This window comes from Bombina bombina, chromosome 4 (genome assembly GCF_027579735.1).
Source record: "Bombina bombina isolate aBomBom1 chromosome 4, aBomBom1.pri, whole genome shotgun sequence".
Lineage (NCBI taxonomy): Eukaryota > Metazoa > Chordata > Amphibia > Anura > Bombinatoridae > Bombina > Bombina bombina.
In genome coordinates this window covers 130,410,737-130,482,825 of record NC_069502.1, presented here as the reverse complement: position 1 = coordinate 130,482,825, position 72,089 = coordinate 130,410,737, and positions in this window count along the sequence as shown.

Sequence of the window (72,089 nt, the reverse complement as noted above, 5' to 3'; positions counted from 1 at the left end):
TCTCCCCCTCTCTCTCTCTATCTCCCTCCTCTCTTTCTCTCTACCCTCTCTCTATCTCCCCCCTCTCTCTCTCTATCTTCACCTTCCTCTCTCTCTCTCTCTCTCTCTCTCTCTCTCTCCCCCCCTCTCTCTCTCTCTATCTCCCCCTCTCTATGTCCCCCTCTCTCTCTATCTCCCCCCCCTCTCTCTCTCCCTCTCTCTCCCTATCTCCCCCCTCTCTTTCTCTATTCCCTCTCTCTATCTCCCCTCTCTCTATATATATCTCCCCCTCTCTGTCTCCCCCTCTATATATCTCCCCCTCTCTGTCTCCCCCTCTATATATCTCCCCCTCTCTGTCTCCCCCTCTCTCTATATCTCCCCCTCTCTATCTCCCCACCTCTCTATCTCCCCCCTCTATCTCTATCTCCCCATCTCTCTATCTCAACATCTCTCTATATATATCTCCCCCTCTCTATCTCCCCCCTCTCTCTCTATCTCCTCCCTCTCTTTCTCTCTACCCTCTGTCTATCTCCCCCCTCTCTCTCTATTTCCCCCCCTCTCTCTCTATATCCCCCCTCTCTCTCCCCATCTCCCCCCTCTCTTTCTCTCTCCCCTCTCTCTATCTCCCCCTCTCTCTCTTTCTCCCCTCTCTCTCTCTATCTCACCCTCTCTATCTCCCCCCTCTCTCTCTATCTCCCCCTCTCTTTCTCTCTACTCTCTCTCTATCTTCCACCCCTCTCTCTATCTCCCCCCTCTCTCTCTCTCTCTATCTCCCCCCTCTCTCTCCCCATTTCCCCCTCTTTTTATCTTTCCCTTCTCTCTTTCTATCTCCCCCTCTCTCTCTCCCCCCCTCTCTCTCCCCATTTCCCCCTCTTTTTATCTTTCCCTTCTCTCTTTCTATCTCCCCCTCTCTCTCTCCCCCCATCTCTCTCCCCCTCTCTTTCTCTATCTCCCCCTCTCTCTCCCCCTCTCTCTCTCTATCTCCCTCCTCTCTTTCTCTCTACCCTCTCTCTATCTCCCCCCTCTCTCTCTCTATCTTCACCTTCCTCTCTCTCTCTCTCTCTCTCTCTCTCTCTCTCTCCCCCCCTCTCTCTCTCTCTATCTCCCCCTCTCTATCTCCCCCTCTCTCTCTATCTCCCCCCCCTCTCTCTCTCCCTCTCTCTCCCTATCTCCCCCTCTCTTTCTCTATTCCCTCTCTCTATCTCCCCTCTCTCTATATATATCTCCCCCTCTCTGTCTCCCCCTCTATATATCTCCCCCTCTCTGTCTCCCCCTCTATATATCTCCCCCTCTCTGTCTCCCCCTCTCTCTATATCTCCCCCTCTCTATCTCCCCACCTCTCTATCTCCCCCCTCTATCTCTATCTCCCCATCTCTCTATCTCAACATCTCTCTATATATATCTCCCCCTCTCTATCTCCCCCCTCTCTCTCTATCTCCTCCCTCTCTTTCTCTCTACCCTCTGTCTATCTCCCCCCTCTCTCTCTATTTCCCCCCCTCTCTCTCTATATCCCCCCTCTCTCTCCCCATCTCCCCCCTCTCTTTCTCTCTCCCCTCTCTCTATCTCCCCCTCTCTCTCTTTCTCCCCTCTCTCTCTCTATCTCACCCTCTCTATCTCCCCCCTCTCTCTCTATCTCCCCCTCTCTTTCTCTCTACTCTCTCTCTATCTTCCACCCCTCTCTCTATCTCCCCCCTCTCTCTCTCTCTCTATCTCCCCCCTCTCTCTCCCCATTTCCCCCTCTTTTTATCTTTCCCTTCTCTCTTTCTATCTCCCCCTCTCTCTCTCCCCCCTCTCTCTCCCCCTCTCTTTCTCTATCTCCCCCTCTCTCTCTCCCCCCTCTCTCTCTATTTACCCCCTCTCTTTCTCTCTTTTCTCTCTCTATCTTCCACACCTCTCTCTATCTCCCCACTCTCTCTCTCTACTTCCCTCCTCTCTCTCTCTCTCTCTCTCTCTCTATCTCCCCCCTCTCTCTCCCCATTTCCTCCTCTTTTTATCTTTCCCTTCTCTCTTTCTATCTCCCCCTCTCTCTCTCCCCCCCTCTCTCTCCCCCTCTCTTTCTCTATCTCCCCCTCTCTCTCCCCCCCTCTCTCTCTCTATCTCCACCCTCTCTTTCTCTCTCCCCTCTCTCTATCTCCACCCTCTCTCTCTCTATCTTCACCTTCCTCTCTCTCTCTCTCTCTCTCTCCCCCCCCTCTCTCTCTCTATCTCCCCCTCTCTCTCTCTATCTCCCCCTCTCTATCTCCCCACCACTCTATCATTTTTTCTCCCCCTTCTCTCTATCTCTCCCCCTCTCTCTTTCTCCCCCCTCTCTCTCTATCTCACCCTCTCTATCTCCCCCCTCTCTTTCTCTCTACTCTCTCTCTATCTTCCACCCCTCTCTCTATCTCACCACTCTCTCTCTCTACTTCCCTCCTCTCTCTCTCTCTCTCTCTCTCTCTCTCTATCTCCCCCCTCTCTTTCTCTCTACTCTCTCTCTATCTTCCACCCCTCTCTCTATCTCCCCACTCTCTCTCTCTACTTCCCTCCTCTCTCTCTCTCTCTCTCTCTCTCTATCTCCCCCCTCTCTCTCCCCATTTCCCCCTTTTTTTTTATCTTTCCCTTCTCTCTTTCTATCTCCCCCTCTCTCTCTCCCCCCCTCTCTCTCCCCCTCTCTTTCTCTATCTCCCCCTCTCTCTCCCCCCCCTCTCTCTCTCTATCTCCACCCTCTCTTTCTCTCTCCCCTCTCTCTATCTCCACCCTCTCTCTCTCTATCTTCACCTTCCTCTCTCTCTCTCTCTCCCCCCCCCCTCTCTCTCTCTATCTCCCCCTCTCTCTCTCTATCTCCCCCTCTCTATCTCCCCACCACTCTATCATTTTTTCTCCCCCTTCTCTCTATCTCTCCCCCTCTCTCTTTCTCCCCCCTCTCTCTCTATCTCACCCTCTCTATCTCCCCCCTCTCTTTCTCTCTACTCTCTCTCTATCTTCCACCCCTCTCTCTATCTCACCACTCTCTCTCTCTACTTCCCTCCTCTCTCTCTCTCTCTCTCTCTCTCTCTCTCTCTCTCTATCTCCCCCCTCTCTTTCTCTCTACTCTCTCTCTATCTTCCACCCCTCTCTCTATCTCCCCACTCTCTCTCTCTACTTCCCTCCTCTCTCTCTCTCTCTCTCTCTATCTCCCCCCTCTCTCTCCCCATTTCCCCCTTTTTTTTTATCTTTCCCTTAGCTCTTTCTATCTCCCCCTCTCTCTCCCCCTCTCTTTCTCTATCTCCCCCTTTCTCTCTCCCCCCCCCTCTCTCTCTCTCTCTCTCTATCTATCTCCCCCTCTCTATCTCCCCACCTCTCTCTCTCTATCTCCCTCCTCTCTTTCTCTCTACCCTCTCTTTATCTCCCCCACACTCTCTCTCTCTCTATCTCCCCCTCTCTATCTCCCCTATCCCCCCTCTCTTTCTCTCTACCCTCTCTATCTCCCCCCCTCTCTCTCTTTTTATCTCTCTACCTCTATCTCCTCCCTCTCTCTATATACCTCCCCCCTCTCTCTCTATTTATCTCCCCCTCTCTCTCTCTCTCTCACCCCTCTCTCTCTATCTCCCCCCTCTCTCTATCTATCTCCCCTCTCTCTCCCCTCTCTTCCAGACAAATATAAGATATGGAAGCAAGTGTGTGTACATAAAAGTAAAAAAAAAATGACATATGATATTACCTGTAGATCAACCCATTGTAATAGGCTGAGGTTTCAAAGCACAAATCCAGCTACTTCTGATACACAAATAAAGCCTAAAATTAAATTACTCGAATTTTTTATAATCCACCAATGGTATAATCTGTTTTTTTAAATACTTTTATGTAATAAACAGTCAATAGTGTACCGTCCCTTTTATTAATATTTAATAAAGTTTCACTATAAATATTTTTTGTATTTCTTACTTAAAAAACATAATACCATAATTATCCTTTCTGAGGTTTTGCAGAACCAACAAACTTATATTTATATAAATGTAATGGGACATTCAACACCAGATTATTATTTTTTTTGAAGATAGTTAATATCTTTATTATAAATTACACTGTTTTTAAATAACAATCAATTTTTAATAATGTTATTTTTAATCTTGTTGATTATCCATTATCTAAGCCTCTTCCAACTGCACCTTTTATTTCATTTTTTTTTTTTTTTGGCATTTTAAACAATCAATGTCTGCCACATGATCATTCACGTGCATGAGCACAGTGTTATCGTTCTTAAAAACGTTAAGAAACATGCTCTACTTTGGAATATTTTTTTAAGAATCTATAATAAAAGAGTTGTAATTCAATGTCTAGGAAATTATCATATGAACCTCAAAGTTTTAATGGACAGTCGAGTCTAAAATTAATTTTTCAAATTCGTATAGGGCATGTAATCTTAATCTATTTTAAAAGTTATTGTTAGCACCAATCAGCCTTTGTTCTATTGATATTCTTATTTGAAAGTGTATTTTTCTTTATTAATCATTAAAAATTAAATCATCGAATTATTATTTTTTAATGTAATCAATTTTTTTTATTTTTTCAATGAAATCAATCAAGTAAGATGGATAGCCAGCAAACTAATCAACGCCGTACGTTATATGACTTAGATAGCCAAGAAGTAGAAAGGATGGTAATTATCAATTTTTGTATTTGTTACACACATATAATTTTGTTATGTATCTTTTTTTTTTTAAATTTTTTTTATTTAAAAGCGTCCTCAAAATATAATATATTGTCACTAACTAATAAAATCAAAATAAACATTCATGTTTTTTTTTTTTATGTCGTTTACACCTACCGTCTTTTTTTTTGTATAGAAATTTTATTTTTTTTATTATTTATAATATCTTAAACAATAAAATAATGCATATCATGTCCAGAATAAATAAATAAATCTTTTTCTACTAAATTAGCCATTTTCTTAAGTAATATTACATTTACTATTCACATTTTTTTTATAATCTAAAATTAATTGAGAGTGTACATGAAATTAAATGTTTTCATTGGTAATATTATTTCAGTCGTTTTAATAATATGTATCGGAAAATATAATTTTTTTTGGAAGAGAGAAGAGATGAATGAAAGGAGGCGAAACCGTCATGCTACTTATATGGCAAATATGTCACATAGTTGGGATCCAATTAGGTCATCAACTGAAGATAATTCGACTCAAAATACAGAGACATCATCTGAAATTGGCAGCCCTACCGAGAGTGAAAGAATTGGAAACACTCAATGGTGTACATGTGGACATTGCAAAATCATGCAAACACATATTGAAAGCATCTGTTGCCATGAGATAGCACAAGTAATGGATCAACTAGAAGATGAATCTGCTTGCATTGCCTATCAGCAATATGTTTTGGTAGATTTGGCAAACAGAGAGTTACTTGAGGAATTCTATGCTTTTGGTTTAAGATATTATTCTAATCCCCGTAGCAGACAGGGACAGATGAGAGAAAGGTTTGATCTAATTATTATTAATTATTTTTTCTTAATTCAATTGTACACTGACTCTATCTCTATCTCTCTTTCTCTCAATTTATATAGATATATTTATATCTCTCTCTCTTTCTCTCTCTCTCTCTCTCTCTCTATATATATATATATATATATATATATATATATCTATATATATATATATATATCTATATATATATATATATAGATAGATAGAGATATATATATATATATATATATATATATATATATATATATATATAGAGAGAGAGAGAGAGTATATTATATATATTTATATATATATACATATATATGTATGTTTAACTTTATTATTAGTTAAATATATTTATATATATATATATTTACATGTCTCTATATATTTATATCTATCTATCTATCAATAGATGTTTAGAGATTTTTATATATATTTATCGATATTTAGAGATATTGTGGAGGGGGGAAGATATAGAAAATAACAACCTCTATAATATTTTAAAACTTTATAAATGCATCAAGAAAATTTTTTTATATATATATATTGATGACGATTATGCTTTTACTATCTCTTTCTATATTAATATTTTTTTTTTTTAATTTATATTTAATATACAATTATAGTGATTATAGGAAAGTGGCTTACAGGAGGTTTGTAAACAAGATTCACGGATATCTTGGACCAAAAGTTAGAGTTCCGATACCGTCTTGTGTTGTGAATAAAATCCGAGAACATTTTCCAGCTCCGGACAATCTCTATTGTGGTTTCAGATATGCCGATGATGAAGGTCCAGCATCGGAGTTAATTTGGGATTAAATATTGAAAATAAGATTGTAGTTATATTATTTATCTTGTGTTTTCAAGTTAGACATTACAATATCGATTTTTGATTGATATATGTTAACTTTTCTTTTTTTAATATTTATTTTGTTATCGTTTAAGAGATAATTAGACTCACTTTTTTGTGTCATGTTGTACAAAATATCTATAATTAACAAAGTTTCTCAAAAAATATATATAAAATTTTTAGAAATAAAAAGAAAAAAATATCTTTTCAAATTTTTATTTAATTCTTAACATATTCTTATAAATAATCATCAAATATTGTTTAAAAAAGTACACTAACTATTATATTTTTATAAATTAATATAATTTACTAAATACAATAGATTGATGTGTGATTAGACGGTATCTTAGCTTCTTCTAACTGCCACCGTTTTTTTTTTTGGGTGTTCGGTTTTTAATTTTGATTTTTAAACAGAAATCGTTAATTTTTTTTATTTTTCATATTTCTTTCATTACTTGGATCATATATAATTTTATATTCAATCAAAGAGGTCTAAACAGAACTCCAGTTGCGTGTGCATAGTGTTATGTATGTGACACGCATGAAATAAAAAGCACAAATATTGTAAAAACAATTTCATTCAAATAGAGAATAGGCTGTATTTATGTAAATACCAATTGCCAATGTAATAAACATCATACTTTTCATTTTAAAATTAATAATCCAAAGACCAAAGGTAAATTAAATGAAAAAGCAAAAAAGAAATTTTAAAAAAAAAAAGCAAAATCACTATATTTGATTTTCAAATATATTTTTTATTTTTTATAAACCAAATGTTATGTATTTTTTTTTTTAAAATAATTGGTTCAAAAAATAAGAACAAATTATTTTTTTTTTAATTCAAAAGAATAACTGTTTGATATGACATTACATTAAGTAAATTAAATATATTTTTAAATTATAGTAGAATCATGAAAATTCAAAATTTAAATTATTCTTTATACTTAGAAAATAAAACTAAACATAAATTTTAAGTAACTGAATTTTAAATTTGACGCTTATTTAATTAGAAAACGTGATCTTTTTGTCTGCATTAGTATATCTTTTGAGGGCCGAGGAATCTTTGCAATGTTTTGCGGTAGGCTATCATTCTTTGATTCCCACGAGTGATCCAAAATTCCTGAATAAATTTTAAGTACATCAGTTATCATCGGATAAATGTGATCCATTTTCATGGATCCATATATTGGACGTAATTGCCATTCCTGTTTGGCCTTTGGATATACTGCCTTAAACTTAAGTTCACCAAAGAAACCACTTTTTGCAGTTTGTCTACGAATTCTTTCATGTATTCTTTTGGTGTTGTTGTTGTGGGCTAAGACAGCTAGTGTTGTGCGTGCATTCATTGCGTCCATTTGAAAATGGATCCGTTTAGGGCGATATTTTAAAACTAGACTGTGGAAAACTTCAATGGATCCTGTATGGCAAAATTGAGCAAGACATTCAAAGTCTTTGTCCATTCGAGGATCACAGATAATGTCTTGCAAAGCCATAAACGCATTGCTTTTCGGATCCATCCATGCTCTTTTGTGTTCTTGTTCTTCTGTGAATTCAGCATGTCCACATTCTGAGATAAATCGACCATTTGTCCACGAATGTATGTTGCAGATGTGGTTTAATAAGGATTGCCAAATTTCTTTCATCAGCTCACCATTACCATTAGACTTCAAACTAGCAGTCCAAAGGTGATTTATTATAGCTTGTATCCATGGAGAAATCGATCTACAGTTCTTTTTACGGCTTATGGAAAGTAATTTTTTTCTGATACTTTTTCCATAATGCCATATGTCGTACTGATGGACTATTAAGGGATATTCTTCTCTGATAATCTTCCTTATACTGACATGGCGATCAGTTGCGACTTGTAGTACAAATAGTGATTCTTTTTCAATATTATTCATTGTTCTCCTAAAGGCTTTTGACTCCATAGCAACTGAAGATGTTGTCTCATTCACCTGCACCACATTAAAATCAATAATCTTTTTGGTTTCATCTTCAATCATAGTGTAAGTGCAATATTTAGCACTGTAGCCAGGGCTATCACATTGTCCGTCACCGCACAATGTGATAGCACGATCTTTCATACTGTTTATATTACGTTCACGGTCTTGAATCCAGTGTTGATGTATAGTTGGAAAAAGAAATTTTCTCTGTATTTTGTAGTATGTCTGTTTACATACTGTTTGTAGACCCATAAATTGACCCATTTCATGAATTTTATCAAAATGATTGCCGCTGAAAAGAATAGATGCACAATAAATTAAATTGCCTATTGGCATTTGTCCAATGGTAGGTTGACTACGCCATAATATTTCTTCATGTCCTGACAAACATTCTCCAGAAATATTTAATAGAGTTCCCAATAACGATTTTTTTAGACTGATTATAGGTGATGTACATCCAAAGTATCTGCATTGTAATAACTTTAACAATTGATCCAAACAGCTTTCAAATACTATATATTTTTTTTCTATGACATAGTCATCTAAAGTGGGTTCAATTAGAATACTTGTGTCATTTAGTGTAATCATGGATTTATCCGGAGAGTAGTCAGGATCTTTCAATTTTGAATTCTCATTCAATCTGTTAATACTTTCATGTTCTGCTGTTGTGTCTAAATCTTCATTTACTTCCATGGGGACTTCATTGTCATAATGATAGTGTTCTGAACTTTGGTATATTGGTGATAAGTTTAAGCTCATATTATCTTCATTTTCAGATAATATAGTTGAACTATTTATGGAATCAAAATTTGTTGAAGTACCAACTGAATTAATGTGAACCATGCCACTAACATCACCAATAGTCCATGTATAAGCATCTTTGGTCACTATTAATCCGGCTGTGGATGTAAAATTATTCTTCGTACCATATATCTTGGTTTGTGTACCAACTGTAACAGTTCCATAAGATCTATCAAACTGAATTTGCTGATTTTTTTTAAAGATTTCTGTGTTGGTGGACACATCAGATGTGTTTTGATTTACTGTATGACCACAAGTTGGGCAATTAAATACATGTGAAACACCCACTGAACGTAAAGCATCAGTATGTAATACAGGATCGAGTACAGTTTCTGTAACATTTCCTTCTGTAATTGAAACAACAATGTTCCTTGTAGATGTACTACTATTTATTGTTGATGGCACTTTTTGAAGACCCAGAATTTTTCTTTTTAAATTTTGTCCAAATATAGTTGGTACAGCATGTTTATAAAGAAACAACTTAAGTCCGTTGGAATAGAAATCTTTGGGTGTGAAATGTAATGAACACATCCGATATCTGCCAGTTTTGTTAGTTTCTATTACTCTCTTAACCATTTCATCAATTCCATCGTTAAATTGTCCAGTTTGAAGCAACCATTCACGTACCAGTTCACCATGTGGTGGAAATTTATGTAGTGAATATGAAGTTATTAATTTTGTCTTCTTATTAGAATTAGGGCAATTTTTTACAATGCAAACTGCCATTATAAAACCTGTAAATCAAATAATAAATAAGTTAATTCGAGTACGGAATAACATTAGACAAATTTAAATCATATATAACAACATGGTGTTACTTCATGTATATAGGAAAAAAAAAAAATAACATCTTGACCATGAATTTATCGGTGATCAGGAACTGATTGCCTAACATACTAGTATCATAAAACTAATGAAATATAGTTGATTTTTTTAAGAGGCTTCGATACAAGATAATCACATTATTTTTAAAGTATATTTTCCACAATTATTTTGATTATGAAAAAATCTCAACGCTTAATACATTTTATATATATATATATATATTTATATAATAGAAAAATCTTTTGTAGACTTTACCTTAAATCAAATGAATGTCTTATTAAAATCACATGAATACAATAAAAAAATAAAAATTTTGTTTTTCATATATCTATAGTTCTGACTAATTTTCTTTTTTATATTATTTTAATTAAAATTATTTAAATATCATAATTAATAATAAGACGACATTGAAGGAAACTTAATCAATCATGGCATTTATTATTTTACAGATATACAATTATATGTCAATCTCTCTCTCTCTCTCTCTCTCTCTCTCTCTCTCTCTCTCTCCTCTCTCTCTCTCTCTCTATATATATATATATATATATATATATAATATATATATATTTTTTATTTTTTTTATATATATATATATATATCGATATATATATATATATATAGATATAGTAACAGAAATATATATAGATATAGATATACAGGGAGTGCAGAATTATTAGGCAAATGAGTATTTTGACAACATCATCCTCTTTATGCATGTGTCTTACTCCAAGCTGTATAGGCTCGAAAGCCTACTACCAATTAAGCATATTAGGTGGATGTGCATCTCTGTAATGAGAAGGGGTGTGTTCTAATGACATCAACACCCTATATCAGGTGTGCATAATTATTAGACAACTTCCTTTCCTTTGCAAAATGAGTCAAAAGAAGGACTTGACAGGCTCAGAAAATTAAAAAATAGTGAGATATCTTCCAGAGGGATGCAGCACTCTTAAAATTGCAAAGCTTCTGAAGCGTAATCATCGAACAATCAAGTGTTTCATTCTAAATAGTCAACAGGGTCGCAAGAAGCGTGTGGAATTCCACTTGCCACCAGTTTGGCCATATTTCAGAGCTGCAACATCACTGGAGTGCACAAAAGCACAAGGTGTGCAATACCCAGAGACATGGCCAAGGTAAGAAAGGCTGAAAGACGACCACCACTGAACAAGACACACAAGCTGAAACGTCAAGACTGGGCCAAGAAATATCTCAAGACTGATTTTTCTAAGGTTTTATGGACTGATGAAATGAGAGTGAGTCTTGATGGTCCAGATGGATGGGCCCGTGGCTGGATTGGTAAAGGGCAGAGAGCTCCAGTCCGACTCAGACGCCAGCAAGGTGGAGGTGGAGTACTGGTTTGGGCTGGTATCATCAAAGATGAGCTTGTGGGGCCTTCTCGGGTTGAGGATGGAGTCAAGCTCAACTCCCAGTCCTACTGCCAGTTTCTGGAAGACACCTTCTTCAAGCAGTGGTACAGGATGAAGTCTGCATCCTTCAAGAAAAACATGATTTTCATGCGGGACAATGCTCCATCACACGCTTCCAAGTACTCCACAGCGTGGCTGGCAAGAAAGGGTATAAAAGAAGAAAATCTAATGACATGGCCTCCTTGTTCACCTGATCTGAACCCCATTGAGAACCTGTGGTCCATCATCAAATGTGAGATTTACAAGGAGGGAAAACAGTACACCTCTCTGAACAGTGTCTGTGAGGCTGTGGTTGCTGCTGCACGCAATGTTGATGGTGAACAGATCAAAACACTGACAGAATACATGGATGGCAGGCTTTTGAGTGTCCTTGCAATGAAAGATGGCTATATTGGTCACTGATTTGTTTTTGTTTTGTTTTTGAATGTCAGAAATGTATATTTGTGAATGTTGAGATGTTATATTGGTTTCACTGGTAATAATAAATAATTGAAATGGGTATATATTTGTTTTTTGTTAAGTTGCCTAATAATTATGTACAGTAATAGTCACCTGCACACACAGATATCCCCCTAAAATAGCTAAAACTAAAAACAAACTAAAAACTACTTCCAAAACTATTCATCTTTGATATTACTGAGTTTTTTGGGTTCATTGAGAACATGGTTGTTGTTCAATAATAAAATTAATAGTCAAAAATACAACTTGCCTAATAATTATGCACTCCCTGTATATATATATCTATATCTCTATATATATATATATATATAGATATCAGTGACGTGCATTGAGGTCTGAGGCTGGTGAAGCACTAGATATGATATGCCGGAGAAACACATGTACAGAGGGCCGCAAATATCGCCATAAGGGGTGGTTTAAATGTTAGCAGAACCAGGGCAATGGTAAGATAATCCGGTGAATGGGAGAGAGAAGGTTATTAAACACAGAGTTAAAGATAAGCTTGTTAATTCACATGTGAAATAATTCTTCTATAATGAAAACCATGGCATGTTGGGTGTACTGGAGGACCATTGTTGACAAACAAAGGACTAAAGCACCAGCTCAGAGGAAATGTATTGATTACCTGGAGATTAAAGCAAACATACTCTGCTCAATGACACACAAACACATACTCGGCTCACATACACACTCCCACAATTCGTTTGAACACTGCCAGTTATTAAAGAAATAGAATGATACACAATATCTTATCTCTCTACTGTATTTATAAAAAAAAGAAAAAATTTACAATATAAGTTTTACATAAATGAAAAGTTATCAATAGTTCCAACACAGCTGTTGGGATATGGTGTTCCCAAAACGCATGTACACATCCCATTTATCTATGCTTTTCTAAAAAAGAACACCAAAGGATACCCAAATAATTGTTGACATAATAATAACAGTAAGATAAAAAATTAATTTTTTGTTGCAAGTTCTATATGAATGTTGGAATTAAAATTATGACTTTCATGTTCCTTTAAAAAAATTATTAGATTTGGTGACATGGGGCCAGTAACAGTTTATGTTAATTCTCAAAATATAGATAACTCGAAAAGTCGATTAAAATAGCATGCTATATCTAAATCATTATGTTTTAATTTTAAATGACTCATTTTGAAGATCTGTTTAACGATTTACTTTTCAGAGGCATAATTTCTATAACTTTTTAAATGAAATAATTACATATATTTTATAAACAAATCATTATCTACTTTTAGTAATATAAACTTGTATAAAAGCATCAGATATTAAAAACACAATGCAACAGCTTGAAATAAATTTTGTAATTAAAAGTCAAAAGCAGGAGATAGAGGGAGAGTGAGAGAGAGGAGAGAGAGATTGAGGGGGAAGAGAGAGATAGAGAGAAGAGAGAGACATGAAAAAGAGAGAGGGGAGAGAAAGAGTAAAGAGAGTAGAGGGATAAGAAGGGAAATTGAGAAAGATCAAGGGTAGAGAGAGAAAGAGGAGAGAGATAAAGGGGATAGAGAGGAGAGATAGATAGACAGGGAAGAGAGAGGGGAGAGAGAGAGAAGAGAGAGAGAGAGAGAGTAGAGAGAGAAAGAGGGGATAGAGGGATTGGAGACAGAGAGAAATATAGATGTTGAGAGATGGAAGAGAGAGAGAGGGGAGATAAAGAGAGAGGGGGGAGAGATAGTGGATAGAGAAATAGAGATGTGAAAGAGAGAGGTGAGCGAGGGGAGAAAGAGAGAGGGGCGATGGAGATAGAGGAGATAGAGAGGGGAGATATAGAGAGGACAAAGAGAGGAGGGGAATTTTAGAGAGAATGGGTGAGAGAGAGAGGTGGGGTAGAGAGATAGATATAGAGAGGGGAGATGATTAGAGAGAAAGAGAGAGAGGGGAGATGAAGAGAGAGAGAGGGATAGAGAAAGAGAGGTGAGATGTAGAGAGAGAGAGGGTAGAGAGAGAGAGAGACGGGAGATGGAGAGAGAGAGGGGGTAAATAGAAAGAGAGGTCAGATAGACAGTGATAGAGAGAGAGCACAGACGAGGGGGGGAAAGAGAGAGATTGGAAAAGAAAGGGGGGAAAGAGAGAGCGGAAAAGAGATTTTGTAGAGAGAGAGAGAGAGATTAAAAAAGAGGGGGAGATAGAGAAGAAAAGAGAGGGGGCATAGATATAAAGCTAAAGATAGTGGGAGGGACAGAACGCAAGTTGTTGAACCAATATATGTGCTATATGACTAATATTCATTTAAATTTATTAATTTAAATCTATAAATACATAAATACATATATATATATTTCTATTTACACATATATATTATAGATATATATATATATATATTTTTAAATATAGATACATATATATAGATAAATATATTTGAGTTTTAAATGAAATAAAAATATATATATAAATATATATATACACATATATATACATATATATATTTAAATATGTATACTTACCGATATCTATACACTTTACAAACTAAGTATATATATATATATATATATTTATATATATATATATATATATATATATATACTTTTACCTGTATATATATATATATACACATAGAAATATATATATCAACATATAATTTTTTTTTATATATATATATGTATATATATATAGATATATGTATATATATATATATATGTATATATATATATATATATATATATATATATATATATATATATATATATATATATATGTATATATATATATATATATATCTATATATATATGTGTATATATATATATATATATGTGTATATATATATATATATATATATATGTATATATATATATATATGGATATATATATATATATATATATATATATATATATATATATATGTATATATATATATATATATATATGTATATATATATATATATATATATATCTATATATATATATATATATATATATATATATATTTTGAGACATATATTACGGCACCCAGCAGAAACATGTCAGCTTGAGTGCACACTGCTCAATTTTTTCTTGCTGTATTGGACATAAAAGTATATATAATTATATATACATATATATATAGATATTTTAAATATATATATATATATGTATATATATATATAGATATATACATAGATATATATATGTATATTTATACATATATATATGTATATGTATCTATATATAGATGGGTATATATATATATATATATATATATATAGATAGAGAAATCGATTGTGAAAAGGTTAATTATAGTGTATAAATAAAGGGTTAAAAAAATTAGAACAGCAAGCATCAACGATATACACTTTGAAGATTGTTGGATTATAATACATACTCTTCAATTATAAAAGTCTTAGAAGTGAACAATCAAACTTTTTTGATACCTAAAAATAATCTAAATTGAGAATAGAAAAAATGTATTGATATGAAATAGAATTGATAGTCTATAGCAATTTATTGTATTGCATTAGAGTTGACAGTGGTTAAAGCATAAATAAAATCAAATACATAAAGTTTTTTATTTCATTATGGATCAAAATTTAACATACATTGGGTGCATTGTAAAGATAATAAAATAATTTGTAACATGCTGGATCAAAGCGGCAAATTATTTACTCTTACCGATTGATCTATCACAAGGACGCGTCTAGCGTCGGAACAAAAAAAAGTATAAGGGGAATAGAAAACGTGAAGCGCAGACGGACTTTTGCTTACACGTCACTTCTGGATATTCGGGCATGCGTATTCACACGCATCTGACGTATGTGACTGACCGTGCACGAGCACGGATCACATAGAGAAGCTCCAAAAAATTTAGAAGGAGAAGTGGATGGGCGGAGTTTGGCGGCCATTTATAACGGCTGTAAGGAAACTTTTAGTGTGAGCGATGTAGGTTGTACAATCAACAGATAACGATTAGAGCAGGTGAGTTAGCACTAACAAAGATAAATAAACATTATAAGCAACGCTTTATATGGGTGTAGACTGTCCCTTTAGGGCTCCATGTACTAAGCCGTCAATTCATCCGTCATTGTAGACGCGGATAAACTCGCCGTTACTCGCCGCGGGCGAAATGGTGTCCGCTGTCGCTATGTACTAATATTCCCCCAATAAATAGACAAGTCTAGCCCGCCGCGAGCAGTTGCGGATTGTTGATAAATTTGACGCCTCGCTCGCCGCGACTAAGCTGATGGTACTTAACTTTTAGTTGAATTGTCTGGCCAATTATTAACACGTGACATGCAAGGTGTCACGAACATCATAGTAGTCGCGGGAATAGAATTTTGCTCCTATAAAAGTTCAACTTATCTAAACAACTTTATTATTGTTCAAAATTTTTTGAAGAGTGATAACAGAGCGTTATTTTTGTAATATTTATTTACAATTTGGATATGGCTTCATCTGGATCTGATAATATATAAATATTAATATAAAAATAATTATAAAGATTGACAACTAACAATACAAATTTAAATAGATTACTCTTTAATTACAGTCGACAAATTGGGCGCAATTTATGTACATGGAAATGAGAGACAAATTAGACGCCAGTTATGCTGTAAGTACAATGCTGATATTACTGCCTTTTATATATGTCTAGACTGGCGTCTAGATTGACTTTCCTATTGTTTTGTACCTTGCCCGCCACCTAAAAGGTGGCGAGGCAAAAATAGCGAGGTGGGAGCGGAAATTGTAGCGAGCGGACAAATAGATTTTTTAGTACATTCGTTTTTTGGCGAGTTGGTGGTCAAATGTGTCTAATTACAGTGAAAAATGGAGCAGTAGCGAGGTTTGGCGGATAAGTACGCTCGCAATTTTAAAGATGCGAGTTTTAACACAATTGACGGCTTTGTACATATCAGTTTGCGAGTTTTGACGCGAGATTTGTTGCGGGTAGCTCGCTGACTGCTTAGTACATGGAGCCCTTAAACTACAAATTAAATTACCTATAGTATATATTTAAACACTTAACCCTACCCAAATAATTTAAATCTACAATAAAAAACTAACAACTAAGTTACAAAAAATAACTAACACTAAGTAACAAAAAAATAAACACTAAGTTACACAAAATAAAAAATAAATTATCAAAGATTTAAACTAATTACACCTAATCTAAGAGCCCTATGAAAATAAAAAAGCCCCCCCCCCAAAAAAAAGGGCCTTTTGCTGGGCATTGCCCCAAAGAAATCAGCTCTTTTACCTGTAAATAAAAAAATATGAATACCCCCCCCAACAGTAAAACCCCCCACCTGGCTCCATCTTCAAGACATCCGTCGCGGAGCATCCTCTTCTTACAACGTCCAAGATGGCGTACCTTAGATTCCGATTGGCTGAATGGATTGAGCTTGCATTCTATTGGCTATTCCAATCAGCCAATAGAATGCAAGCTCAATCCTATTGGCTGATTGGATCAGCCAATAGGATGAAAGCTCAATCCTATTGGCTGATTGCAACAGGCAATAGTATTTTTTCAACCTTAATCCCGATTGGCTGATAGAATTCTATCAGCCAATCGGAATCTAAGGGACGCCATCTTGGATGATGTCATTTAAAGGAACCTTCATTCCGAAGAAGACGTCGTAAGAAGAGGATGCTCCGCGTCGGATGTCTTGAAGATGGAGCCACTCCGCGCCAGATGGATGAAGATAGAAGATGCAGTCTTGGTGAAGACTTTTACAGGCTTGGATGAGGACTTCTGCCAGCTTCGTTGAGGATGGATGTCGGCACTTTAGAAACTGTAAGTGGATCTTTGGGGGTTAGTGTTAGGATTTTTTAAGGGTTTATTGGGTGGGTATTATTTTTAGGTTAGGGTTTGGGCAGCAATAGAGCTAAATGCCCTTTTATGGGCAATGCCCATACAAATGTCCTTTTCAGGGCAATGAGGAGCTTAGGTTTTTTTAGTTAGATTTTTATTTGGGGGAGTTGGTTGTGTGGGTGGTTGGTTTTACTGTTGGGGGGGTATTTGTATTTTTTATTTACAGGTAAAAGAGCTGATTTCTTTTAAGGACCATTGGTAGTATATTGTAGGTAAGGGGTTTTATTATTTGGGGGGGGGGGGGCTTTTTTATTTTCATAGTGCTCTTAGATTAGGTGTAATTAGTTTAAATATTTGATAATTTATGTTTTATTTTGTGTAATTTACGCCTAGATTTAGAGTTCTGCAGCCAAAGGGGTGCGTAGCTAATGCTGGCTTTTTTCTGGCCGCACCTTTTAAATACCGCTGGTATTGAGAGTTCACAGAATGGCTGCGTTAGGCTCCAAAAAGGAGCGTAGAGGGACGCCATCTTGGATGACGTCATTTAAAGGAACTGTCATTCGGCGAGTAGGCGTCGGTTGAAGAGGATGTTCCGCGTCGGCTTGGAAGAAGATGGCTATGCTCCGCTCCAGAAGAAAGAAGATTGAAGATGCAGCTTGATAGAAGATTTCCTCCCGATGATGGACTTCCGACTTCAGCCCAATGATGGATTTCTTCAGTCGCCGCTTGGATCCAGACTTCAGCCCGAGGATGGACGTCACTCTTCAGCCCCCCGCTTGGGCTTGGATCAACACTTCCGAGGACCGATCGGTGAACCTGGTATGGTGAAGATAAGGTAGGAAGATCTTCAGGGGCTTAGTGTTAGGTTTATTTAAGGGGGGTTTGGGTTAGATTAGGGGTATGTGGGTGGTGGGTTGTAATGTTGGGGGGGTATTGTATGTGTTTTTTTTACAGGCAAAAGAGCTGAATTCTTTGGGGCATGCCCCACAAAGGGCCCTGTTCAGGGCTGGTAAGGTAAAAGAGCTTTGAACTTTTTAAATTTAGAATAGGGTAGGGCATTTTTTTATTTTGGGGGGCTTTGTTATTTTATCAGGGGGCTTAGAGTAGGTGTAATTAGTTTAAAATTGTTGTAATATTTTTCTAATGTTTGTAAATATTTTTTTATTTTTTGTAACTTAGTTCTTTTTTATTTTTTGTACTTTAGTTAGTTTATTTCATTGTATTTATTTGTAGATATTGTATTTAATTAATTTATTGATAGTGTAGTGTTAGGTTTAATTGTAGATAATTGTAGGTATTTTATTTAATTAATTTATTGATAGTGTAGTGTTAGGTTTAATTGTAGATAATTGTAGGTAGTTTATTTAATTTATTTATTGATAGTGTAGTGTTAGGTTTAATTGTAACTTAGGTTAGGATTTATTTTACAGGTAATTTTGTAATTATTTTAACTATTTTAGCTATTAAATAGTTCTTAACTATTTAATAGCTATTGTACCTGGTTAAAATAAATACAAAGTTACCTGTAAAATAAATAATAATCCTAAAATAGCTATAATATAATTATAATTTATATTGTAGCTATATTAGGGTTTATTTTACAGGTAAGTATTTAGATTTAAATAGGAATAAGTTATTTAATAAGAGTTAATTTATTTTGTTAGAATAAAATTATATTTAATTTAGGGGGGTGTTAGGGTTAGGTTTAAAATTAGCTTTAGGGGTTAAAAAATGTATTAGAGTAGCGGTGAGCTCCGATCGGCAGATTAGGGGTCAATAATTGAAGTTAGGTGTCGGCGATGTTAGGGAGGGCAGATTAGGGGGTTAATACTATTTATTATAGGGTTATTGAGGTGGGAGTGAGGCGGATTAGGGGTTAATAACTTTATTATAATAGCGATGTGGTCCGCTCGGCAGATTAGGGGTTAATAAGTGTAGGCAGGTGGAGGCGACGTTGTGGGGGGCAGATTAGGGGTTAATAAATATAATATAGGGGTCGGCGGTGTTAGGGGCAGCAGATTAGGGGTACATAGCTATAATGTAGCTGGAGGCGGCGTGCGGACGGCAGATTAGGGGTTAATAAATGTAGGTAGCTGGCGGCGACGTTGTGGGGGGCAGATTAGGGGTTAATAAATATAATATAGGGGTCGGCGGTGTTAGGGGCAGCAGATTAGGGGTACATAAGGATAACGTAGGTGGCAGTCGGCAGATTAGGGGTTAAAAAATTTAATCGAGTGTCGGCGATGTGGGGGGACCTCGGTTTAGGGGTACATAGGTAGTTTATGGGTGTTAGTGTACTTTAGAGCACAGTAGTTAAGAGCTTTATGAACCGGCGTTAGCCCAGAAAGCTCTTAACTACTGACTTTTTTCTGCGGCTGGAGTTTTGTCGTTAGATTTCTAACGCTCACTTCAGACACGACTCTAAATACCGGAGTTAGAAAGATCCCATTGAAAAGATAGGATATGCAATTGACGTAAGGGGATCTGCGGTATGGAAAAGTCGCGGCTGGAAAGTGAGCGTTAGACCCTTTCCTGACTGACTCCAAATACCGGCGGTAGCCTAAAACCAGCGTTAGGAGCCTCTAACGCTGGTTTTGACGGCTACCGCCAAACTCTAAATCTAGGCCTGTGTGTTTATTTTTTTTTGTAACTTAGTGTTTGTTATTTTTTGTAACTTAGTAATTTTTTATTGTAGATTTCAATTATTTGAGTAGGGTTAGGTGTTTAAATATATAATATAGTTAATTTAATTTGTAGTTTAATGTAGTTTTAGTATAACAGTTAAGGTAGATTAATTATTAGTTTAATATAGTTTAATGTAATTTAGTATAATAGGGTATATTAATTAATAGTTTAATGTAGTTTAATATAATTTAGTATAATAGGATAGATTAATTAATAGTTTAATATAGTTTATTTTAATTCTAATGGTAAGATTTAATTTATTATAAGATAGGGATGAGTTAATATTTAATATAAAGTTAGCGGGTTGTTAGGTTTAGGGGTTAATAGGTTAATTTCATTTATGGCGATGTGGTGGGCTGGCGGTTTAGGGGTTAATAGGTTTAGTAAGTGCTAGTGATGTGAGAGGCCAGAGGTTTAGGGGTTAATACCTTTAGTTGGGTCCGGGAGCGGCGGGATTGGGGTTAATAACTTTATTAGAGTTGCGGTGGGGTCCGGGAGCGGCGGTTTAGGGGTTAATATATTTATTAGAGTTGCGGTGGGCTCCGGGAGTGGCGGTTTAGGGGTTAATAACTTTATTAGAGTTGCGGTGGGCTCCGGGAGCGGCGGCTTATTTAGTTGCGGCGGGGTCCGGGAGCGGCAGGATAGGGGTTAAACATTTTAGTATAGTGGTGGTGTTTAGTGACAGTATACAAATAAAGCTGTGAAAAAGCCGAATAGCAGCGAGATTGATGACTGTTAGTTAACAACAGTCCGCTGCTCATCGCCCCGTACTTGGTGCAAGGCTTTTTGACAGCTTTTTTGTTAAATATGGAGAACGTATTCAGGTCCGCAGCAGCGATGTTAGGCGATGTCAGGCGAGCGTATTGGTGCCGTCAAATGCAAGTAAGTTGACAGATTGATAAGTAGGCCTCTAGGGGTTAATCTACCCTTTATTGGGACTTTTTCCTCTTTGGGCTAATTTTGTTAAAACACATTTAGCTAGATTACGAGTTGTGTGTTATGAGTGAAAAAGCATCGTTATTGCTCTTTTTCACTACCGCTGGTATTACAGGTGTTGTAGGTATTGCTGTACCGCACACCTTTTTGGCCATCACGCAACGTAAGTACTGCACTTTTTTCAAAGTCCTTTTTCAATGGGACTTCCACAGCGCCGGTATTACGAGTTTTGCCTGGGAGGCCAAAAAGTGAGCGGTACACTCTATAACTACAAGATCTGTACTGCCATCTAAAGTCAGTAGTTATGAGTTTTACGTGACAAAGCTTTACCATAAAACTCATAACTAAAGTGTTACAAAGTACACTAACACCCATAAACGACCTATTAACCCCTCCCGCATCACAAACACTAAAATAAAATTATTAACCCCTAATCTGCCGCTCAGGACATTGCCGCCACTATAATAAACATGTTAACCCCTAAACCACCACACTCCCGCATCGCAAACACTAGTTAAATATTATTAACCCCTAATCTGCTGACCCCAAAATCGCTGCAACCTAACTACACTAATTAACCCCTAATCTGCTGTCCCTAACATCGACGCAACCTACATTACTGTTATTAACCCCTAATCTGCTGCCCCCAAAATCGCCACCACCTAACTACACTTATTAACCCCTAATCTGCTGCCACTAGGTAGATTAGTTATTAAATAGTTATTAACTATTTACTAACTACCTAGTTAAAATAAATACAAACTTACCTGTAAAATAAAACCTAATCTATCTTACAGTAAAACCTAACATTACACTTAAATTAAATAAATTACATTAATCAAATACAAAATTAAACACTGAATTACATAAAATAAAAAATAAATTATCAAATATTTAAGCTAATTACTCCTATTCTAATAGCCCTATCAAAATAAAAAAGCCCTCCAACATAATAAAACCCCTAGCCTAAACTAAACTGCCAATAGCCCTTAAAAGGGCTTTTTGCGGGGCATTGCCCCAAAGATATCAGCTCTTTTACCTGGCAAATAAAAATACAAACAACCCACCACCCACACAATCAACCCCCCCAAATAAAATTCTATCTAAAAAACCTAAGCTACCCATTGCCCTGAAAAGGGCATTTGGATAAGGACTTCGCCGGCAGGATGAGGATGGATGTCCGGTCTTCCAAAACTGTAAGTGGATCTTCGGGGGTTAGTGTTATGTTATATTAAGGGTTTATTGGGTGGGTTTTATTTTTAGCTTAGGGTTTGGGCATGTGAAAGAGATGAATGCCCTTTTAAGGGCAATGTCCATCCAAATGCCCTTTTAAGGGCAATGTCCATCCAAATGCCCTTTTCAGGGCAATGGGTAGCTTAGGTTTTTTAGATATAATTTTATTTGGGGGGTTGGTTGTGTGGGTGGTGGGCTTTACTGTTGTGGGGGTTGTTTGTATTTTAATTTGCCAGGTAAAAGAGCTGATATATTTGGGGCAATGCCCTGCAAAAGGCCCTTTTAAGGACTATTGGCAGTTTAGTTTAGGCTAGGGGTTTTATTATTTTGGGGGGGCTTTTTTTTATTTTGATAGGGCTATTAGATTAGGAGTAATTAGTTTAAATATTTGATCATTTCTTTTTTTATTTTGTGTAATTTAGTGTTTATTTTTTTTTGTAATTTAGTTAATTGTATTTGAATAATGTAATTTATTTAATTTTAGTGTAATGTTAGATTATACTGTAAGACAGGTTAGGTTTTATTTTACAGGTAAGTTTGTATTTATTTTAACAAGGTAGTTAGTAAATAGATAATAAACTATTTAATAACTAATCTACTTAGTTAAAATAAATACAAACTTACCTGTGAAATAAAAATAAAATCTAACATATTTTAATGGTAAGCAAGCTCAAAACATAGACGGCTAGATTACGAGTTTGGTGTTAGAAGCTGTGCGGTGCTAACAAGCAGTTTATGCTCACCGCACACTTACAGACAGCGCTAGTATTACGGGTTTTTCCAAACCCGGCGTTAACCACAAAAAAGTGATCGTAGAGCAAAATTTTGCTTTACATCTCATCTCAATACCAGTGCTGCTTATGTTAGCGGTGAGCTGGCTGAACGTGCTCGTGCACGATTTCCCCATAGGAATCAAACACCTGAAAAAAGCAGCGTTTAGCTCCTAACGCAGCCCCATTGATTCCTATGGGGAAAATACATTTATGTCTACACCTAACACCCTAACATGTACCCCGAGTCTAAACACCCCTAATCTTACACTTATTAACCCCTAATCTGCCACCCCGACATCGCCGACACCTACATTATATTATTAACCCCTAATCTGCCGCTCCGGACACCGCGGCCACCTATATTATACTTATGAACCCCTAATCTGCTGCCCCCAACATCGCCGACACCTACATTATATTTATTAACCCCTAATCTGCCACCCTAATGTTGCCGCAACCTACCTACACTTCTTAACCCCTAATCTGCCACCCCCAACGTCGCCACCACTATATTAATGTTATTAACCCCTAAACCTAAATCTAACCCTAACACCCCCTAACTTAAATATAATTTAACTAAATCTAAATAAAAATAACTATCATTAACTAAATTATTCCTATTTAAAACTAAATACTTACCTATAAAATAAACCCTAAGCTAGCTACAATATAACTTATAGTTACATTGTAGCTAGCTTAGGGTTTATTTTTATTTTACAGGCAAGTTTGTATTTATTTTAACTAGGTAGAATAGTTATTAAATAGTTATTAACTATTTAATAACTTCCTAGTAAAATAAATACATATATACCTGTAAAATAAATCCTAACCTAAGTTACAATTACACTTAACACTACACTATCATTAAATAAATTACCTAAATTAACTACAATTACACCTAACACTACCACTATAATTAAAATAATTCCCTCTATTAAATAAAATTATCTAAAGTACAAAAAACAAACAAACACTAAATTGTAGAAAATAATAAAAAAATTACAAGATTTTTAAACTAATTACACCTAATCTAATCCCCCTAACAAAATAAAAAAGCCCCCCCAAAATAAAAAAAGCCCTACCCTACACTAAATTACAAATAGCCCTTAAAAGGGCCTTTTGCGGGGCATTGCCCCAAAGTAATCAGCTCTTTTACCTGTAAAAAAAATTACAAATCCCCCCCAACATTAAAACCCACCACCCACACAATCCTCGAATCTAAAGAAATTATGTGTTAACAAAAATTTGACAACCCTAACAATATAATCCTGAAAACCAGTTGTATAATTGGTAGAGTTGTACAAAAAGAATTCAATTGCTTTGATACCCTCTGAGTGGGGAATGGAGGAATATAATGCAACAGCATCTATAGTACGCCATATTGACCCATTTTCCCATTTTACTAACCAAATTCAAAACATGTTTGATATCCTGAATAAAGGACGGTAACGAACAAACCATAGGCTGCAAAATTGAATCAAGCCATTGTGAAGAATGCTCAAGCAGGGAATCTATTCCGCTAACTATTGGTCTACCCTGAACGTTGGTAACAGATTTGTGGACCTTCAGAAGATGGTGGAACCTTGGTGTTTTTGGACATTTTACATCAAAATATTCGGCAGTTTTTTTATCCAGAAAACCATGTTCCACACCATCATCCAAAATGTCCACAAGCACTATTTTTGTATTTAGTAGAGGGATCCCTAAGCAAAACTTCCTAATCATGTGGATTACACATCTCAGGGCTTCAGAAACATAATCCCTTCTATCCATAACCATGACAGACCCACCTTTGTCAGCCTGGCGTATAACCAACTGAATTGAATATAATTCAGTGTCTATGGCCTCTAGGTATCAAGCCGTCAACCGCAAATACGCTGGAATTCCGCAGGGTATTTGTGGCAAGGCTGATTCGCTGTAGTTATCAAGCCCTACAGACCGGCAAAAGTAGAATCTAGTGACGTAAGCTACGATCCGCCGGTCTCAGTCCGACACAGATCGATCCTTATGTCACTCCACATGTGACGAACCCAAGTTCGGCACAATCTGATTACTTTTGCTAGTTATCAAAGAACTAGCAGGTACGCTCATCACTTTTCCGGCCCAGCGTACCTGGTTTTCAATCCGCCGCCCTGGAGGCAGCAGATCCCATAGGAATCAATGGGAGTCTGATAGCAGCGAGAGCTCATGTTCGCTGCTGCCCGATATCCCATTGATTCCTATGGGAACGTCTGCACCTAACACCCTAACATGTACCCCGAGTCTAAACACCCCTAATCTGTCCCCCCTACACCGCCGCCGCCTACATTATACTTATTAACCTCGAAACCGCCGCTCCCGGACCCCGCCGCAACTAAATAAACTTACTAACCCCTAAACCGCCGCTCCCGGGCCCCGCCGCAACTAAATAAACTTACTAACCCCTAAACCGCCGCTCCCGGGCCCCGCCGCAACTAAATAAACTTACTAACCCCTAAACCGCCGCTCCCGGGCCCCGCTGCAACTATAATAAATATATTAACCCCTAAACCACCGCTCCCGGACCCCGCCGCCACCTACATAATACCTATTAACCCCTAATCTGCCGCCCCCTATACTGCCACCTATATTAAATTTATTAACCCCACCCTGCCCACCATATACCGCCGCCACCTATCTTAAAGTTATTAACCCCTATGATGCCCCCCTATACCGCCACCACCTATCTTAAAGTTATTAACCCCTATCCTGCCCCCCCTATACTGCCGCCACCTATCTTAAACTTATTAACCCCTATCCTGCCCCCCCTATACCGCCGTCACCTATCTTAAACTTATTAACCCCTAATCTTCCCCCTATACTGCCGCCACCTATATTAAACTTATTAACCCCTATCCTGCCCCCCCTACACCGCCGCCACTATATTAAACTTATTAACCCCTAAACCTAAGTCTAACCCTAACCCCCCCCAACTTAAATATTATTTAAATAAATCTAAATAAAAATTACTATTATTAACTAAATTATTCCTATTTAAAAATAAATAGTTATCTTGTAGCTATTTTAGGATTTAATTTTATTTTACAGGCAACTTTGTATTTATTTTAACCAGGTACAATAGGTACTATTTAATAACTACCTAGCTAAAATACTTACACAATTACCTGTAAAATAAATCCTAACCTAAGTTACAATTAAACCTAACACTACACTATCATTATATTAATTTAATAAATTAACTACAATTACCTAAAATTAAATTCAATTAAATAAACTAAACTATAGTACAAAAACAAACAGACACTAAATTACAGAAAATAAAAAAAGAATTACAAGAAGTTTAAACTAATTACACCTAATCTAAGCCCCCTAATAAAATAATAAAGCCCCCCAAAATAAAAAAAATGCACTACCCTATTCTTCATCCAAGCGGGGCAAGAAGAGGTCCTCCATCCGGCCAAAGTCTTTATCCAACTTGGCAGAAGAGGTCCTCCATCCGGTAGAAGTCCATCCAAGCGGTGTCTTCTATCTTCATCCAACCGTGGCTCCATCTTGCAGACCTCCAACGTGGAACATCCTGCTGGCCTGACGACTACACGACGAATGAAGGTTCCTTTAAGGGACGTCATCCAAGATGGTGTCCCTCGAATTCCAATTGGCTGAAAGGATCAGCCAATCGGAATTAAGGTAGGAAAAATCTGATTAGCTGATTCAATCAACCAATCAGATTGAAGTTCAATCCGATTGGCTGATCCAATGAGCCAATCAGATTGACCTCGCATTCTATTGGCTGTTCCAATCAGCCAATAGAATGCGAGGTCAATACGATTGGCTGAATGGATGTTATGATAGGATTCTATAAGCCAATCGGAATTCAAGGATGACATCATTTAAAGGAACCTTCATTCTATGTTAGGACTTCATTTGAAGAGGATGCTCCGTGTCAGCTGGATTGAAGATGGACCCGCTCTGCTCCAGAAGGATGAAGATAGAAGATGCTACCTGGATGAAGATTTCTGCCGTCTGGAGGACCTCTTCTGCCCCGATCGGATGAAGACTTTGGACCCTCTGGAGGACCACTTGTGCCTGGCTGGGTGAAAACGGTTCAAGGTAGGGTGATCTTCAGGGAGTTAGTGTTAGGTTTTTTAAGGGGGGATTGGGTGGGTTTTAGAGTAGGGATGTGTGGGTGGTGGGTTGTAATGTTGGGGGGGTATTGTATTTTTTGTTTACAGGTAAAAGAGCTGATTACTTTGGGGCAATGCCCCGCAAAATGGGCCCTTTTAAGGGCTATTTGTAATTTAGTATAGGGTAGGGAAATTGTTTTATTTTGGGTTTTTTTTTTATTTTATTAGGGGGATTAGATATGGTGTAATTAGTTTAAAATTCTTGTAATTCTTTTTTTATTTTCTGTAATTTAGTGTGTTTTTTTTTCCATAATTTATTTTATTTTATTTAATTGTAATTAATTGTAGGTAGTTTAGGTCATTAGTTTAATGATAATGTAGTGTTAGGTGTAATTGTCACTTAGGTTAGGGATTATTTTAAAGGTAATTTTGTCTTTATTTTAGCTAGGTAGTTATTAAATAGTTAATAACTATTTAATTACTATTGTACCTAGTTAAAATAAATACAAATTTACCTGTAAAATAAATATAAACCCTAAGCTAGCTACAATCTAACTATTAGTTATATCGTAGCTATCTTAGGGCTTATTTTATCGGTAAGTATTTAGTTTTAAATAGGATTAATTTATTTAATGATGTTAAATTTATTTCATTTAATTTAAATTATATTTAAGTTGGGGGAGGTTAGACTTAAGGTTAGACTTAGGTTTAGGGGTTAGTAAATTTATTATAGTAGCGGCAACGTTGGGGTCGGAAGATTAGGGGTTAATAAATGTAGGTAGATGTCAGCAACGTTGGGGGGGGCAGATTAGGGGTTAATAAAATTTAACTAGTGTTTGCGAGGCGGGAGTGCAGCTGTTTAGGGGTTAATACATTTATTAAAGTGGCGGCGATGTCCAGTCGGCAGATTAGGGGTTAATAATTGTACGTAGGTGGCGGCGAAGTTGGGGGCAGCAGATTAGGGGTTAATAAATATAATGTAGGTGTCGGCGATGTTAGGGGCAGCAGATTAGGGGTTCATAGGTATAATGTAGGTGGCGGCGATGTCCGGTCAGCAGATTAGGGGTTAAAAAAATATATTTTAGTGTTTGCGATGTGGGGGGCCTCGGTTTAGGGGTTAATATGTAGTTTATGGGTGTTAGTGTACTTTTTAGCACTTTAGTTAAGAGCTTTATGTTCTGGTGTTAGCCCATAAAACTCTTAACTACTGACTTTTAAATGTGGTAGAAGTCTTGACAGGAGAGGGTGTACAGCTCACTCCTTCCAAGACTTGTAATACCGGTGTTAGGCAAATCCCATTAAAAAGATAGGATACGCAATTGACGTAAGGGGATTTGCGGTAGCCTCGAGTCGCGGAAGAAAAGTGAGCGGTACACCTGTACCTATCAGACTCTTAATACCAGCGGGCGTTAAAAAGCAGCGTTGGGACCTCTCAACGCTGCTTTTTAAGGCTAACGCAAGACTCGTGATCTAGCCGAAAATGTTTAGAATTGCTGCTATAGTAACAATATATGAAATAAGTGATACATTTTATATGTTAAACAGTTCTCAATCTAATGTATACAATATGAGTAAAAGATTGTGATACTCATTAAGAATATAGAGCAAAGGAACAATTACAGAACACTATAAAAAGAGCCATTTACATTCTCATTGATATTGCTTGATAAAGGCTGCGAGAGGCAGCTGAAACATGTTGCAAAAATCTTTGAGGAGGATCGGAATCTACCTTTTGACCCCTACAGGTACCCGTAGAGTCTAGGACATCACACAGAAGAAGTCCGTGGCCAGTTCTGTACTTGTTTTACAGCAGATAGATTCCAGAATCGGGACAGGGGAAAGTAAAGGTAACTTCCAGACTCTTTTTATCAGAACACTACAAAATAACTATGAAGGAAGAGGTAAAATTCTCTAACTTACGTTCTACCATACATGGGAAGGACCCACATTTGTGAAGGATCCACACTCGCTTTCACACAGACACAAGGGGATTACCCTTTTCTCGTGTCTGATATATTACTTCAAGTCTAATCAACAGAGACTAAGAGGATTTGTCTTAGCTTATTGCATCCATTGCCGTGGTTTAATTTTTAATCACAAAATATATGACTCTGAAAAGATTCCCGGCTAGATTACGAGTTTTGTCAGTAAGGCTGTGCGGTGCTAATGAGCAGTTTATGCTCACCGCTCACCTACAGACAACGCTGGTATTACGGGTTTTTACAAACCCGGCGTTAGCCGCAGAAAAATGAGCGGAGTGCAAAATTTTGCTCCACATCTCACCTTAATACCAGCGCTGCTTACGTTAGCGGTGAGCTGGCTAAACGTGCTCGTGCACGACTTCCCCATAGGAATCAATGGGGCAGAGCTGGCTGAAAAAACCTAACACCTGCAAAAAAGCAGCATTCAGCTCTTAACGCAGCCCCTTTGATTCCTATGGGGAAAACTTTTAATGTCTACACCTAACACCCTAACATGAACCCTGAGTCTAAACACCCCTAATCTTACACTTATTAACCCCTAATCTGCTGCCCCCGACATCGCCGACACCTGCATTATATTATTAACCCCTAATCTGCCACTCAGGACACTGCCGCCACCTACATTATACTTATGAACCCCTAATCTGCTGCCCCCAACATCGCTGACACCTACATTATATTTATTAACCCCTAATCTGCCACCCCCAATGTCGCTGCAACCTAACTACACTTATTAACCCCTAATCTGCCACCCGCAATGTCGCCGCCACTATATTAAAGTTATTAACCCCTAAATCTAAGTCTAACCCTAACCCTAACACTCCCCTAACTTAAATATAATTTAAATACATCTAAATAAAATAACTACAATTAACTAAATTATTCCCATTTAAAACTAAATACTTACCGAAAAAATAAACCCTAAGCTCGCTACAATATAACTAATAGTTACATTGTAGCTAACTTAAGAATTTATTTTACGGGCAACTTTGTATTTATTTTAACTAGGTACAATAGTTATTGAATAGTTATTAACTATTTAATAGCTACCTAGTTAAAATAAAGTCAAATTTACCTGTAAAATAAAACCTAACCTAAGTTACAATTACACCTAACACTACACTATAAATAAATTAATTCCCTAAACTAAATACAATTAAATACAATTATCTAAAGTACGAAAAAAACCCCACTAAATTACAGAAAATAATAAAATAATTACATGTTTTTTTTAAACTAATTACACCTACTCTAATCCCCCTAATAAAATAAAAAGCCCCAAAGTAATTAGCTCTTTTACCTGAAAAAAGTACAATACCCCCCAACATTAAAACCCACCAATGACACACCCAACCCTACTCTAAAGCCCACCCAATATCCCCTTAATAAAACCTAACACTAACCCCTTGAAGGTCACCCTACCTTGAGAAGTCTTCACCCAACCGGGCCGAAGTCCTCAACGAAGCCGGGCGAAGTGGTCATACTGGCTGATCCAATCAGCCAATAGGATTGAGCTGGCATTCTATTGGTTGATTGGATCAGCCAATAGAATGCAAGCTCAATCCTACTGGCTGATTGAATAAGCCAATAGGATTTTTTCTACCTTAATTCCGATTGGCTGATAGAATTCTATTGAATTCTATTGAAGGGACGCCATCTTGGATGACTTCATTTAAAGGAACCTTCATTCTTCAGTTGGACTTCGTTTGAAGAGGGATGCTCCACGTCGGATGTCTTGAAGATGGAGCCGCTCTGTGCCTGATGGATGAAGATAGAAGATGCCGCCTGGATGAAGACTTCTGCCCATCTGGAGGACCTCTTCTTCCCGGCTTGGATGAAGACTTCTGCCCGCCTAGAGGACCACTTCATCCGGCTTTGTTGAGGACTTCGGCCCAGTTGGTTGAAGACCTCTCAAGGTAGGGTGATCTTCAAGGGGTTAGTGTTAGGTTTTATTAAGGGGGTGGGTTTTAGAATAGGGTTGGGTGTGTGGGTGGTGGGTTGTAATGTTGGGGGGCTGATTACTTTGGGGAAATGCCCCACAAAAGGCCCTTTTAAGGGCTATTTGTAATTTAGTATAGGGTAGGACTTTTTATTATTTTGGGGGGATTTTTTATTTTATTAGGGGGATTAGAGTAGGTGTAATTAGTTTAAAAAATTGTAATTATTTTATTATTTTCTGTAATTTAGTGGTTTTTTTCGTACTTAAGATAATTGTATTTAATTGTATTTAATTGTATTTAGTTTAGGGAATTAATTTAATTATAGTGTAGTTTTAGGTGTAATTGTAACTTAGGTTAGGTTTTATTTTACAGGTACTTGTCTTTATTTTAACTAGGTAGTTATTAATTTGTTAATAACTATTTAATAACTATTTAATAACTATTGCACCTAGTTAAAATAAATACAAAGTTGCCTGTAAAATAAAAATAAACCCTAAGCTAGCTACAATGTAACTATTAGTTATATTGTAGCTATGGTAGGGTTTATTTTACAGGTAAGTATTTAGTTTTAAACAGGAATAATTTATTTAATTGTAGTTATTTTATTTAGATTTATTTAAATTATATTTCAGTTAGGGGGTGTTAGGTTTAGGGTTAGACTGAGGTTTAGTGGTTAATAACTTTATTATAGTTGCGGCAACGTTGGGGGCGGCAGATTAGGGGTTAATAAATGTAGGTAGGTGTCGGCGATGTTAGGGCAGGCAGATTAGGGGTTAATAATATTTAACTAGTGTTTGTGATGCGGGAGAGCGGCGGTTTAGGGGTTAATATATTTATTATAGTGGCGGTGATGTCCGGTTCGGCAGATTAGGGGTTAATTATTTTTTTGTGTTTGCGATGTGGGGGGGCCTCGGGTTAGGGGTTAATTGGTAGTTTATGGGTGTTAGTGTACTTTTAAGCACTTTAGTTAAGAGTTTTATGCTACAGAGTTAGCCCATAAAACTCTTAACTACTGACTTTTAAATGCCGTATCAGGCTTGACAGGAGAGGGTATACCGCTCACTTTTGGTTAGACTCGTAATACCGGCGTTATACAAGTCCCATTGAAAATATAGGATACGCAATTGACGTAAGTGGATTTGCGGTATTTCCGAGTCTGGCCAGAAAAGTGAGCGGTGAGCCTGTCATTTCAAGACTCGTAATACCAGCGGCCGTTAAAAAACAGCGTTGGGACCTCTCAACGCTGCTTTTTAAGGCTAATGCAAGACTCGCAATCTAGGTATCCATTTTTAAAAAAGGAGCAAACCCTTTTATTTTTAATCACACAATCGATATAATATTAATTTTTCTATATAATTTTGTCTTGTTCATAGGTTGGCCAACCTGAGTATAATTTTAATACATGCACTTTGTTTTTAATGTTGTTTATATAATTATATGTGTCTGAAATTCTTATCCTAATTTTTATTTATATAAAGAACTGTTATTTGATATACACTTCTTTGCACTCCTTTCCTTTTTTGTTTTCTCTTTGGGAATTTATTAATATCCACACATACTTAAATCAAGGTCCTATAGAGAGATATTAGCCTTAGGAGTACTCTCTTTAATATATATCCAATTTTGTTACATTACATTTTTTGTTTTGTGAGGGTGACAAATATTTTGTGTAAGTGGAGCTTATCTAATTACCGGCGCATAAGAACATCCCATCTGTTAAGATATTCAGTGGTACAAGTACAATTAGGGCATTAGGACAGTGGGCATGGTGATGGGTGGAAGAAGAGGTGAGAAGAGCCTGAGTCAGTTGGGTAAGGAAAGTGAATGGATTATAGTTGACGGGAGAGGCATATCCTTCCTAGGGCTTAAAGGGACACTAAACCCAATTTTTTATTTTGCTTCATTCTTTAGATATATTGTTGAAGAAATAGCAATGCATATGGGTGAGACAATAACATGAGACATCTATGTGCAGCCGCCAATCAGCAGCCACTGAGCCTATCTAGATATGCTTTTCAGCAAAGGATATATAGTGAATGTAGCTAATTAGATAATAGAAGTAAATTAGAAAGTTTTTTTTATTAAATTGCATGCTCTTTCTAAACCAGGAAAGAAAAAAACATGGGTTTCATGTCCCTTTAAAGTTCCTGTCAGATGGAAAGTGGGAGAGGGAGGGAGGAAGTGTAAATAAGTAGTTTGCCATTGCAAGCAGGCACATCTATAGAAGGCTGTAAACGTATTATGAATAGTCAAAGACTGCAGGGCCACAACAGTTGTAAATGGAATGCCCCAGATCACAAAAGGGAGAGCATTGTGCTACTGGCCCTTCTACTTTGAACACCTCTGCTAAATCTTGGAGAGGGCAAGCCAAATAGAGAACCCAAGCATCAGAATCTATGTCTGTAATTTCCTCTGGGGAGAAATGAGGAGCACTGTTTTTTCTTTAGTAAGAACATAGTTTATTGACAGCATTAAACCATTTTCATAGCTGCCATTATGTGGTTCAGTAAAAACCTGATAAACGAAGAGCAACAGGTCAAAGGACCATGTGGTGATCCATAAAAAGCAGTAACCTGCATATAATGTAATGATCTTTTTAGGGTTAGATGTAGAGCTTGTGTGCAGGGTCAAGGGGAACACTGAGACAAATAAGATTCACCTCTGATGCACAAATAATATAGGAGCCCCTGGGAGTTCGAAGTAACGGGAAGGGGCCTTGACCGTTGGAGGAATAGGCCTAGTGTGTTTGGATTGGTTAAGAAAGGGTAATGGGCGGGGTTAGCACGCGCTACTACGCACTTAAAGAAAAGAGCGGGAGTATCTGTCATCAGATTGTTAAGAAAATTTCTGTGGAAAGTGCTCGTCGTTGGAGGTATTCGCTATGGCGCAGTTTGATGCTCTTTTAGAGCAGCTTAAGGTGGAAGCCGCTAAAATGGGCCCTACCTGGCTCGAAGAAAAGTTACGTCCTCTGTTTGTTTTGGATATCAGTGTGAGGGCCGATAAAGAGGATGCTTCTACTAGACCGGTGAGGCATTCTAGGCCTCCGGTCCGTCTGGATCCGGATTTGGAAGGCAGTAACGGTGGCCGGAGGAGATCCAGCCCCAGTCCGGGGTTAAAGGCGACCATGAAGAAGAGAACAGGTTCCGGTTCTGGGAGTTGGCAGGTCGGAGCGGAGAACAGGGATCCTGCTATACCATCCAGCAGTAGTGCTTCTCTACCGGAGCAAGTGAAAGTATCTGAAAAGGAGTGTGATTCTTTGCCTAAGGGTAAGACGGCCAATTTAGGCCAGAAAGAGGCTGTTAAAGGAAAGAGGCAAGTTAGTAAGGGTGACGGCTCATTGAGGCCTAGCTTAGCGGGTGTTAGTAACAAGCAAGTGAGTAGTGTTAGGTCAGTAGGTGTTTTAGAAAGACAGAGGGGCTAGGATAATAGGGAGGCAGGGGTTTCAGGCTTGTCTGTTTTATCACAGGTGGTTGTGGCGCAGGTACATAATGTTCCAAAGATGGCCCAGGTTTTGAGGCCTAGTAGCAGTTTTGAGGAGCAGTCTTATCGAGTATTAGATGAGAGAGTTAAGGGGGTTGAAGTAAGTGAGAATCAGCATGATACGGAGGCTGGTACTGGCGATGAGGAATTAACCTTATATTTGGATTCTTCTGAGGAGGATTGGGTCACAGCCTGTGAATCCTCCGGGTTTCTTGGTGGTGGGAAATGACGGCCTGCGTGGGGAAGCTTATGGCCTTCAGGAATCCTGGACGGATAATATCAGGCTTGATATAGAGGACGGCGTTCCGATGGCGGGACGTCCTAATTCAAGGGGAGAAGAAGCAGGGGTGAGTACGGCCAACAATTTTAATTTTGGCCATCAGGGGATTTTGGGAAGGAGTCATAGCAATACATTTAATAGTTCGGTTAATTCTGTTCAACGTCCAAACAGGTCTGGGAAAGGTAGAGGTAGACAGCGCAAGAGGTATGGGGACTCAAGGGGGAATTGTCAGAAGTTACAGCTTCTAAGAGGGGTAGAGGGGTTTTAGTTAATAATAGGTTGGGTATGTCTACGGCTAGTAGGGGTATTGGTGTTTGGGCACCTTCGGGGGGTTTGTCACATGTTTCTGTTTTGCAGGCTGTAAGAAGTCAACAAGTGATGGCTAATACGGAACCTATGACTTCTGGGTTCCAGAGTAGGGAGTAGGTCACGGCTGCATCTCAAGTGGATCAGTCTGCTGCAGCTCAGGATCTTGGAACAGGTAATGGGGGATCTGGTGCCGTGGAAGTGAATGTTGGGGTTGAAAAAGTAGGGGTGAATGTTGATCCTTTATCAGTAACTGTTGTAGCGGGTTTAAGGGAGCTGTTAGCCAAGTTAGAAGGTGCTAACACTCCAGGAGGAGTCGCCAATTCGTGGGTTCCTCCTGGATCTGCATTGCAAAATGTGTCAGTAGTGAGTGCTGTTGAGGGAACTAAAGATGTAGGATCAGCAATTCAGGCTCAAGCAGTTGGATTGCCCCAGTCAAAAGTGGCTAATGTTGAGAATAAAGGGTTAGGGGGCCCTGAACTTAAAATTGCTGACACGGCTTTGGCTAGGTCTTGCTAGTATTCTATTGGGCCTTTAGGTATGCACTTGACGGTCGAGTTAAGGGAAAAAATATGGAAGAGGGAATTTATTGAGTTATTTTCTCTGCTTCCTCTTGACCAGTCTTTTGAGATATCTGAGGATTCAAAGAAAGATGCGTCAAAGAAGGAAGAAGAGGAGAGGAAAAAATGGTACAGAAAGTTACCTAAAACCTTTACTAATTGGTTCCAAGCTTTTGTTATTTATGCCAGTGTATTTGCTGGTAAGTTTCCTGATCAAGGTGTGGCCCTCTTTTGTTATTTAGATGAAGTAGCTGCTGCTCAGAGAACATATGGGGGTATGGCTTGGTGGGTTTATGATGAACAATTTAGACAACGTTTGTCGGTTAAGCCTGAGATGAAGTGGGATGATCGTGATATGGGCCTTTGGCTAAAGATAATGACCCCGTTAAGGTCTTCGCAGCCTTTTCGTGGGGGAGCCGGCAGGTCACTTCAGAGTGGGTCGTCGGCAACAGTTAAAAAAGGTTTCTGCTTCGCTTTTAATGAAAAGATTTGCAAATGGGTATCAGCTTGTAAATTCAGACATGAGTGTTCAGGGTGTGGGGGCACTCACTCTTTCTCCAAGTGTTTCAAAAAGAACAAATTGGGTGGAACCCAGGAGTTGTCTGAAAAAGGGAGTAACTCCGGTGATGTTAAGTGGGATGGAGCTGTGGCTCTTACTTTACGCTAAACAGAAGGGCTTTAGGGAAAAAGGTTTGTTATTTTTTCATGGTTGAGTATGGTTTTAAAATTCCATCTTCTGGGGGAGTTGCACATTACAGAGGTAATCTTAAGTCAGCTAGGGAATGGCCAGATGTTGTTAAGAGTAAACTTGAGAAGGAGGTTTTGTTGGGTCGAATGGCTGGGCCTTTTAAAGTTTCCCCAATCCCCCATTTGAGTATTTCACTCTTGGGTGCGGTCCCTAAGAAAGAACTGGGTAAATTTCATCTTATTCACCACTTGTCTTTTCCAAAGGGTGGGTCGGTGAATGATGGCATTCCGTAAGAATTATCGTCAGTGTCTTATACATCTTTTGACATGGCAGTTAAGTTGGTAAGGGAGGTGGGTCAGTTTGCTTTACTGGCTAAGGTTGATATTGAGGCAGCCTTTCGATTGCTTCTGGTTCATCCTTCTTCCCACTATCTCTTGGGTTGCTGTTTTGATGGATTTTTCTATGTTAACCTTCGCCTTCCGATGGGCTGTTCTATTTCCTGTTCATTGTTTGAGTGTTTTAGTTCTTTTTTGGAATGGGTAGTTAAGGTTAAGTCAGGATTTTCTTCTATTGTACATTATCTTGATGATTTTCTTTTTGTTGGTCCTCATGAATCGGATGTTTGTTTGAAGTTAAGGGATTGTTTTTATTTAATGGCATCTGAATTTGGGGTTCCCATTGCAATGGAAAAATCTGAGGGTCCAGTTACGGCCCTTAATTTTTTGGGTATTACAATTGATTCAGAGAAAATGGAATGTAGGTTGCCTTTGGAAAAGATTGTGGATTTGTCTGAAATGATTCAGCGCTTTCTTGGTGTTCGTAAGGTGACTTTGCGTGAAATGCAATCACTGTTGGGAAAATTGAATTTTGCTTGCAGAATCATTCCCATTGGGAGAGTTTTTTCTAGAAGAATGTCATTGGCTACATCTGGTGTTAGCAAGCCTCATCATTTTGTGAGGGTTAAAAAAGGACACAAAGACGATTTGAGGGTTTGGTTAGAGTTCCTTAAAAATTTTAATGGAGCTGCAATATTTATGGAAGCTCGGATCTCCAATGTTGATTTGGATTTGGTAACGGATGCAGCTGGTGGTGTTGGTTTTGGGGCTTATTTTCAGGGTCAATGGTGTGCGGATGTGTGGCCCCAGGATTGGGTGGGGCTTGGATTAACTCGAAATTTAGTATTTCTTGAACTATTTCCGATACTGGTAGCTTTGTTTGTGTGGGAGGATGATTTAGTTAATAAATCTATATTATTCCACACAGATAATATGGGTGTTGTTTCTGCTATCAATTCGTTATCTGCGTCCTCATTGCCAGTTTTGCGTTTATTGAGAGTACTGGTTTTGAAATGTTTGATCATGAATGTTTTTGTCAGGGCTAAACATATCCCTGGTAAGTTCAATTTGATAGCAGATGCTTTATCTTGTTCACAGTGGAGTCGTTTTCGGGAGCTGGCTCCTCAGGCAGATGTGGTTGGAGCGAAGTTCCCGGATCAATTATAGAAGCTTGGGGAGGAGGATTGGCTGAGTTAATTAATAATTCTTTGGCTCCAGGTACTTGGTCTTCTTATGTATCAGTCTGGAGAGAATGGGAAATGTGGTTAGGACAGGCTGAACTCAAGGAGGGGTCTGACGATGTCACAGGTTGCTTATTGGAATGGATGTGGCATTGGGGAACTTTGGGTTTGTCAGCATCTAATATGGATTAAAGATTGGCTGCCCTAGCTTTTAGATTCCGTTTATTAGGTTTGTATGACATTACAAAGGTTTTTTTGGGTACGTCAGATCCTTAAAGGTTTAAAGAAGAAGGCGAAGAGTATAGACAAGAGAAGGCCTATTACATTTACTTTGCTGGAAAAGATTTGGGTAGTACTGGCTGATATTTGTTCATCAGCATTTGAAATAACATTGTTTAGAGCGGCCTTTGTCTTGGCCTTTTTTGGGGCTTTCAGGCTATCTGAATTGGTTAGCCCTAGCAGGAGAGTTTCGGGGGGGTTACAAAAGGAAGATGTAATATGGGATGAGAGTAGGGTTGAAATTTTACTGAGGAGTAGTAAAACTGACATTTATAAAAAAAGGCAAGAATATAGTGCTTTTCCCTAGTGGGTCAGCGGTATGTCCTTGTCAGGTAATGATGCATTATGGGTCTATTTGGCCTTTGCAAGATGGCCCATTGTTGATTCACTCAGATGGTTCATTTTTGTCGCAGTATCAATTTAGAGCCATTTTGAAGGGATCAATTGGTTTATTGTGTTTTAATCCATTAGAGTTTGGGTCCCACTCATTCCGTATAGGAGCTGCTACTGAAGCTTCTATTCTAGGTCTAAAGGAAGATATAGTTAAAAAGATTGGTAGATGGGGTTCAAATTGTTATAAATCTTACGTTAGGCCTGATTTGAGAGTTTACATTTAAAAAAAATAAAAAATAATAATAATATAGAATTTGGAGAATGTTGTGGGAATGCCTGAGCAAATAGTAACCTGAATGTTTTTCTTTTATTTCTTGTATTTCAGGTGTGAGGATCGTATGGGTGATGAGGCATTCATTTATATATTGGGCCAATGCTGAGGCCAGTAAGAAAATGGGCAGCCTGCAGCTCGGGTGTCCAGTTGGTCAATGGGAAGTCAAATGGTTTGGGATTAGGGGCATGTGTTGGGAACTTTTGTTTCCAGTATTTGTTGATTACAGCAAGGTTTTCCATCACCCTGATGTTTTAGTGTTGCATTTGGGAGGGAATTACTTGGGTATTATTCCTCAGAAGGAATTAGTAAGAAGAATAAAAAGAGATTTGGGCAATATTAAAGATCTTTATCCTGAGATAAAAATAATTTGGTCTCAGATTACTCCTCGTCTAGTGTGGAGATCAGCATGGGATTATGATAAGCTTGAAAAGAGCCGTAAAAAAGTTAATAAAATAATTAGTTCTTTTGAAAGAAGGTGGGGAGGGTGTTGTTTTTCACCCAGATTTTGAAGTGGGAGGGGCTGAGGAATTTTATCTAAAGGATGGGGTTCATTTTAATCAATTTGGGCTGCAGCTATTCCTGTTTGACATAAAAGAAGCTTAGGGAAAAATTTTGGGTTTGGCGGGACTGGGCTGCGTGGGCAGACCAGTCGGTGGTGGGGGTGCTAGTTCCCAGACAAATATTTTAAGCAATATGGCCAAGTGATTTGGAGGATTTTAAGAAGTTGCCTCTCCATGGGGTGGGTGGGCAACTGGTTTTATAGGGACAAGGGGTTCCCTATTAAAGTGGAGGTGTGCTTGGTATGGACTCAACGTGGATATAGTTGAGTCCAGTTTTTGAATAACAGCCATCTTGTTTTTTGTGGGTTTGGGAACTAGCACCGCTGTGGGGAATTGACAATATGTTTTGATGTTGAATGCTATTTATGAACATCAGGTATGTTCTGTTTAAAATGTTTAAAGATGTTTTATTATATTTAATATTTAACTTATGTTATTAATAAAATAGCTGCGTCCAATTTTATACCAAAGTTGTTTGTAACTCTTATTTATATTAAGTAAGTTAATTTATAAATGTTATAAGGTTGGGCCGGGGATTGACGACTTTAAAGGTCAAGGAGCCCCTGGGAGTTCGAAGTAACGGGAAGGGGCCTTGACCGTTGGAGGAATAGGCCTAGTGTATTTGGATTGGTTAAGAAAGGGTAATGGGCGGGGTTAGCACGCGCTACTACGCACTTAAAGAAAAAAGCGGGAGTATCTGTCATCAGATTGTTAAGAAAATTTCTGTGGAAAGTGCTCCCTCCCTCCCTAAGTTTGTGGTGTTCCTTCTTTGTTTTGTGTTTGTCGTAGCAAGGCGGGGGTGCTAGTTCCCAGACAAATATTTTAAGCAATATGGCCAAGTGATTTGGAGGATTTTAAGAAGTTGCCTCTCCATGGGGTGAGCGGGCAACTGGTTTTATAGGGACAAGGGGTTCCCTATTAAAGTGGAGTTGTGCTTGGGACGGACTCAACGTGGATATAGTTGAATAACGGCCATCTTGTTTTTTGTGGATTTGGGAACTAGCACCGCTGTGGGGAATTGACAATATGTTTTGATGTTCAATGTTATTTATGAACATCAGGTATGTTCTGTTTAAAATGTTTAAAGATGTTTTATTATATTTAATATTTAACTTATGTTATTAATAAAATGGCTGCGGCCAATTTTATACCAAAGTTGTGTGTAACTCTTATTTATATTAAGTCAGTTAATTTATAAATGTTATAAGGTTGGGCCGGGGATTGACGACTTTAAAGGTCATGCAATTATATCTTTATTTGCTATTATGTGCTGTCTATCCAATGCAGTGTTGAACCATGTGTGAATGTCAAAACTTATAATTTTTGAATGCTAATGTTTAATATATAATTCCAGAATCAAATTACTAATCAATCTTGATGTCAAATTGATTGTAAAAGGATACATTGCATGCTTTTTCAATCTTATATACTGTCTGGTAAAAGAACAATCTCTATAAAAGTAAATAAAGATTGTCATTGCTAATTAATTCTACAAAGTAAGAATATCAAATGTCGATGTTTCCATTAAAATTAGGATTTAGGATTTGTCAAAAATTCCCCTTTAACTTCCCACCATTATTCAGGGTTCCCAGGGGCTTATCTGTTTATGTATAAGATAATATCACTGAGGAATATAGTGAAAACTTATTTTAAAATATAGATTTTGCAACCCCACTAAGTATTGCTTATTTCCCTTGAAAGTGTCCTGATGCCAAATATTATATGGAGCTCAGTATCGCAACAATTTTAGAAACATTTTTAGTTGTTTCAGATCATGGCTTTAAACTGTGTCATAGCAACTTATACACCAGTTCTGGAATTATATTTAAATACATTATGAGCTCTACATTACTTAGACCCCTACTCTATGGGCTCCATGTACTAAGCTATCAGCGAGGTATTTGTGAGCTTTTCCGTATAAATTTCTGCTTGCAGATAGAAGATCGAATGTACCAAGCCCTGAAATAAGTGAAAAAATTACATTTACAAGTATCGAGCGAACTTGTCCGCAACTCTTATATTCTAGCCTTTTTTGTAGCATAAAATTCCTTGCTCAACATAAATCTTGCAATAAACAATAATTACTAGACAATCTATTTCTCTGCCCGCTACTTTTTCCGAACCTATCTCGTGAATTATCCCTCGCCAGCATTTAGGTGGTGAGCACAATATTAAACAATAGGGTCTATAAGATACAGTATATGCTGTATTATGTTCTTACAATATGTTACCTATATTAAAATATTTAATAAATGTTACATTTATTTATTTTATCTTTTGGTCCAATTAAAAAAATAATTAAATTAAAATTTGGTTCTTTATTTTGTGCAATTTAGTAAACATCATAGTTAAGATTATTTACATTGATCACATACAACTACATACAACTAACTAACACATACAACTAAATGATGCAGACGTAAATTTTGTTACAATAAATAGTATACAATTTTTTTGAAGACAAAACTAATTACAACAATGTTTTTAAACTTTGGTTAACACTTAAAAAAAAACATACATACACATAGCGAAGATTTTAATCATAACAATTTGCATATGGTAACATTATTAAAACAAGTGCAATGTTGAAAATTATAGTTGACAATCACTCAGTTATAGAATCTTTACTCAATTCGTTATTTATTGACTCATGTTGTAGCACACTATGGGAATTCAATTAAAAAAATATTAACCAACATGAGCATTTTATCACAATATATTATGAAGGTTTCTTTAATTATTTACAAGAAATGAAAAATGTATTCTTTTATAACTTGATTAGTAGTGCTAGAAAAATTTGTTAGGTAAAAATTAAGAATAAATATTAGTATGTAAACAATAAAAGTAAGATATAATTATTGTTAGTATAAGTTAGCTGTAGTTTAGTGGAAGTGGAGATGAAGGTGTGCTAGGGAAGTGTAGACCTCTATCTAGGTGCCTCCTCTAACAGTTCCCAAAAAAAAAAATAGTTAAAAAGGTATAGAGGGCGGAAAAAAGCTTAAACACTTAGTAAAATATAGAATCTCTCTGTCTATTTAGACTATTATATAAAGCAAACACTACCCTTAGTAATTGAGTGTGAAGCAAGGAGTTTCACCTGGGGTGATGGAACTCACATAGGTATAATCAGGAATCTATAAATGTATAAAATCAAGTAAACTAAATATATAAACTATCTCAACCTAGTTGAACAATTATCTGTATATTGCACATATAAAATTATTTCATATGATTGATGAGGAAAAAACATTTTGTATATGGTCAAAAGGGCAATACATATAAACGATCTCTGTGTCTGTAACCTTATATCTATTGAAAAAAGGTTTAGCCTTTAACCATTGATATATGATACCGTGAATAGCAAATAAAATATACAAAACTATAAGTGAATCAAATATAATTTAATAACAAGTGCTATCTCGCTAATAGCCTAAAATATAAGTAATTTTAAAAGACAATCTATAGGGACGTCTCCCTTAAAGCTTAAAAAAATATATATATATTAAAAGTCCATAAAGCCCAGATTAATTGGTTGAGATGCTTGGTTCACCCCAAATCTTCTGAGAACAAGTACTTGTTGAAGCTGAAGTTATTCCATGAGCGGAACAGAGAGACAAAGACTGACAAAGAGAGAACAATCAAAAAGCTGAATTTGGGTCACGTGACAAACACAGAACTTGTAACTCAAATCTGTACTAACACATCGAAAAGAAAGAACAGACGCCAGAACCGGAGGGCGATACGAGCCGTAAGGAATGGTGAGAAAAGCCCTTTTAGGAATAAGGCAATATGCCAGGTGGTGAGTTCAATCGATGTCAGGACCCGCAGGCTTGTTTGTCATAGTCATCACAACAACGCTAAATGTTTGGCAAGAATACTGCTATATATCATTTGTTGCAATAACATAGCTTTTGTATCTAACCACAAGGCTGCTACTATTGTTACAATACGCACATAGACTAACATTATTTAAACTACACTCTTAGCGCTTCCACTACAGCACTTAAGTTAACAAGGAATTAACAGATTTTTCCATGTTTTAACTTTTTTCAAGGTGGTCATATGGACTTTTAATAAATATATATATACTGTACATATATTTAAGCCTTAAGAGAGACGTCCCTATAGATTTTCTTTTAAAATTGCTTATATTTTAGGCTATTAGCGAGATATCAGCGCTTGTTATTAAATTATATTTGATTCACTTATAGTTTTGTATATTTTATTTCCTATTCACTATATATATCAATGGTTAAAGGCTAAACCTTTTTTTAATATGTATGATATGATATGATATTTAGTTTACTTGATTTTATATATAGATTCCTAATTATACCTAAGTCAGTTCCATCACCCCAGGTGAAACTCCTTCCTTCACACTCAATTTCCAATTGTAGTGTTTGCTTTATATAATAGTCTATATATAATAGTCTAACTAGACAAAGAGATTCTATATTTTACTAAGTGTTTAAGCGTTTTTGTGCCCTCTATACTTTTTCACTATTAGTTTTTGTCTATCTAATGATTAATTCAAAATAATGAAGAAAAAAAAAAGGAAAATTACACAAATATTGCGTTATTCATTTTATAGTCACACGTCAATTTGATTGACAAGTATAGTTGTGATGTCAGATACAAAGATGTCCCTAAAGGAGCCTTTCACTGCTGGTGAACTTTGTATCCTAGTATATGCTATGGAACGCTATTTTCCTCATCGTATGGGAGGAGTTAGATTGGTAAAGCAGGACAGTCGTGATCATATTATATATGAAATGATAAGAAGGATGTACAGAGTTTCAAATATTAAAAGAACCAGGCGTCAGTGTCTACGCAAGTACAGCGTTTTGAAGCGTAGGGAGCCAAGATATTATAATTCTATTAAAGTCTAATAAGAACGGTATCTTTTAAGTCACAATAATAACTGTGTCATGTTTTACCTGGTTTCTGTATTGATAAATTCTTGACTTTATGTCAAATATAACTGTTAGTAATAAATAGTGTGAATAAATGAACTTATTAGTATCAATCAGCTAGTTTACGAGTTGTGCGTTATGACTTAAATTGTAGCATTATGGCCCATAATGCATCAATTTCCCTAACACAGCCATTACAAGTTTGAAAAAACCTCCATAACGCAACAAAAATCCTCATCTATGCACTAATCCATAACGATATCCAAGACCAGTAGTTATTGATATATCGCAACCAAAAACCTTTACTAATCACTTCAAAAATATTATACAAAGTACACTAACATTGTACAATAAATACATTTTTAATAACATATTTCTAAAAAATATATAACGGATCAAAGATATGAGATCTCGAGTGTTAGAAAAAAAATGCACACAAACCCATTTTACATTGACTCACATAGACATACATGAACATACAATCATTTAACTATAGATCTGTACAAATATCATCACATACATACATAAATCGCTACATACAAACAATATACAGCAGATTACGTACACAAAACATTTATGCAATAGGTAATTATCACGATTTCATGTACTTTTTGACAGAATGACATGATGTCACTCATTTAGCGCTCAACAGGAATGTTGGAAGTTTTTCTTTCAATTTCTCTCCTCCATTGACTTCTACGGGGAATACGTGTTTGTGCACGCTACTGGCCTATTTCCATAATTCACGCGATAATGTTGTCTTTTTACACTTGTAATATGGGCGTTCTACGGTGTGCACTAATTCATTCATTCTTGTGTAGGTCCCTCAATGACAAATATATCACAAATTATACTATTTGGCACTGTATTTATGTGTTTTACATGTGTGAACATCAGTATAAGGTCAAAATTATTTAGGAAATTACATTAAATCACGATCAATTGTATCATCACAAATAGAAAATCATTTTTAAGAATTAACACATATTTAAAGGGACATAAAACACAATTTTTAGATTTCATGATTCAGAGAGTAATTTTAAACAGCTTTCTCATTTACTTATATTATATAATTTGATTTATTCTCTTCATATCCTTTGATGAACATCATATCTAGATAGGCTCAGTAGATTATGATTGGATGCTGCCCATGCTGCCCATAGATGCCTTGTGCATTGCTATTTCTTTAACAAAGGATATATACACAATGAAGCTATTTAGATCATAGAAGTACATTGGAATGTTGTTTAAAATTGTATTCTCTGTCTAAATCCTGAAAGATAAATTCTTCTCTTCATATCCTTTGAGGAACAGCATATCTAGATAGGCTCAGCAGATTATGATTGGAGGCTGCACATAGATGGCATGTGCATTGCTATTTCTTTAACAAAGGATATATACACAATGAAGCTATTTAGATCATAGAAAATTGTATTCTCTGTCTAAATCATGAAAAATAAATGATGGCTTTAATGTCCCTTTTAGATCTGGATTTAAACATAATATACCATTAGGAATTTCATATAATTCAAATATATCATTAAAAATATTATAGTTGTCGCTTTTTTGTAAGGAACAACATTGCTATACTGTTTTATATAAATGAATGTATGTGGGAGAGAATCACAATACAGTACATACAGTATATATATGTACATAACACACATCACACAACAACAAAACACACATTTATCTTTTTAATCATCACACAATAATAATGCTGCAAAGTAGAACAAGAGAACAAACTATTTGAAAAGTAGACAGGCATGTAGCTAATATGACAACATCATTCTAAGCTTGAACCATAGGGATTGTATCATTAGTAGAACTTCCCCAATTGTTCGCGAACGGGCAAACCGGGCGATCCGCCATAGACTTCAATATTCAGCCGAATTTTAAAACCCACAGGGACTCTTTCTGGCCACAATAGTGATGGAAAAGTTGTTTCAAGGGGACTAACACCTGGACTGTGGAATGCCGGAGGGGGATCCATGGCAAAACTCCCATGGAAAATTACATAGTTGATGCAGAGTCTGGTTTTAAGCCATAAAGGGCATAAATCACCTAACATTCCTAAATTGTTTGCCATAACGTGCTTTAAAACATCAGGTATGATGTTGTATCGATCAGGTAGTGTAAGGGTTACGCCCGTTTCACAGTGACAGACCAAACTCCCCGTTTAAAGGGACAGTCTACACCAGAATTTTTATTGTTTTAAAAGATAGATAATCCCTTTATTACCCATTTCCCAGTTTTGCATAACTAACACATTTATAATAATATACTTTTAACCTCTGTGATTATCTTGTATCTAAGCTTCTGCAAATTGCCCCTTTTTTCAGTTCTTTTGACAGACTTGCAGTCTAGCCAAGTAGTGCTTGCTCCCAGATAACTTCTCGTGCACGAGCACAGTGTTATCTATATGAAATACGTGAACTAACACCCTCTAGTGGTGAAAAAACTGTTAAAATGCAATCTGAAAGAGGTGGGCTTCAAGGTCTAAGAAATTAGCATATGAACCAGTCGACTTCCTGACTGTGCATCTGTTGCTGGCTTACAGTTGCTGCTACAGACTGATGCTGTTTGCTATCTGTGAACATTGAATACTTCATCTTTTTTGTGCTTACTTATGCACTAATACCACCAGTCTGATCTAAAGTGAGGACACTGAAGTTCGAATCAACTCTACCATCTACACCTACCACTCAGCACTTTCAAAAAATATCCTGCGTGCTTCTCGGCACTTAAAAAGCCGATACTCTGGCTTGTGGAACGAGACAGCTAGAGTTTGAAGGCGATCGCACAAGGACCAATCAGATCACTTACCCAAGCCGGCGCCCATATAGGTGACATCACTCCGCCACGGCGGTAATTTCTCCTAACAAAATTGAAAGCCGCATTGTTTGGGGGTAAGCCTGTATCTCCTAACACAAAACAACTCCTTTTCTGGATTGCTCAAGGTACATTAGTCAAAAGGAGAGACACTTTTTGACTGTTTTCATTTATATATTTGTGGTGGCAACCTTTTTTAGTCACGGAGACGTCCATTTTTAGTTCCATAGTGTATTTTTATTGCTAATTTGTCCTGTTGTTTGTCCATTAAATTTTAGGCAGAGCCTTGATTAGCACTTAAATATTGTTGTTATCATTTATCACTTAGTTTTTGATGTTCATTTTGTAATTTTGATCTTGCACAGACTATTCGCAAGTGTGAATATTTCACTGTCACGCCACATTATTATCATTATTGAATATTCCCCTTCACACCATTTTTTATGTGTTTACACTTTTCTATACAATTTATAATTACATCCACCTATAAGGTTTTTCACTTCATTATTAGCACTATAAGCACCTTTAGCTATAGCGCTCCTGTCTACTGTAATTCCTATTGACATTTTATATATCTATGATAGGGACTCCTAGGTGTTTCAGGAGTTTAGTGTCTTCACCCTGCACTCATTAAATCTTTTCTTTGTATTTCAACTAAGAATACCAAGAGAACAAAGCAAAATTGGTGATAAAAGTAAATTGAAAAATTGTTTAAAATTTCATGCTCTATCTGAATCATGAAAGTTTATTTTGGCCTAGGCTGTCCCTTTAACGCACCGCAAACAACCGCAAACAGTCCATTTGCACAACCGCAAACTCCCCATTTGCACAAGGTTGGATACCAAGCTAGCCCTGTCCCGTTCCTTGTCCTCACTTATGTCATTGAAGGTCTCTTCCTCCACCCAGCCACATACAACACCAAGGGTCCCCGAAAGGTGACAACAAGCCCCTTGGGATGCCTGCTGTGTTTGGTCTTCCACCTCCTCAAAGCCACCTTCCTCCTCTGACTCCTCTTTTTCAGACTCCTCTCTCTGCATTATTATAAGGTGTGTTAAGTAGTACTATTCCTATCAGTTTAATCCCTGTTACATCCCCTATCAGGGGACATGTATATGGCATCAATTTTAGGAACCGGGAGATGGAAAAAGATGCTTGGTCGGTCCTCCTACTTCAAATTTGGGGCACTGCGCATGCAATCTAATGTGCCACCAGATAGGAGTGGTGTGTTAAGTAGTTCTATTCTTATCAGTTTAATCCCTGTTACGTCCCCTATCAGGGGACGTGTATATGGCATCGATTTTAGGAACCGGGAGATGGAAAAAGATGCTTGGTCGGTCCTCCTACTTCAAATTTGGGGCACTGCGCGTGCAATCTAATGCGCCACCAGATAGGAGTGGCGTGTTAAGTAGTTCTATTCTTATCAGTTTAATCCCTGTTACGTTCCCTATCAGGGGACGTGTATATGGCATCGATTTTAGGAACCGGGAGATGGAAAAAGATGCTTGGTCGGTCCTCCTACTTCAAATTTGGGGCACTGCGCGTGCAATCTAATATGCCATCATATAGGAGTGGTGTGTTAAGTAGTACTATTCTTAGCAGTTTAATCCCTGTTACGTCCCCTATCAGTGTTGTTTTTTTTTAAATGGACACTACTGTTACAACAGATATGAGTGGTGGCACTGGTTTACACTTTTCTATATAATTTATAATTTACACCCACCTATAAGGTTTTTCACTTCATTATTAGCACTATAAGCACCTTTAGCTATAGCGCTCCTGTCTACTGTAATTCCTATTGACATTTTATATATCTATGATAGGGACTCCTAGGTGTTTCAGGAGTTTGGTGTCTTCACCCTGCACTCATTAAATCTTTTCTTTGTATTTCAACTAAGAATACCAAGAGAACAAAGCAAAATTGGTGATAAAAGTAAATTGGAAAATTGTTTAAAATTACATGCTCTATCTGAATCATTAAAGTTTATTTTGGCCTAGACTGTCCCTTTAACGCACCGCAAACAACCGCAAACAGTCCATTTGCACAAATGCAAACTCCCCATTTGCACAAGGTTGGATACCAAGCTAGCCATGTCCCGTTCCTTGTCCTCACTGATGTCATTGAAGGTCTCTTCCTCCACCCAGCCATGTACAACACCAAGGGTCCCCGAAAGGTGACAACAAGCCCCTTGGGATGCTTGCTGTGTTTGGTCTTCCACCTCCTCAAAGCCACCTTCCTCCTCTGACTCCTCTTCCTCAGACTCCTCTCTCTGCATTATTATAAGGTGTGTTAAGTAGTACTATTCCTATCAGTTTAATCCCTGTTACGTCCCTATATCAGGGGACGTGTATCCATATACACGTCCCCTGATATAGGGACGTAACATCAATTTTAGGAACCGGGAGTTGGAAAAAGATGCTTGGTCGGTCTTCCTACTTCAAATTTGGGGCACTGCACGTGCAATCTAATGTGCCACCAGATAGGAGTGGTGTGTTAAGTAGTTCTATTCTTATCAGTTTAATCCCTGTTACGTCCCCTATCAGGGGACGTGTATATGGCATCGATTTTAGGAACCGGGAGATGGAAAAAGATGCTTGGTCGCTCCTCCTACTTCAAATTTGGGGCACTGCGCGTGCAATTTAATGTGCCACCAGATAGGAGTGGTGTGTTAAGTAGTTCTATTCTTATCAGTTTAATCCCTGTTACATCCCCTATCAGGGGACATGTATATGGCATCGATTTTAGGAACCGGGAGATGGGAAAAGATGCTTGGTCGGTCCTCCTATTTCAAATTTGGGGCACTGCGCGAGCAATCTAATGTGCCACCAGATAGGAGTGGTGTGTTAAGTAGTTCTATTCTTATCAGTTTAATCCCTGTTACAACCTTATCAGGGGACGTGTATATGGCATCGATTTTAGGAACCGGGAGATGGAAAAAGATTTTTGGTCGGTCCTCCAACTTCAAATTTGGGGCACTGCGCGTGCAATCTAATGTGCCACCAGATAGGAGTGGTGTGTTAAGTAGTACTATTCTTATCAGTTTAATCCCTGTTACGTCCCCTATCAGGGGATGTGTATATGGCATCGATTTTAGGAACCGGGAGATGGAAAAAGATGCTTGGTCGGTCCTCCTACTTCAAATTTGGGGCACTACGCGTGCAATCTAATGTGCCACCAGATAGGAGTGGTGTGTTAAGTAGTACTCTTCTTATCATTTTAATCCTTGTTACGTCCCCTATCAGTGTTGTTTTTTTTAAAAGTACACTACTGTTACAACAGATATGAGTTGCACTGGGGTGACACTGTGCCCTGGCAGGCAGGCAGGCACTGAAACGCACACGTGTGAAGGAAACTGACTGCTATTATTTCACAGTCAAAAAAGTGTTGTGTTTTTTTAAATGTACACTACTGTTACACCAGATATGAGTTGCACTGGGGTGACACTGTGCCCTGGCAGGCAGGCACTGAAACGCACAGATGTGAAGGAAACTGACTGCTATTATTTAACACAGTCAAAAAAGTGTTTTTTTTTTTTTTAATTGTACACTACTGTTACACCAGATATGAGTTGCACTGGGGTAAAACTGCGGCCTGGCAGGCACTGAAACACACACGTGTGAAGGAAACTGACTGCTATTATTTAACACAGTTAAAAAAGTGTTGTTTTTTTTTTAAATGTACACTACTGTTACACTAGATATGAGTTGCACTGGGGTGACACTGTGCCCTGGCAAGCACTGAAACGCACACGTGTGAAGGAAACTGACTGCTATTATTTAACACAGTCAAAAAAGTGTTGTTTTTTTTTAAATGTACACTACTGTTACACCAGATATGAGTTGCACTGGGGTGACACTGTGCCCTGGCAGGCAGGCACTGAAACGCACACGTGTGAAGGAAACTGACTGCTACTATTTAACACAGTAAAAAAAGTGTTTTTTTTTTTAAATCTACACTACTGTTACACCAGATATGAGTTGCACTGGGGTGACACTGTGCCCTGGCAGGCAGGCACTGAAACGCACACGTGTGAAGGAAACTGAATGCTATTATTTAACACAGTCAAAAAACTGTTGTTTTTTTTAAATGTACATTATTGTTACACCAGATATGAGTTGCACTGGGGTGACACTGTGCCCTGCCAGGCAGGCACTGAAACGCACACGTGTGAAGGAAACTGACTGCTATTATTTAACACAATCAAAAAAGTGTTGTTTTTTTAAATCTACACTACTGTTACAACAGATATGAGTTGCACTGGGGTGACACTGTGCCCTGGCAGCCAGGCACTGAAACGCACACGTGTGAAGGAAACTGACTGCTATTATTTAACACAGTCAAAAAAGTGTTGTTTTTTTTAAATCTACACTACTGTTACAACAGATATGAGTTGCACTGGGGTGACACTGTGCCCTGGCAGGCAGGCACTGAAACGCACACGTGTGAAGGAAACTGACTGCTATTATTTAACACAGTCAAAAAAGTGTTGTTTTTTTAAATGTACACTACTGTTACACCAGATATGAGTTGCACTGGGGTGACACTGTGCCCTGGCAGGCAGGCACTGAAACGCACACGTGTGAAGGAAACTGACTGCTATTATTTAACACAGTAAAAAAAGTGGTTTTTTTTTTTTTAAATCTACACTACTGTTACACCAGATATGAGTTGCACTGGGGTGACACTGTGCCGTGGCAGGCACTGAAACGCACACGTGTGAAGGAAACTGAATGCTATTATTTAACACAGTCGAAAACGTGTTTTTTTTTTTTTTAATATACACTATTTTTACACCAGATATGAGTTGCACTGGGGTGACACTGTGCCCTGGCAGGCAGGCACTGAAACGCACACGTGTGAAGGAAACTGACTGCTATTATTTAACACAGTCAAAAAACTGTTGTTTTTTTTAAATGTACATTACTGTTACACCAGATATGAGTTGCACTGGGGTGACACTGTGCCCTGCCAGGCAGGCACTGAAACGCACACGTGTGAAGGAAACTGACTGCTATTATTTAACACAATCAAAAAAGTGTTGTTTTTTTAAATCTACACTACTGTTACAACAGATATGAGTTGCACTGGGGTGACACTGTGCCCTGGCAGCCAGGCACTGAAACGCACACGTGTGAAGGAAACTGACTGCTATTATTTAACACAGTCAAAAAAGTGTTGTTTTTTTTAAATCTACACTACTGTTACAACAGATATGAGTTGCACTGGGGTCACACTGTGCCCTGGCAGGCAGGCACTGAAACGCACACGTGTGAAGGAAACTGACTGCTATTATTTAACACAGTCAAAAAAGTGTTGTTTTTGTTTAAATCTACACTACTGTTTCACCAGATATGAGTTGCACTGGAGTGACACTGTGCCCTGGCAGGCAGGCACTGAAACGTACACGTGTGAAGGAAACTGACTGCTATTATTTAACACAGTCAAAAAAGTGTTGTTGTTTTTTTTAAATCTACACTACTGTTACACCAGATATGAGTGGTGGCACTGGGGTGACACTGTGCCCTGGCAAGCAGGCACTGAAACGCACACGTGTGAAGGAAACTGACTGCTATTATTTAACACAGTTAAAAAAGTGTTGTTGTTTTTTTTAAATCTACACTACTGTTACACCAGATATGAGTTGGACTGGGGTGACACTGTGCCCTGGCAGGCAGGCACTGAAACGCGCACGTGTGAAGGAAACTGACTTCTATTATTTAACACAGTCAAAAAAGTGTTTTTTTTTTTTTTTAAATTTATACTACTGTTACACCAGATATGAGTGGTGGCACTGGGGTGACACTGTGCCCTGGCAGGCAGGCACTGAAACGCGCACGTGTGAAGGAAACTGACTTCTATTATTTAACACAGTCAAAAATGCGTTGTTGTTTTTTTAAATCTACACTACTGTTACACCAGATATGAGTGGTGGCACTGGGCAAGTGGGCACAGTATACGCTGTGATCCTGACACACACGCTGGCAGGCAGGCAACTGCAATTAGATTACACAGGAAAAAAAAAAAAAAGCAGACTGATGTTCTAGCCCTAAAAAGGGCTTTTTGGGGTGCTGTCCTTACAGCAGAGATCAGATGAGTCCTTCAGGACTGTAGTGGACACTGAATACACTAGCCTAGCTATCGATTTCCCTACTAAATCAGCAGCAGCTACACTGTCCCTCCTCTCACTAACAATGCAGCTTCTGAATGAATCTAAAATGGATGCTGTCCAGGAGGTAGGAGGGTCTGGGAGGGAGGGTCTGCTGCTGATTGGCTGGAATGTGTCTGCTGACTGTGAGGTACAGGGTCAAAGTATTACTCAATGATGACGAATAAGGGGCGGATCGAACATTGCATATGTTCGACCGCCGCGGCGAACGCGAACATGCTATGTTCGCTGGGAACTATTCGCCAGTGAACTATTCGCGACATCACTAATCATTAGGACTTTACTGCCCTTTTAATTAGTTTCTCATTCAATATTACATATACATAGACGAGAGGTCATATCGTCATTATTATTGCAATTTCAATGGCACATGTAAAATATTGAAATCTCGCCAATCACTTATACACCTGTATGTCAGCCGTTACTTTATCATTTTGGAACAATATTGCAGCAACATTGCTCAATCCAAATCTATGCCATGTCTATGTACACATTATAGACAAGTATGCAGTTTGAATCAAATTAGCGTGGACTTATGGTTTTTAATATAAAATCGCGTTTACAAAGTATTTGTTACGCATATGAACAAACATTACGAAGATACACTATATATGTTATATTTTACACTTTATCACTTTCACATTACGATTTATTGGTGAAAAACAAAATTTCAACAAACACAAAAAAAAACGTCCACTTTGAAAGCATTCGCGCCACTCAGATACAATCAAGTGTATACAATAAGCAATCATTACGAACACGCTACCATTGGACATTTTTGCACTATAAATCACCCAAACACCATGGCCAATACGTCACTTATGACCGACATTGTATCAAATCACTTTTGTGTGTTTGCATACCTTGTTACTCATTTCATGTTTGCTCTGCTATTTAACTTGTGCTGCTTGGCTCTGCAAATATGGACAACCCCCAGTTAGATTGTGTTGCTGCTGTTGGACAAGTTATGTACAGCAGACTCAGGTGTGCCCGGTGCCCTTAGCAGTGTTTAGCATCAGAAACACACACACATATTTTTTGCATATACTGTAGATATACTTCATCAGATAATGGAATGTGTTACTTCTGCATGCTAACGAAACAATGGTAGATATATATATATATATATATATATATATATATATACAGATAATTATACAGTGATATAATAAATTATGGGTGCTGAGTTACAGCTGTACAAGTATGATACTTAAAGGGACACTGTACCCAAAAATTTTCTTTCGTGATTCAGATTGAGCATGAAATTTTAAGCAACTTTCTAATTTACTCCTATTTTAAAATTTTCTTCATTATCTTGGTATCTTTATTTGAAATGCAAGAATGTAAGTTTAGATGCCGGCCCATTTTGGTGAACAACCTGGGTTGTCCTTGCTGATTGGTGGATACATTAATCCACCAATAAAAAGTGCTGTCCAGAGTACTGAAACAAAAAAAAAGCTTAGATGCTTTCTTTTTCAAATAATGATAGCAAGAGAACAAAGAAAAATTGATAATAGGAGTAACTTAGAAAGTTGCTTAAAATTGCATGTTCTTTCTGAATTACAAAAGAAAAAATTTGGGTTCGGTGTCCCTTTAAAAGAGATATTTTATATGACAAATACTGAAGTATAAATTAGGTGGTGAAGAAATAAAAGAAAATAATATTATATTTGTTCTCTATCCCAAACGGTTGTATGTCCATTATAGTAAACATTGCATTTTAGATTACACAATTAATGTAATCTAAAATACAAAAAGAAAATACATAAAAAACGTGTTTTATTATTTAAAAAAGTTTTTTACTTGTACCTCTGCCAACATTGGTTTCAGGAGTGCTGGTCCTTATATCAGGAATAGTATCAGCTGATGACATGGTGTGGCTATTTGTGGAGGTGCTTCAAATTAATTGTCCATGTAGGACTGCACTTCTTGTCATTGACTTAGATGACGATGTTGATGGTCTTGATGTAGCTGCGTCATTGCTATCCCTACACGTCACAGATAGAGGACGAGCTGTTTAAAAAAAAAAACATATATAGATCAGTGTTTTATATGTAAAAGGACAATACAACACAATTTAAATGTAAAATATTAAGGAATGGCATTTAATATAATTAAATTGTAACTCAGATTTTCAATATATAAGCCATTAATCAAAAGGCTTTTATTTACATATATAACATTTTCAAAAGCTAGACACTGGTATCTCATGTTGTGACCGATAACTATTTGCTATAATTAATTTAAAAAAAATGAAATCAAGGATGTAAATTTCGAAAAAAAATTGCATTTATATGTTATCACATAATTCTATTTGTTCTCTTATTATTCTTAACTAAAAGATAAAGCTTGGTCTGCTCATATGCTAATTAGATAAAACTTTAAAGATACAACTTAATTGTTGTTGTATTTAAACAATTTAATTAACTCAGACGTGATCTTGGATCTAAGCCTCTACAGATTACACAGTTATTTAGCTACTTTAACAAACAAAACTGTCCACAGCACCAGTGAAGTAAAAGGAATCTTCTTTATTAAATGTTTAAAAGCATACAAGACAGGTATGCGACGTTTCGAGACCGCAGTCTCTTAATCATGCATACACAGTAATGCACCTGTCTCTTAATTTAAAGGCAGTGTCAACCAATCACATTCAGGATCCAAGGTAACACACCTTGTGCTTGGATTAACCTTTTCATCTCTTATTTAAACATATGTACAATTGTGATTTAAGTATGTAGATTCTGCCATCCACAAATAGAGACATAAATAAAAACAATGTATTTACACTAAGAACAGGTAAATTACAGAACATAGGTAAAAAGCAGATGTACACATACAGAAATATAATTACATCTCGATTTTGCAACTCTTTTAATTTAAAGCCTTTAAACAAAGTACTGTTATTATTTTTTACAATGTATGAACTCTTTATTTTTTTTTTTAAATATCTTTTCTTTTATTGATTTTTCAAACAAACAAACAAAGAAAAATATGAAACAGGATAAACAGCATGACAAATTCAATAGTATACAGATACAGTATTTTTTCCAACATCTATAGTTTTTGGTTTAGACCCAAAGCATTGTTTATAGTTGCATATCCACCTTAACTACAGTTATAGACCCTCTAAGGTTTCACAGGTTATCACTCAAGATTTTTAGTTAGGTGTTTGAACTCTAAGATTTGTCTATTGCTGCAAGGATCAACCTATTGTTTTTTCATCCATACCACCCTAGCTTATGTACCACTCTCCCCACTTATTTAGCTCAAGGAAAGGCCTTGTGCATAAATCAAATGATCATATATTCACACCTCTCCTCTCCACCTCATTTTCCAGAGACCTTGTCCTCCCACTATATAAATATTGTTCCCATAAAAATATAATATCATGATAAAAATTCAAACGGCCCAATCTAAGGTAGTATAATCTTTCCAGTATCAAGGTATTTTTAACTAGGTCAAGCCAATGAAAGACCGAGGGTGGGTGGGTTTTCTTCCAAAATTTTGGGATAAGTCTTTTTGCGGCATTTAGTAAAATTTGATAGAGACATTTTCTAATTTTACAGGGGATATGTGGGCTGGCGTTGAATAAGACTCCCTCAGGGGAAAGGACCAAGTCAGTTCCCAGAATTTTGCCTATCTGTGTTTGGACTTGAGTCCAGAATGGTTGTAGTTTATCGCAACCCCACCAAATATGGTGCATAGTGCCCTCTTGGTCGCATCCTCTCCAGCACTTATTGCTGGCTTTTGTGAACATGTGTTAAAATTTGCTAGGGGTCAGATACCACCTGGTGAGTATTTTAATATTGGTTTCAAGTGCTGCCGCCGAATGCGCTGATCTAGCAGTTGCCTGAAACCATGAGTCCCATTGCTTGTGCGAGGCTTCTATCCCTAATTCTCCCTCCCATCTTTTAGTATAATTTGGTTTGTTGGGGTAGTGTGATCTGAGGATATTTTTATACATAAGTGATATGACTTTCTTGGGGGTTTGTTGGGCGGAACAAAGGAGTTCAAATACAGTTCGGGCTCTGAATAAGTCTTGATTATATTTGTGCATGGAAAGATAGTGGCATACCTGGTGATAGGCAAACCAAGATTGGAATTGGGTAAAGCCTTGTGAGATCAACATATCTCTCTGCACTAGTTTCCCTCTTTCCACTAGTGTGAACACGGGGGTATAGTCTAGGAGTTTTGAGGTTGTATTTACAGGTTGTTTTATCCCTATGGGACCTTCCCGAAGTGGATACATCTCTTATAGGATTCAGTCCCCTGTCTACACCACTCCACAATTCTATTTAGGGTAATTGCCATTTTATAAAAGTGTAGATTCGGAACCCCTAACCCACCTTCTTCCCTAAGCCTATATAATGTATTTTTTGCTAGCCGTGGGGGTCTACAGCACCAAATATAAGTGTCCATTATAGATTGTAATTTGCTAAGATCTGTTGTAATCCCCGAAATTGGTAAGGCCTGCATAACATACAGGGCCTTTGGTAGCAGAGTCATCTTGGCAGCAGCTATTCTCCCCAGCCAAGAGATATTCTTTTTGGGGAGCCAAGAGGTTGTTAATTGCTGAAATTCCTCTAATAGGCGGCCATAGTTCAGTTTTCGAATGGTTTCTGTATTATGGGAGAGAAAAATTCCTAGATATTTTAACGCTTGGGTCTGAATTTTATATGGGAATGTTTGTTGGATCTGTGTTACCTCCTTTTCTGTAAGGTTGATTGGATATAGTTCTGATTTATTGGTGTTTATAAGAAAATTTGATACAGCCCCAAAGGCCTGCAGAATGTTTTGTACATATGGGAGGGAGTGTATTGGATCAGTCAGGGTCATCAAGATATCATCAGCAAACATTGCTAATTTATATGTTTCTTCCTTGATAGTTATACCTTTTATGTGTGAGTGCTCACGCAATTTTACAGCTAGTGGCTCTAAAGATAAGATAAAGAGAATGGGGGAAAGCGGGCATCCCTGCCTCGTGCCGTTCCGAATTTCAAAATGGTCAGAGAGGGCCCCATTGACCTTAATCTGAGCAGAAGGGTTGGAGTATAATGCAAATATTTTTTGGATAAATGTTGAGGAGAAGCCAAATTTTTGGAGGGTGGATTGTAAAAAGGTCCAGTCAAGCCTATCAAACGCCTTTTCAGCATCTGTTGATAGGTATACTGCAGGAGTGTTTGATTTTTTAACATATTCTAATAGATTCAGTACTTTACATATATTATCTTTGGCCTCTCTCTGTGGGACGAAACCAACTTGGTCATAATGAATAAGATTGGGCAATATTGTGTTAATTCTGTTCGCAAGGATTTTGGCGTATATCTTAAGATCTACATTTAACAGAGAAATTGGCCTGAAATTAGCTGGGGTATCTGTTTTTTTTCCGGGTTTAGGGAGGACTGAAATATGGGCCTGTAACATAGAATCAGGGAAAACTACGAGTTCCGATATATGGTTAAACAGAGAGAGCAGATGCGGTACAAGTTGGGTTCTAAATAGTTTATAGTATCGGTTACTGAAACCGTCAGGGCCTGGGGCCTTCTCTGGCTTCAACTCCTTTATGGCGTCTAGTATTTCCCTCTCAGATATTGGGGCGTCTAATAGCATCGCTTCACTTTCAGTAAGTTTGGGAAGGGTTACCTTGTCTAAGTATTGCTCGCATTTTAGCTGGTGCTGAGTAAGTTGTCTATTAGGGTATAAATTGTAGAGTCTATGATAGAAATTTTTAAAGGAGTCTCCAATGGATTTTATGTCTTCTATTGTGGTGTTCAGTGGCGTTTTGAGGGAATGGATATAAGAGTTGGCACGTTGTGCTTTTAACGCCCTCGCCAGTAGTTTCCCTGTCCTATTTCCTTCTCCATAGTATTTCTGTTTTATATGTAATTGATATCTCTGGGATTCAATTTGTAAGTGTTTATTCAATTCATCTCTTTTTTCTTGAAGAATTTTAATTAAAGCTCCATCTGTAGGACGGAACTTCAAAGCGAGATCAGCTTCCAGGACCTCTTGAGCTAATTTAGTGTATTCATTAAGAGATTGTTTTCGCTTAAGGGCTTTAAGTTTAATAAATTCACCCCTAATGTAAGCTTTATGGGTCTCCCAAACCAATGCGGGTGTAACATCTGCAGTGTTATTAAGGGTAAAATAAGTGTCTAGATGTTCAGCAAATGACTCTTTTACTTTTTTGTCCGTCAGGAGAGAATTATCTAGTCGCCACAAAAAGGGCTTGATAGGGGCAGATGGCCATATCAGTTTGCACTCCACTAGGGAGTGGTCCGACCACACCGTATGCCTAATATTAACTATTTTAATTAAAGATAGGGCCATATGATCCACTAGGATGTAGTCTAGCCTCGAGTAGCTCTTTTGAGGGTTTGAAAAAAAGGAGTAATCCCTAGTGTGGGGGTGTGTATATCTCCATGCATCATGAAGTGTCAATTTCCTAATATCCCTCCAAATGGAGCAGAGAGCTTTTTGATTATGTCGGGTGGCCGGGTTGGAGCTATCTATGTCTGGTACCAGGGGGACATTAAGATCTCCTGCTACTATCAGGGGGCCTTTGGTTAAATCTGCTATTCTATTAGTGACACGTGAGAAAAACAGGTCTTGTCCCATATTGGGGCAGTATAGATTTATAATAGTTATTGGTTTGCCAAATAGTAGTCCCATTATACCTAAGTATCTGCCGTCTTTGTCTATAGATTGGAGTTGAAAAGGGATAGACTTATGTATCAATATGCTAACACCATTGACCTTTTTATGTGAGTTAGTACTATGAAAGTGTAATGGGTACTGAGTGGAGAAAAACTTAGGGATTCCCCCTGTCTTGAAGTGAGTCTCCTGTAATAGGAGTATTTTCCCTCCTCTCCCACACAGATCCCTAATGGCCATACTTCTCTTATTGGGGCTGTTAAAACCTCTCACATTCTGAGTGAGGATTTGTATGGATTGCGTGTTAACTTGGGACGGCATATTTGTTTGATACTCTCTTTAGAGATTTAGGGTGGGCCAGGTGTGTAAAACTCTGTGAGGGATGGTCGTGGTCATAATGAGTAAGTTTCATATTAAGCTGTATCCAATAACAGTATATCTGTAAATAAATAAAACAATATATCGACATAACAAACATAGCACAACTGGTGCAAACATGTAAAACGTAGAACAGTATTTTTCTTGTAGGGGGAATACAAACCCCAGTCGGGTATCATATTTTCTTAAGACTTAGTGTATATAGTGCATCTTGTGTGGCAAGACGGATGATACCATAGACACCAATTCTTTACCAGAAAACAGAGAAACGCAGCCAGGCAATTAAATATAGCCTACAGGAACTTTCCAACATAGCTAACATCATTGCATAATAACTTGGAACTAAATTAGAACAATCAGCAGGGCAGGGCCTCCGCTGGTCGGGCTGTTACCTTATACCGCTCTGTCTCCCGCTGGCATCTTCTCCACTAACCAGCAGGTATCCCATCCCCCAGAACTACATGCAGATTCCACCCTGCCCCAGCCCCCCCATCATAAAATTCCGGGGAAGGCCAGGACGGGCAGACTCCACAGCACTGGGGCGCATCTAGGACCAACAATGTTCATCATTGTATACAAGTTCAGTTATAATTGTCCCATGTGTGAGAAAGTCACTTCCCCAATGTTGCCGTGGGACCAGGAACTCGAGGTTCATTATTGACAGTCTTTGTTGTGATTTTCTTCCATTCTGTTCTCTGTGGAAGTGGTGGAGCAGGTCTAGCCTCCCTTGCCGCTGTTTCAGTGGAATCAGTAGGTGGGGAGGGTGGTGTTATCTCTAAATCTTTACAGACCTTTGGAATGTCTTCAACAGAGTTGCAGATCAGTCGTCTTCCCCTCCAAGGTATTTGTAGGTTGAAAGGGTGGCCCCATCTATATGGGATATTGCGTTGTCGCAGCTTGGCCGTAAAGTGTTTAAATTCTCTTCTCTTCTGTAGAGTTCTGGGTGTCAGATCCTCATATAGCTGAACAGGTTCAGATCTGTATTTGAGTGGATATTTCTGCCTCGCTTTCTTCATAATCTCTTCTTTGATTTGGTAGCTTGTGATTTTAACAATAACATCCCTTGGAGGCTGGTCTCCTATGGGCTTTGCTCGCAAGGCTCTGTGAAAGCGATCCAAAGCTATAGTGGCTTCAGGGTCAACCCCAATGATGAAGGTAAAGAGGCCTTGTAAATAGTCCTCCAATTCTGTTGCAGGTATAGTCTCTGGGATTCCCCTTATTCTAATGTTGCCTCGACGACTCCGATTTTCTAAGTCGTCTATTTTATTTTCCATCTGAAGTATGAGATCATCTTGTGATGCAGCCTTGGAGCGGAGGAAGGTTATATTGGAGCTGGCGAGGTCCGAGTTGTCCTCTAATTTCTCCACCCTTTGGCCGTGAACTCTTTATTTTAATCCTACAGAGTACGAGATATAAAAATTATCCTGCATAAACTATAAATAACTTTGTTTAAATGTATAACTCTAAACCTTAGGAATACACTCATGATACAACAATCAAGAGAGTTAATAGAGGGGAACTCAGACTTGTAATAAGAAGTTTTTTAACATCATACTGCCAGAAAGGGATTTAAAAGAGAGTTTGCTTAAAGGAAGACCGACAGATCCCATTCTCTGTTTAACCCCTTAGGGTACATGGAATCCAACCTGTGGATCCAAAATGCCTCTCTTTGTTTCAGAAACATTTCTCTGTCACCTCCTCCTCTGAGCACTCCCACTTGGTCAACGATTTGCCAATGTAACTGGCTAATTTGATGGCCAAATTCCACAAAGTGGCAAGCTACTGGAGCCTTATCATCTTTCTTTCTAATATTTGACTTATGTTTGTTGAGTCTATTTCTCATGCTTTGGGTCGTTTCACCTACATAGATACGGGCACATGGGCATTTAATTATATATACCACATATGTGGATTCACATGTGTAATGTGATTTCAACTTAAATTTATGACCATTTATAGGATGTACAAATTCCTTGCCCTTGATAACCGAATTACAATTACTACACCCTAAGCATGGGTAACAACCTACATTCCTCTCAGTGATATACCTTTCTTTATTTGGTCATTTAGATCCTAAGTCTGATTTTACTAGAAAGTCTCCAAGATTTTTAACACGCTTGTGGGCCATAATAGGTTTGTTCTGCAATGCTTTTATTTCTTTATTACAATCCTGGATGATATGCCAGTGCCTTCTTATAATCTTAGATATCTTATTACTGTGCTCATTATGTTGGGATATAAAGATCAATTTACCATCTTTAGCTTGTCCTGCTTTATCTCTATCCCTTACTCTATGTACATTTTGTATCTCTTGATTAATAAGCACTGCAGGATACCCTCTATCTAGAAACTTTTTGCCCATTTCCTTAAACCTAATTTTTTTGATTTCTTGCTCACTGACAATTCTGTCCACCCTAATAAGTTGACTCCTAGGTAATGAGTCCTTTAACCTGTTGTTATGAAAGCTATCATACCTTAAAAGGGTATTGCGATCTGTTTCTTTGCAATGTATATCAACTTTTAATTCAGTACCCTTTTTGTATATCTCAGTGTCAAGAAACACCATCCTTTCTTCACTTAAATTTAAAGTGAAATCCAGGCCTGCTACCTCATGATTGATCTCATCCACAAAGCGGACCAGGGAGTCCCTGCTACCCCACCATATGCCAAAGATGTCATCTATGAATCTCCACCAGGTGGCGCCATACTTCTGAAAGAGCTGGTTGCTATAGACAAATTTTTCTTCAAAAAAATTCATGTACAGGTTGGCATATGATGGGGCAGCATTAGACCCCATGGCCGTTCCCTTCTTTTGTATATACCAAGAGTCCCTGAAAATGAAATAATTATAGAATAACACCACTCTCAGTAATTCTTCAAAAAAATCAATTTGTTGCAAATTACTCTCTTGATTGTTGTATCATGAGTGTATTCCTAAGGTTTAGAGTTATAAATTTAAACAAAGTTATTTATAGTTTATGCAGGATAATTTTTATATCTCGTACTCTGTAGGATTAAAATAAAGAGTTCATACATTGTAAAAAATAATAACAGTACTTTGTTTAAAGGCTTTAAATTAAAAGAGTTGCAAAATCGAGATGTAATTATATTTCTGTATGTGTACATCTGCTTTTTACCTATGTTCTGTAATTTACCTGTTCTTAGTGTAAATACATTGTTTTTATTTATGTCTCTATTTGTGGATGGCAGAATCTACATACTTAAATCACAATTGTACATATGTTTAAATAAGAGATGAAAAGGTTAATCCAAGCACAAGGTGTGTTACCTTGGATCCTGAATGTGATTGGTTGACACTGCCTTTAAATTAAGAGACAGGTGCATTACTGTGTATGCATGATTAAGAGACTGCGGTCTCGAAACGTCGCATACCTGTCTTGTATGCTTTTAAACATTTAATAAAGAAGATTCCTTTTACTTCACTGGTGCTGTGGACAGTTTTGTTTGTTATACATTGTGGAGCTGGAGGTCGCCAGCTCGACCAATTTGCATCAAAGCCTAGGAAGGCATTGCCCTGTGCCGGTCTCATCTCACAGTGCTGTATTTAGCTACTTTAGACAGACTTGCATTTTAGCCAACCAGTGCTTACTCCTAGGTAAATCCACTTGCACTAGAACATTGTTATCTATTAGACATGTGCTTTTCTTTTCTGACAAATTCAAAATTTGGCAGAATTTTGGCCGATTCGGCGATTCGGATGCATCCGAATCGTCGAATCGGAACATCCCGAAAAATTCAGAAAAATTCAGAAAATGAATAAATATGTTTCCGAATTTTCGGATTCATTATTCATATTCGGAATTTTTCATTGTTCCTTCCTAAACCGCAGTTCCCCGACACTAACTCTAAGTCTATATTAAAGGTATAACCCTTAAACCACCGTTCCCTGACATTGCTGAAACTAACTAAACCTATTAACCCCTAAACCGCACCCCCGCACATCGCCAACACCAACTAAACCTATTAACCCCTAAACCGCTGTTCCGAAGCATCGCCGACACGAACTAAACCTATCAACCCCTAAACCACACACCCCCACACTTCGCCAACACAAAGGAAACCTATTAACCCCTAAACCGCCATTCTGAAACATCGCTGACACAAACTAAACCTATTAACCTCTAAACCGCACCCCCCACATTGCCGACACTAACTAAACCTATTCACCCCTAAACCACTGTTCCGAAATATCACCGCCACGAACATAAAATATTAACCCCTAAACTGCACCCCCCCCACATCGCCGTCACAAACTAAACCTATTAACCCCTAAACCGTCATTCCGAAACATCACCAATACTAAAGCTATTAACCCCTAAACCGCTGTTCACAAACATCACCAATACTAACTAAACCTATTAACCCCTAAACCGCCAGCCCTAAGATTGCAACATCCTAAATTAAACAATATTAACCCCTAAACCTAATACCCCCTAACCCTAAACCTAACCCTAAACCTAACCCTAACCTTAAACCTAACACCCCTATATTTAACATAATTAAAATATAACTTAATTAAAGTTACAATTATTAACTAATAATACCTATTTAAATCTAAATACGAAGTAACTTACCTATATTAACCCCTAAACCTAACATTCCCTAACTTTAAACCTAACCCTAAACCTAACCCTAACACCCCCTAACTTTAACATAATTAAAATATAACTAAATTAAACTTACAATTATTAACTAATAATACCTATATAAATCGAAATAAAAAGTAACTTACCTGTGCAATAAAACCTAAGCTAGCTACAATATACCTAATAGTTATATTGTAGCTAGCTTAGGTTTTATTTTTATTTCACAGGTAAATTTGTATTTATTTTAATTAGGTAGACTAGTTAGTAAATAGTTATTAACTATTTACTAACTACCTAGTTAAAATAAATACAAACTTACCTGTGAAATAAAAATAAAACCTAAGCTGCCTTACACTGAAACCTAACATTACAAAATAAACAAAAACTACCATTGCAAAAAATAAAAAACACTAACATTATAAAAAAGAAAAAGACATATCATTACAAAAAATAACAAGCTAAATTATCCAAAACAATAAAAATTATTCCTATTCTAATACCCTTTTAATCTTTTTTTATCTATAATAAACTACCAAGGACCCTTAAAAGGGCCTTTTGGGGGCAATTAAAAGGGACTTTGTAGGGCATTGCCCTAAAGTTAACAGCTCTTTTGCTACAAAACAAAACAAACACCCCCTAACAGTATATAATCCCCCAACCCCCAAACCCACAAAATAAAAATAAAGTAAAATATAATCTACCCATTGCACTGAAAAAGGCATTTATTTAGGCATTGCCATTAAAAGTGCATTTGGGTTTTTTGCTGCCCAAGCCCTAATCTAAAAATAAAAACCCACCTCAAAACGAAAAAAAAAAAACATTATACAAAATAACAAACAAATTATCAAAAATAATAAAAAAATATTCCTATTCTAATACCCATTTAAAAAAAAAAACACCCCAAAATAAAAAACTTAATCTAGAATAAACTACCAATGGCCCTTAAAAGGGCCTTTTGTAGGGCATTACCCTAAAGAAATCAGCTCTTTTTATGCAAAAAAAATACAAAATCCCACTAACATTACAAACCCCCACCCCCCAATCGATCAAAATAAAAAAAAACTGTCTAAAAAACCTAATTTACCCATTACCCTGAAAAGGGCATTTGGATGGAGATTGCCCTGAAAATGGCATTTAGCTCTTTTGCTGCTAAAACCCTAATCTAAAAAAAAAAACACCCCAAAAAACCTTAAGAAAACCTAACACTACCCCCTCTTTAGGTACTCACAGTTGTTGAAGTCCCCCTTGAACGATCTTCATCCTCGCGGCTCCATCTTCATCCAGGAGCTCCATCTTCATTCATCGCAGGACTGGAATCTTCTTCATCCCTGCAGAGGTGGAGTGGCGATGCGCGGAGGCGGAGATCCAGGCGAAGGTCCAAGGCAGCTCTAATTCCTATTGGCTGATTCCAACTTTTCAGCCAATAGGAATGCAAGGGACGCCATCTTAAATCGTGTACCTTGCATTGAAGATTCAGTGTACGGTGGCAACCATATGAAGAGGATGCTCTGCGCCGGATGTCTTCAGGATGGACCCGTTCTGCGCCACTGGGATCAAGATAGAAGATGCCGCCTGGATGAAGATAGAAAAGGCCGCCTAGATGAAGACTTCTCGCCGCCTGGATGAAGATCGTTCAAGCGGGACTTCAAAAACTGTAAGTAGATCATCAGGGGTAAGTGTTAGTTTTTTTTAATGGTTTTTTTGGGTGGGATTTATTTTTAGATTAGGGTTTGGGCAGTAAAAGAGCTAAATGCCCTTTTAAGGGCAATGCCCATCCAAATGCCCTTTTCAGGGCAATGGGTAGCTTAGTTTTTTTAGATAGTTTTGTTTTATTTTATGGGTTTCAGGGGTGGGGGTTTGTAATGTTAGTGGGTATTTGAATTTTTATTTCATAAACAGAGCTGATTTCTTTAGGGCAATGCCCTACAAAAGGCCATTTTAAAGGACATTGGTAGTTTATTCTGGATTAGTTTTTTTATTTTGAGGTGTTTTTTTTTTTAAATGGGTATTAGAATAGGAATAATTTTTATTATTTTTGATAATGTGTTTGTTATTTTGTGTAATGTTTTTTTTTTTCCGTTTTGGCAGGGTTTTTATTTTTAGATTAGGGCTTGGGCAGCAAAATAGCTAAATGCCCATACAAATACCTTTTCAGGTCAATGGATAGATTAGGTTTTACTTTATTTTTATTTTCTGGGTTTGGGTGGTGGGGGGTTGTATACTGTTAGGGGGTGTTTGTTTTGTTTTGTAGCAAAAGGGCTGTTAACGTTAGGGCAATGCCCTACAAAAGGCCCTTTTAAGGGCCCTAGGTAGTTTATTATAGATTAGGGTTTTTTTATTTTGGGGTGTTTTTTTTTTTTTTAAAGGGTATTAGAATATGAATAATTTTTATTGTTTTTGATAATTTAGTTTGTTATTTTTTTTAATGGTAGGTTTTTTTATTTGTTGTAATTTTAGTGTTTTTAACTAGGTAGTTAGTAAATAGTTAATATCTATTTACTAACTAGTCTACCTAGTTAAAATGAATATAAACGTACCTGTGAATAAAAATAAAACCTAAGCTAGCTACAATATAACTATGAGTTATATTGTAGCTAGCTTAGGTTTTATTTCACAGGTAAGTATGTATTTAGTTTTAAATAGGTATTATTTAGTTAATAATTGTAAGTTTAATTTAGCTATGTTTTAATTATGTTAAAGTTAGGGGGTATTAGGTTTAGGGGTTAATATACGTAAGTTACTTTGTATTTATATTTAAATAGATATTATTAGTTAATAATTGTAACTTTAATTTAGTTATATTTTAATTATGTTAAAGTTAGTGGGTGTAAGGTTTAGGGTTAGGTTTAAAGTTAGGTGGTGTTAGGTTTAGGGGTTAATATAGGTAAGTTACTTTGTATTTAGATTTAAATAGGTATTATTAGTTAATAATTGTAAATTTAATTTAGTTACATTTTAATTATGTTAAAGATACGGGGTGTTAGGTTTAGGGTTAGGGTTAGATTTAGGGTTAGGTTTAGGGGTTAATATAATTTAATTTAGGTTGTTGCGATCTGGAGGCCAGCGGTTTAGGGGTTAATAGCTTTAGTTAGTATTGGCGATGTTTGTGAATGGCGGTTTAGGGGTTAATAGCTTTAGTTAGTGTCTGCGATGTTTTGGAAAGGCGGTTTAGGGGTTAATAGGTTTGGTTAGTGTTGGCGATGTGGGGGTGTGGTTTAGATTTTTTTTTGTTTATTTTTTTCAAATTTCTTTATTACATTTTCTTTTTTTTCACAATAAGACAATACAAGAAACTGATGAGAAAAATGAAAAAGAAAATGAACATAACAAAAATGTAGCAAAAATTTGTGAAGACGCAGCTTCCCCAAAAAATAAAAAGGAGAGTCACAGCTCCCACACTTCACCTGTATTTTAACCATAATGAAAAAATATAAACAATTATAGCATCACAGCTAACAGACGAATAATTATAAAGTTCTTCGGACACTAAGTCCTAGATCTGTACCTATTCCTTCTTCCAAACATATATAATTGAACAACTGCCCGCAACAAAAAACCTAACAACGGTTTAGGGGTTTATATGTTTAGTTCATGTCAGCGATGTGGGGGGGGGTGCGGTTTAGGGGTTAATAGGTTTAGTTCATGTCGGTGATGTTTCGGAACATCAGTTTAGGGGTTAATAGATTTAGTTAGTGTTGGAAAAGTGGGGGGGTGAGGTTTAGGGGTTAATAGGTTTAGTTTGTGTTGGCAATGTTTCGGAATGGCGGTTTAGGGGTTAATAGGTTTAGTTAGTGTTGGCGATGTGGGGGAGGTTAGGGGTTAATAGGTTTAGGTAGTGTTAGTGATGTGGGGGGACGGCCATTTTCTATAAATATCAATATAAATTTTTATTAAAAAAAGTAAAAAAAACAGTCATCATTTTTGGCTTCCTTCAAGTTAAAATAAATTAGAATATGAACAACCAAGGTTTTGCTTTCAAATAATAATTAAAATAGAACAAAGAAAATTTTGTGATTCACTATAATTTTATTTTGCTGGAAAAATTCAATACATATATATTTATATTTATAAATTTGCATTATAAACCAAAATGAATCTGTTGTTGAGTGGCCCTTTAAACACTTTTTGCATAAAATTAAATACTATACAAATAAATGAAAATTATGCCCAATAAGGATAGGATGACAAAGAAGATAATAAAACATATATAAAACATATCTATTATTATATATTTTTTTCATTAAGAGATATAGTACTGTGTATAAAAGATAACGACAATGTAAGAAAATTAATTTTCAATAGAAGTGATTTTTTAGTTAAATATTAACATTCAAACTGCGTCATAAAAATTGAGCAATATAGGGCCTATATATGGAAAATGTTAAATTGAAACCAAATTATATGTTTGTTTGTTTTTAAATGAATAACGAAGGAAAAATTGAATAATGTAATTTTAAAGAGGTTATAAGAAGCTTTAAAAAAATTAATACATTTTCTAAATTAAGACATTCTTCAAAATCTAGAAATGGGCTCCATGTACGAAGCAGCGAAAGCTGTTCCTTAGCACAATGGTTGGTCATGTGTGACAGATAATATTCGGATCACTCAGAAATTTTTTGGAGAAAAAAATTGCTTTAATGCAAAAATGTCTATAAATTTACACGTGTCCGGTCAGAATAATAAAAATAAATAAATAAATAAATGATAAATCTAAAGTGGGCTGTGTGATAGAGGGACTTTCTATAAAGTAACGATACATTTTTTCACTTTTTAATATTGTTCGATTGATTAAAATAGAAAATGCGTCATTAAATATAAGGAGGATTGGCCTATATGTGGGATGACCCAAAATGTCGCCAAATAACATTGATTTTCCAACATGTTGACCTAAGACGAAATTGGCTAAACTAACAGTACTAGATAATTTTATTAGAATTAACATGTAAATAAACGATTTCAAATTAAAGAAAATTGATTTATTAAAAATTATACCTTTTAGGTCACTATCACAGTCATCTGTAATCCCGCTGATAACCTCGGGGCCTAAATGCTTGCACCAGTCTCTGCTCATAATCAGTCAAATCGGCAACATAAGCTGTTCCTCCTCCGGTAGCACGGGAAGAATATTTTTCTTTTGCCAATTTTGCTTTGGCGAATCTTTTGATGTTGTTGTACCTCTTCTTTATCTGGTCAACATCTTTTTTCCAGGTCCCTGGGCACTGACAGCATCACTTATATGAATCCAGATACTCAGGCATCGTCTCGCTAACTGCAAGTTCTATCGAGTAGATCAGACACGCTGTCGTGAGCAAATTGACCCTTTAGTACATGGAGCCCTATGTATGAATTTTATATACAAGTTTTGAATAAATTAAATGGATATTGAACACTAGATTTTTCTTTGCAGAAATGTTTTCTAGATGGTCCATTTATATAGCCCATCTGGGAGTGTTTTTGTAACAATGTATGGTTTTGCTTCTTTTTTAATAACATATTGCTGATTTTCAGACTTCTAACCAAGCCCCAGAGTTTTAGATGTATACTGATGTCTACAGATTCCTGCAGCTCCTGTTTGTATAATCTGTCTTTTCATATGGAGGGTAGGGGGGGAGTGTCTGTTGCTCCTGTTTTTCCAGCCCCTTTCACTGGATATCCCAGCCTAACCTCATCAACAGTACTAAACTTAGTACGTTTTTAAAATGTTTTATACTGGATTATTAGATCAGTATATGTGCATATTCATCTTTATAGTGTCTATTGCATGCAGTTATATGAAAATCGGTGTATAATTTTCCTTTAAATAGTATGAATGATCCATACATCCAAATAGTAGAACATACATCATTTATTGTACATGTACTTCTATCTCCTACATGTATTCAGTCTATTGATTTTCACAGTTTTATGCAATATTTCAGAAAAATTAATTATTTCTTACTTTAACATAATATTTTACTTAAACATAATTTTTTTCATTATTATGTCATATTCATGGTTTTTAGGACATGTTAATATAGAAAATATTAGAGTGATCATTTTTTTTTATTATATATAAGCTCATTGAATATATCCCATTTTGCATATTTTATTAGTATTTTTAATAATATTTTTAATACCAATATGTATTTTTACACCCAGAAGGTTTGACTGAGAGTTTGCGTAATTACCAACAGTATGAGACAATCTGAAATATGTTTATGTCTTCCTTGTATGTTAAACCAACATGAACATTTTAGGGTTCCTATTTACTTAATTGAGAGTACCAGGACTAACACAAATTGGCATTCCAACCTGTAGGTGAAAATAGTAATCTTTTTCAACAGCCATATTAATTAACAATGACGAAAATGATTAGCGTAGTCAATATACATGCTTCTTTATATTGACTCCTTTAAAAATCAAAGAATCAATTTTAAGTGATAAAGCATAATCGAGAAAAGGTGCAAGTAAATAAAAAAAATGTGTAATTCGATTTAAATAAGAAAGTAGATATAGAATATATAGCAAGAAAAAGAATACTGATTTTCAAATTGTGCAGTGTTTTTATATGCACACTTTCTGCATATGTAAGAGTTCACAGTGTACACTGTGATCAGTTGATATAGGAGACAGGGAATTTAAAGGAAACTTTCAAACCGGTCAGAACAAAATAAACTGCTCCTTTGAAAATATATGTAAACACTATTAAATTATCCTTTTTTTAATTGTCCTTTAACTTTTTTGTCTTTTTGTTATCCCATATGTTAAAATCACTGATAATTAATTTTATATTGTAATCAATATTTTCTGAGTTAATCTTCAGCTTGTAAAAAATAAATAAAAATCTGCTGTAACATTTTAATATCTCCCACAGTATAGGTTCTTAAAGTCACTTTTTTCTGCTCATTGGATTATTTCACAATATGGATTGCAATAAGCAATATAAATTCCTATTTTCTATCAAATAATCATTTTGTTTTCTCTTCCTTCTGAATAAGTAGGTTCATATAAAAGGTTAATGGAAATGCTATATGAGATTTTATTTGGCAACAATGATAACATTTTTACAAATAATAAACACAAATTAAATGAATCAATTG